Consider the following 72,089-nt stretch of genomic DNA (forward strand, 5'->3'; position numbering starts at 1 on the left):
GTAATCCCAAACTGAATAGGTTTTCTCTACCTCTTCTGATTAGCTTGGGTAACCATGATATGCTGCAAGGTGTCACTCATGGTTTGTGGAAGCCCTAAACGTGTATAAACACTAAAGGGAGAATTGAAAGTAAGTTTCAATTCACAATCGATTTGAAATGGTTTTAATCACCCACTGCCTCGCTAAAAGGAACCTAATGGATCGCACACCATAAGAGGTGGAGATTGGAGATTAAACGGAGATGAGTAAGAATGATTAAATGGTTTAATCATTTATTTATGGCAAGGATTAATTAATATGTTAATTAATCAAACGAATAAGTTCGTTAAAAGACCTCGGGATAGTTTTGGACGTTTAGGCCCAATGGGCTTCGAACGTCAAGCCCATTGACTTAGGTTGTATGACAACTTAATGAATAAATATTCACAAGGGCATAATAGCCCAATAATATCCCAATGGCCGGCCATGATGATTAGGGTAGTGAACTTGGACTTATTTACAAGTTTGCCACTCAAATGAATAAAGGTATAAATATGACTTTATAGCTAAAATTCATTAAGGGTTTCTTTTAGAGAAAATTGGTGAGAACTTGTCTCTCCATTTTCTCTCTAGGAGGCCGGCCCCTTGGGGGGTGCATCTTGCAATCCCACTACTCCAAGGTCACTCATTTCTTCTCTAATCTCTCCTTGGTGAAGAGACTTAGAGGTTCTCAATTTTGGGAACTTGGAGAAACCTATTAATCCATCCAAATCCATAGATTTAAGATGCAAGGAATGAAGGCCCTCTCTTTGGGTGATTAGCCTTTGCTTATGCAAAGAGGAATCTACAAAGGTATAAATTTCAACTCACTTTGTTTTGAGTTGAGTTTTTGGTTCACCAATCTACTAGGCTTTGAATTTCTTGGTTAAAGTTTTGTTTTTAAGTGCATGCAAGCATGATTCCGCCTTTAATTGTTAATTGCATGCTTATTGATGTTGCTTAAATGAACTTGTTTTCACAAAATTTTCCTTCAGGGGCGTGCCAACTCGTCGGCTGAGCTCGGCCAAGGAGTAAATTTGCTGATGTTACGTTGGGTGCGCGGCTGACTTCTGCATCTTACGATTACGACCGAGGAAGGAACAAGTCTCGGCCTCTTGGGTTCTCGAACCTGAAGACAAGGTTACTATTCTTACGAAGTTCACGAATCATCATCGTCGAATTTAGTCACAGTGATGTTATTTGTCAGAGTAAACTCACGCCGAATCGACACCAAAGTGTAAGGGCACAAACATTCAAAGCGAATATAAGTCTTAATAGTGAATGTGGTTTGGCTATCTGAATGCCGAACTCTAAATCCCACTTGAGAGTATCCAATCATAAAATAACTCAGCGTGCAATGCACCGAGCTTAGTAAACTGTAACACCTCACTTCGCCGAGAAGGCTAATGAGATGACCTCAATCAATAAGGATTCAGAAATCCTTCTCGACCAAGACCTGGATAGGTAACCAACCGTCCTCGCCGCAGTTCTGTTGATGCCAACGGAAGATGCTACGAGATCGGCTAATTCTACGGCGACAAAGCTATCTATGCCGACTTAAGATATCACCGGTTGCTTTCACAGTGATGTTGATGCCAACGGAAGATGTGTCAGCGAAAAGAGAAAAACAAATCTCAAAGTTGTTGAGAGAGTTTGCGCAGGGCAGTTGTATGTTGAATTGGAGGGCCTTGAAAGATGTACAGCCTCCTTTATTTATAGCACTGGATACCTTCAAGGTCGAGTTACAACCCTACCCGAATTAGGACTTCTTCTCCTGATCAAATACCAACTCGACCAGTCCTATTTTCACCATAATTGTGAACCTAGCCCTTCATTAAGCCAGATTCACTTCCGGGTTATTAATCTTGCCGAGACTCCTCATTGCACCAGGATTCGACTCATCTTGCAGCATGGCTTAACCGACCCAAGTTTGGAAGCCCACGACCTAACTGGTCCAGAACTAAACGCTGGGTTGAGAATAATTCTATACTCGGCCCAAACTAATATTTTGGGGCCAAACATTGCCCCCTCGCTTCTGAGGTCCTCGACCTAAATCCTCTGGTCGAGCTCCGGCCTTGAAGAAGTGAAATTAAAACTCAAAACCCAAATACTCTTATTTTCGAGGCGCATTTAGTGAGCACAATTGCACGATCTTGATCCTGCTAACCAATACATCACGTGGCATCCTTTTATACAGCTAATCCCCAATAATGACGTTTAAAGCATGCGGCTCCCTAAACCGTCATATCATCATGACCTCGTTGCTGAATACAACCATGCCACCTCGATCTGTGAACCATTCAGCATCGTGCAGACGCCAAAATGTCTTTCACCATAAATCTCGTCGCTGTACGCAATCGTGCGTCCCCCGAAACACGAAACCCTCGGTCTTCTCAACTGGATTTTCTAAATGTTCATAATGATTAGCGAATTTCTCGATCAATTTTACCCTTCATTTTGAATTTCGAACAATTGCCCTTCCTTCCACCGTTCTATAAATACCGAAATTCTCTCATTTGTACTTTACGCTTTCAAATTTTCTGAAATTCTTGCCATCGCTCTCTGGTGCACTCCTTCCCTCCGGATCTTCGTCTTCAAATCTCCCAACCCAGAAAAGCTCCTCTCGTCTCGCATTCTTTTAATCCCCTTACAATGGCTTCCTTCATCTTTAAGCTTTCCAAGGAATGCGACCAATGTCAGAACATTATTGATCGAAGTTCAATCAAAACCATACGGTTCAAAAGTGACATGAGCACCCCTCATCAAATCTTGGGTCCTCTCTTTAAAGTGGCAGTACCATCAACCATCACTGGGCTTCTCCAAAAGCACTGTCTGTCACCCTTGCTCTTTAAAGTGGCAGTACCATCAACCATCAATGGCCGAAGTGGGATGTGGCAAGGCCCCAAGGCTCTTAGCCCTCGACCACTACAACCTGGGCAGCATGGGTTATACGAATGGAAAAGCTGTTCGGCGAGCAATGGAAAGTCCTCAGCATTTACGACGTCATTCATCTCTCGTCCATGGAGGTCATCCTGGACAAGGAGCTCCTCCTAGCTGCTTTATGCTTCTGGTGTTCGGCCACCAACACCATGGTCCTCCCTCTCGGCCCCATTGGCCCCACCATCCTTAATCTCACTGCCACCTTGGGGACTTCCCCGACTGGAATCCTAATCGACGCTGCCCTCTCTAGGTACCCATCAAACCTCAACTTGAAGATGCTCTTTGACAAGCGGGCTCTTGAGACGCTAAGCGGTGAATGCCAAATACCTTCAAAAGAAGAGGTTCACAAGCTTTACAAGAACTTCTTCAACTATAACACCCTCTATCTCCATTTTGCCGGCCGAAGAGAAGAGGCTCTGCGAGAAGGAGAACACGAGGCTTTCCTCTTCTATTGGTACAACAAATTTATCTGTTGTACCAAATCTCATAAGTGTCTGGTCGAGAATATGCCAATGGTCGAAGCCCTAGCTAGCGGTCACACTCTAGCACTCAGCCCGGCCATTCTCGCCCATCTCCTACGCTATTTGGTCAAAACGACCCTAGATAAGGTCGGTCCGCAGCAGAATGGTCCCCTCTGGGTCTTCTAACTCTGGCTGCAGGTCTACTTTGCTCCTCTTCGAAGAAGAGTTCAGATACTTTTTCGCTCTTGACAACCTTTCTGATGATGAGTTCTTGATCTGTCGCCGTCGAGAATACCCTTCGTCGATCAGACTCCCTACATCAGCGTGGGGCGCAGACGAAGATGCCGACCTTCATCAATCTTGGGGGTTTTTCGTGCTTGCCCGTGACCTGCCTCTCGGCTATGAGGGTCACCGAGCGAGTTGGGAAGTGTATCACCCCAACTTCCTTGCTCGGCAGCTTGGCTACCTTCAAGGTTGTCCAGTCCCCATTCTCTCCTCACAGTCCGTCCTAAGCCGCGGACGCGAACCTGGCTCTTTAGAGAAAAAATGCAACGATGCCAAAAAAGAGTTCCAGGAGCGGTGCCAAAAATTCCATCTTCGACCGGTCACTCCAGAACCTCTTTGCACTGACACCTTCGGTGATTGGTGGGAAGAGTATACCCAACAGTTTTTTGGTGTTCCGATCGAAATCGTTCTGAACAATATCTTCGGTGATCGACCTAAGAAGGCTCATACCCCCCAACCCCAAGGTAACAATTTATTTCTGCCTTTTTCCTTCAATTTTGAAGCCCTGATCGGCTTTGCTGATTTGCTTTTACTTTTCCAGGTAGTCGGCCATTGAAAAAGGTGGAAGTGGTCGCTGCGGCTGCGTTCAAGAAAAAATCGGTCGTTTCCAAGAGGGCTAAGACCTCTGTGCAGGCCGTGCTGAGCAAACGACCTAATCAAGAGGTCAAGCCGGCCATCGAAGCTCATCGGCCCGCCAAACGGGTCAAAAAGCTGGCGAAGAAAGGAGAACGGGAGATTCACGTTATCTCCAGTCAAACTACGGGGGCGACGACTCCCAGTGTTTCCCCTTCTCCCCCCATCACCCAAGCTTTGGTTAAGAAGCAGTCAATTCCGGCCGAAGAAACAGTCCAAGTAAGGCCTGTTTCTAAAGTCGGTGAACCAGTTGTTATTCCGCCGGTCGAGGCTGCATCCATCCAGGAAGAGGCAGTCCCTGTGACCAAGGGATCTTATCCTGAAAATCCAAAACCCTCGGCCTTCGTTCTAGAAGAAAGCGACGGGAGCGACGAGGTTCCACTGGCGAGTCGCTTTCGACCCCGCCCGTCAACCTCCTCCCGTGTCCTAGGCGGCAGTCCCAGTCGTTCTGTAAGTACCTCCTACCGCCTTTCCTTATTTCTCTGCCATAGAACTTTAAACCAGGAAAATAATAAATGTCAGGTGCCTCCTCCTGTGTCCGAGGCGGCTGTCCAAGTTGGCCCCTCTACGGCTGACCGTGGCAAACGACCTGTAAGAGAGCCAAAAGCGATGGCGGAAATGCCCGTTCATCCGCAGGACCAGGACCTTAATATTCCTTCGCAGAAAGCCACTTCAGCTTCTGTAAGTACCCCCTACCGCCTTTCCTTGGTTATTTCTCTGCCATAGAACTCTAAACTAGGAAAATACTAAATGCCAGATGCCTATACACTCTTTTCATCGAAAAATTTATGCGCCGAAGGGTGTTATCTATATTTCTTGGCCGCCTCCGTGGCCCTCGAACGTAGATAACCTCCATCGGCCGCATGAACTGAGAAGCAATCTAAGATACTGGGCTCGGCCATTAAGTTCTTTAGGTTCGAGCAACGATCCTAAAGACATGGCCGAAGTCTCCTCCCGGCAAGTTTAAAAACAAAACCTTCTTGTTACTTTTTCATGATTTCCTTGAGCTTAAACTGATTTTTGTGTGCAGGCCTCATGGGAAGTTGAGTTCAAAGCCCTTCTATCAAGTACCGCTGTAGTGACTAGCCCTTCGGCCCCTACAACTGACCCCGCCGATTCATCTACCCTGGTTCGGGTTCAAGAAGTTTTGTCTCTCTCTACGTCGCAAGTCCTTCAAAGCACAGGCCTCGATTTGTTGGGTGCCTGCCTAAACGACCTCGGCGTAAATGGTCAAATGAGCGTCGAAGCCATCGTTCGGGCGTCGTCTACCTTAGAGCGAGTTCGGGAGACTTTTAGTGTCCTTGAGAATGCTCTTTGGGCTGAACAAGATCTGAAAGCTGCCATGGCCGTCCAAGATGCTCTTCGTCTGAAGATTGATGCTTTAAAGGCGAAAGGGGAAGCTTTAGCCGACCTCGACCGTCAAATAACTAAACTAGGACAACGAAGGTCAGCTATTGCTTCCGATATTGCACAAGACTTCGAGTCAGGCGGCAGAGATTGTCTGACTAAGTATGTGGCGAGTGTAAAACGAGTCGAGCAGTTGAAGATGGACAAGAAGAACCGGCAGGCCGAGATCATAATGGGCGAGGTGCGGTGGCAAGAGCTTAAGGCTCTTCTTGGCACTCTTCTTCTTTATTCGCCCTGAATTTATGTAAACTAATGGACCAACTCAATTTATGTATTCTTTTACCGATCTTAATGAAATGAATTTTTATTCCCGCATTTCCCATGTGACCGGATAGTACTTCTTTAAAAACTTCCTATCGATTGGCAATTTGTGAACTAAACCAGTCCGGTCTCTAAGATGATATGTCCCTTTCCCGAGAACCTTATGTATGACGAAAGGCCCTTCCCAAGTCGGCGACCATTTGCCGAACCTAGGGTCTTTAATTCCTACGAGCAACACCGTTTGCCAAACTAATTCTCCTTCACCAAATGTTTTCTGTCGGACCTTTTGATTGTATGCTCGCTCGGTAATCTGTTTTTGTGCCACCAGCAAGTTATAAGCGTCGAGTCGCGCTTCTTCTAAGTCTTCTAACTTCTATCTCATCGACTGATTATATTCGGCGCTGAACAGACTACTCTGTTCAATTGTTCGTAACGAATTTATGCTTAGCTCAACTGGTAACATTGCTGTTGGAAATGTGCCCTAAAGCCAATCATGTGATGATACTTTACGGACATTTCACATGTTAAACTAATCTAGTTTTACATATAAAGGGCATAAATTATTGTTTGAGCCGTCTCATATAAATGTTATATGCTTAAACGATAAAGTCCAAGGAATATGTGATTGGGAGAATGTAATCTAATGAAGTTAGATTCATGAGACCATTCTTTCGTAGACACATCCTAAATGTTCCTGATCATAGGATTGCCAATTGGGCGTTGACAGTCCGTTAAGATCAGTACGTACTATGTCTTCTCTCAGGGAGAGTGACTAGTCTCGAGTCATTGGTGTGTGTGACATCAAGACAAGTACGTAGGTGCTCAATAGAGAATGAGTTCACTGAACGTGATCAACGAAGAGTTCTTATATTCCATGTCACATGAGAACTCATGGTTGGGATAATGCAAAGTAGTCCTTTGACCTGAGGCATCACAGTTGTCTTGTGGTTAAGTCCTTGATCTTTGATTATGTCAAAGTCACCCCCTCGGGGTGTCCACGACATCGTTGGGGTTAAGCCACTTAGCTATGGAGACAAGTGAATGCGCAACAAGGGATCTCTAACCTTCAAACAGTTGAGGGAGAATACTCTATGATATGATTTGGAATCTCTGGCCAGAGTATGAATGAGATTAGGGAATGCGTTCCAAATCACATTCAAGGAAATCATATAAGCACACGAATCACATTGGATAGTAGACATGAATAAATAAACTATCATACCAAATAATGTGGTCAAGAGTATTAGATTAGAGAATGACCGTATTGCATTTGTAATCCCAAACTGAATAGGTTCTCTATCCTCTTCTGATTAGCTTGGGTAACCATGATATGCTGCTAGGTGTCACTCATGGTTTGTGGAAGCCCTAAACGTGTGTAATCACTAAAGGGAGAATTGAAAATAGTTTCAATTCACAATCGATGTAAAATGGTTTTAATCGCCCACTACCTCGCTAAAAGGAACCTAATGGATCGCACACCATAAAAGGTGGAGATTGAAGATTAAACTGAAATGAGTAAGAATGATTAAATGGTTTAATCATTTATTTATGGCAAGGATTAATTAATATGTTAATTAATCAAACGAATAAGTTTGTTAAAGACCTCGGGATAGTTTTTGACCTTAAGGCCCAATGGGCTTCGAACGTCAAGCCCATTGACTTAAGTTGTATGACAACTTAATGAATAAAGATTCACAAAGGCCCAAAAGCCCAAAAATCCCAAGGTAGGCCGGCCATGTATGATGAATTAGGGTTTTGGTTCTTTAGGTCACTTATTTGAAGGGACTATATAAAGGACTTTATAGCCAAATATTCATTAAGTGATTAAGGGTTTATTTTGGGGGAAAATTGGTGAGAATTGTCTCTCCATTTTCTCTCTAAAGAGGCCAACACCTTGGAGGGTACATCTAGCAATCCTACTACTCCAAGGTCACTCATTTCTTCTACAATCAAACCTTGGTGAAGAGACTTAGAGGTTCCCTATTTTGGGAACTTGGAGAAACCTAATTTTCCATCCAAATCCATGGATCTAAGAAGCAAGGAATGAAGGCCCTATCTCTTTGGGTGATTAGCCTTTGCTTATGCAAAGAGGAATCTACAAAGGTAATAATTTCAACTCACTTTGTTTTGAGTTGATTATTGGTTCACCAATCTACTAGGCTTTGAATTTCATGGTAATGTTTTGTTTTTGAGTGCATGCAAGCATGATTCCGCCTTTAATTGTTAATTGCATGCTATATGATGTTGCTCAAATGAACATGTTTTTCAAAATAAATCCTTCAAGTGGTATCAGAACCTAGGTCTAGTAGTTGGTGAATCCTTTTGGGTTTTGTAGTTCATAAGTTTATGATTTAAAAGTTGTAATTGTTACAAGCTTTATTCTTGCTTCTTTGAATGTAAATTTTGTTTGAAAATTTGCCATCTCAAATGTTGTAGATGTAGTTCATATGAGGATGAATATTGGAGCTAAAATTTGGTGCCATGATTTTGGGGATTTTCGGCCAAATCCAAAGGGTGATTTTTTGGGTTCATGTTTGTCTTGTTAAAAATGTTTTAAGGTGACTTTTGGAACCCCTAAGTACCCTAGGATGTTAGCACCATTTTGAATGATGAAAATTTGAGTTTTTTGGCTTGAAAACATTCATGGAGCTCTTATGGGTTTTCATGGATGTTCTTCATTGTTCTTGATGTTCTTGCCAAGAACAAAAAGGTTTTGTGTTTTGATTCAAAGTTTTGATTATTTCATAAAGTTTATGTTATTTGTTTTTCAAATGATTTATCATGTATTTAAAATGTTAGATATTTGATTAAATAGCAATAGAAAAATCTATCATCATTATGAAAGGTAAAAGAAAAGGTGATAAGAATTTCTTTTCTTATGCACTACTTGATTGTTTTTGACAAAACTAATAAATCAAAACACCCACCACTCCTTTTTATCCCTAAAAACCGGCCACCCTAATAAAATAGGGTATTTTTGGGGCTTTTATGCAATTACATAAAGTTTTGATACTTTTGTGTATTTGTACTTTGACCCGAAAGTTTACGTTTTGACGTTAAGGCCTAAAAACGCTAAAGGAAAAATTGTTTTGCTCCTTTAATGAAGTTTTGAATTTATTTAAATTTTGGGTTCTAGTTGTATTTACATGAAGTAGTGACTTTTGTGTTTTTACAAAGTGACCCCAAAAGTTTATGTTTTCGCAATATGGCCCAAAAAGTTGTGGTTATTGCATGATGGCCCAAATAGGATGAGAACAAAATTGTTTTGTCTCTTTAAATGAGAATTGGATTTTCATTTTGTTTAGCTCCACTTAAATCAATTTTATGGATACAAAAACCAAATGAAAATGTTGCATTCAATTAATTAGTTAAAGCGTTAATTAATTAAAGGATGATTATGAACCTAAGCCTAATATAATTGAGCTATGTGAAAGGCGTTTCAAATTTGTTTGAACCATGGGAATGTGTAGATTAGATTTTGGTTGTAATTTGATTTGATCAAATGTTGTAAAAGGGCATAAGTCCTTCTTTACTTTAAGGTAATTTGTTTTATGCAAATGTTGTAATGAGCATAAGCTCATCCTTTACTTTGAAGTATTTCTTTCTTGCTTTATATGATATGCATGAAAATGAAGTAATTGGGTCCAACGCCCCTAAGACAACACGCCTTAATATGATTAAACACGTAACTAAAATCAATCTCCATCCCTAGACCGAGATTCAACACAAGGCTCGTGTTGAATCTAAACAAAGGTTCATAATCATCCTAAGGCCCTAAGGCAACTATATATAGTCCATCAAATGAATGCAAAGTTTATGTTAGTAGTATCATATACTTTTGCTTTAAAAACCGTTTTAAAAGCATAGTGGGAGTATTATGTACAACTAAAACAATGAGATGGACCAATAGTTGTAATAGGACCAAAATTGTTTTAATAGAGATTAAAATGTATATTTATATGTGATGAGACCTAAAACCCTCAACCAAACCAATATTAAGTTGATAAACGGAGAGTGCTTTGAACACTCTTTCGTGGCCTTCCACCGTGGTAGGCTCCGATCGTTTGTGACTCGTACACCGGCTTCACCCTATAATGGGGGAGTACAAAGTGCGTGCTTACACTCAGGAGGAGTTCTATATACATACATGATGAAGTGAGGTAGGCAACGAGTTTAGCCAACATGATATAATTCTGAGGCTATGCTTGAACACCTACACGAACTAGGCATGGTGGGAATGACTTAACTAAGTACAATGACGCCAACATGATATAATTCTGAGGCATCATTTTCTAGAGGCCAAACTAGATGGGTACTTGCAAGAGGTTGTTGCAAATGAGTAAGCGTACTCTCTCATTATTATTAACGCTAGCCAACATGATATAATTCTGAGGTGGGCTTGGTAGTAGTGAGTCTCCCATAACCTACTAAGAGTTTCATCCAAAACTCTCGAATTCCAATGAGGGATATGGAATTTGCCAAAAATAGTGGGTGGTGCTATTTTGATTTAAAGACCCGAATCAAATGGCTTAAAATCAATCAATCTATATTCGTTATGTATTTGATTACCAATATATTTGCAAACGCTATCCAACACTTGACAAATAAAAACCGAATGTTTTAGTTTCCGGACTTGGTACCACAATCCCAAAGAATGTCTTAAATGGATTGCATATGTATCTAAGTAGTCTCATCCTCACAATCTTCCTATTGATAATGTATCATTAGAAGAATATGTTAGAAAAGGTCTATCATAAAGAGGACAACACTTTTAATGTCATAATTCTTCAATTACAAATTGTTGTATGAAGAAATAGGAGTTGCTTTGAACAACCCTTAGTCAATGCAAACACTTAGTGCTTGTTTCTTTGTTAAATGAACAAAGAACTTGAGAAGAAAGCACAAAGGCATGGACACTTAATGTGCCATAATTCTTCACTTACAATTTGTTGTATGAAGAAATGAAAGTTGCCTTGTACAACTCTTGAAAGTTTGTAATTATGTTTAGAACATAATGGTTGGTTGACAAAAATAGTCCATTAACATGGACTTATGATGATTTTGAATCATTGAGTGTTGAAGTGTTAAACCACTTAACGAGACGGAAACTAGGCAAGGACTTCACCTTTGTTTCCCTATCCTAATGGTTCACTAAGTTTATGGTAAACTATGTAGTGAACAATAACCACATACTCTCCAAATTGTTTGATGTGTATAACACAATTGAAAAAGGTTTCAAGAGAGATAGTGGGAGTTTAGGGACCATGACTAATGTAGTCAAAGGTGAAAGTCAAATAAAGAAGATAAATAACTCCAAGGGAACAAACTTTCTTTATGAAAGGATAGACATTGGAAGGGGTATTTGCAAGAAATGTCTTGCAAGTGTCAAGAACACACCTTTCGAAGGTGTTGTAAATTGTTCTTGAATAGTTCAAAACAGTTGGTTCTTCTACTTGAATGTATGATTCCGTATTAGTAACTATGTTTTACAAATCGTTGTAAAAGTGTGACTAATAAGAAGTAGAAGATATATGAGAGAAGAAAAGGTGCTTCACATACGGAACGTGAATAAGATATAGATCTCTGCGAAAGCAGATAGTACTTACTTCCTCATATGAACTACCAAAGAAATTGGATAATAGTAATCTAATTGATTGTCTCTATAGTAGAGATGATATGGTAGTGTTAACTGTTTAGAATATAATGATGCTTAAAACCCAAAAGGTTGCAAGGTAGTGACTAATCCCAACTAAATTGTGATACCTCTAAAACATAAGTTACGAGTTGGTGAAACAAGGATATTTTGGATCGTTAGATCCGGATCCAATACCTTCTTGTTAAAATTGTATAGAGGCGAAATGTTCGAATCTTTATTCTTTTGGAAAGAAGAAAGAATCACAAAGTTGTTGAGGTTAATTCACTTAGATGTTAGTGGCACTTGTCCACAACATAATACTACTCATGTTATATGACATTCACCGAAGATCACTCTCGGTTGGACTATAGTTTATTTTGAATAAACACAAGTCCGAATACTTTGCAAAAGGTTTCAAAGAATTCAAGAAATGTAAATAGATGAGTAAGATATCTAAAGTATTTACCTCCTTAGATTTGATCCAAGGAAAGGTAACACTTTAGATGAGTTTCCTTGAAAGATATCAAGGAAAATAGTATCATAAGATAATGTATTTCTCCATTAGGAGAAGAATGAACTCGAATAAGATTTAGTTCGTTAGATGTTATCTATTACCCATATATAGGATATATACTTCTAAAACAATATGATTGTCAATTAGAAGATCTTCCAAAATTTTCATAACTCCATAAGATGTAGTTGGAAAGAAAGACAAATCTTAAGCATGTTAAGATTTGGAGTTGTGTGCTAATAAGCAATATTTGTTTGATAACAATCTTGTGGGATATCCTTAAATTAACTTTTGGATATCGCTTCTATAATCCAACTAACAAATGTTGTTTTGTTGGGAAGTTCATTGTAATCCTACAATGTGATTTGCCTAAGAGCAAATGAACGAGAGATAGAACTCAAAGAATGGGTTCTTTGAGAGACAAGAAAGTAATCAACAAATATAACAACCTAGTTCCTATACCAAAAGCTCCAAGGTAGTCGAGAAGGATTTATAAACCGTCTCAGTTGAATGGTTTGAACTTTATGACTATGTCATAGAGTTGCACCTCTTAATTCGAAAGAAATAAGAATGAAAATCCTTATGACTACATTGAGTGTATATATATATGATACATACTCAAGGAAATGGTAAAGTACCATTTGACCCGAAATAATGAAACCTTCATAAACTAATTGGTAGCTTAAGGTGACTACAATCAAAGAGAATGGTTGACTTTGAAGAAACCATCTTTGAGATAGTCTTGGTTTCAATTAATTCGAAGATTGCTAGCTACAACTAAATGGTGATTCAATGTTTGGACATAATATGGGTTTCCGAAACCATTATTAAGATAGTCTTGATAATATATGTCTAAAACTAAAAATCACAAGACATGTAAGTTGTAGAGATCCATCCATCATGAATCTTAGCAAGCTAGTGGGAGCTATTTGCATTTTATGAGAAAAAGGATCAAATCGTTTGATTTCTCATAAAGATGTAAATGAATCTTTTGTTTACTAGTTTTACAAAAGATTAGTGGGAGTTAATCATGTTCCTAAAAATTTAAATATATATGATATATTTATTTTGGAAATGAAAATAATACTTCTTCGTTAAAGTTATGACTTTAATACATTATATGAAGATAGAATGTATATGGGAGATATAGTCTATGTACATGGGATGGAAATCTATAATGATATATTTCATGATATAATTGGATTATATCAATCCCTAATAATAGACAATGGATGCTAGGAAGTTTCTCATATGATGATAAACTTCAATAAGAAGGACGATTCTAGTGAGACTAGCAAGTTGCCCTTCTCAAAGGGAACGTACCCTTTGACTCCCAAAGAAATAATGCGTAAATTGAATCCTTTATGCATACGCAGAAAGGTGATTTATGTATTTCATATTGTATGAAAAACATTGATATGAGTTGTACCTAGAACGGTACAAGATGATATCAGTGCAAGCCCAGGATCAGAACCATGGCAACTGTCAAGTGAGTCCTTAAGTATTTGAGAAATACTAAAGGATAAATTCCTCAAAGATCGAGGAAGAATCAAAGTGACGTAATGGAAGCGTAAATGTATTAGATTATGAATCTAATCCATCATTGGATGTTTCTTCATTATGAATGAAGAGATAAACAGATATCTCTTTATTATGACTAAAGAGATATTTGGATGGAAACATTAAAGTATGACTTTAGTGTGTTCCATTATGAATGCAAGATATATTGCCATATAGAAGTTTACAACAATGTTGTTTGGATGGGAAAGTTCATTTATGAACTCTCTATTCGGTTCCAACCAGAAAGTGTATGACACTAATGGGGCGATAGCTCAAGCCTGGGAATCAAGGTCTCATCAAGATCCGAACTCAAATGAGAGACTGAACCACATGATTGAGAATCATGTATAATGGTGACGTCGTTATTCTCAAGGTTGCTTCTATGGATAACACATATAGATGTCCACTGTCTAGGCCTACTATTCAGCCATTTATGAAATGACTACAGAAGAGGTATCATCAAGATGACCAAGCTGATTGGCTCTAGTGCAAGTGGGAGATTGTTGGAAATGTGCCCTAAAGCCAATCATGTGATGATACTTTACGGACATTTCACATGTTAAACTAATCTAGTTTTACATATAAAGGGCATAAATTATTGTTTGAGCCGTCTCATATAAATGTTATATGCTTAAACGATAAAGTCCAAGGAATATGTGATTGGGAGAATGTAATCTAATGAAGTTAGATTCATGAGACCATTCTTTCGTAGACACATCCTAAATGTTCCTGATCATAGGATTGCCAATTGGGCGTTGACAGTCCGTTAAGATCAGTACGTACTATGTCTTCTCTCAGGGAGAGTGACTAGTCTCGAGTCATTGGTGTGTGTGACATCAAGACAAGTACGTAGGTGCTCAATAGAGAATGAGTTCACTGAACGTGATCAACGAAGAGTTCTTATATTCCATGTCACATGAGAACTCATGGTTGGGATAATGCAAAGTAGTCCTTTGACCTGAGGCATCACAGTTGTCTTGTGGTTAAGTCCTTGATCTTTGATTATGTCAAAGTCACCCCCTCGGGGTGTCCACGACATCGTTGGGGTTAAGCCACTTAGCTATGGAGACAAGTGAATGCGCAACAAGGGATCTCTAACCTTCAAACAGTTGAGGGAGAATACTCTATGATATGATTTGGAATCTCTGGCCAGAGTATGAATGAGATTAGGGAATGCGTTCCAAATCACATTCAAGGAAATCATATAAGCACACGAATCACATTGGATAGTAGACATGAATAAATAAACTATCATACCAAACAATGTGGTCAAGAGTATTAGATTAGAGAAGGACCGTATTGCATTTGTAATCCCAAACTGAATAGGTTCTCTATCCTCTTCTGATTAGCTTGGGTAACCATGATATGCTGCTAGGTGTCACTCATGGTTTGTGGAAGCCCTAAACGTGTGTAATCACTAAAGGGAGAATTGAAAATAGTTTCAATTCACAATCGATGTAAAATGGTTTTAATCGCCCACTACCTCGCTAAAAGGAACCTAATGGATCGCACACCATAAAAGGTGGAGATTGAAGATTAAACTGAAATGAGTAAGAATGATTAAATGGTTTAATCATTTATTTATGGCAAGGATTAATTAATATGTTAATTAATCAAACGAATAAGTTCGTTAAAGACCTCGGGATAGTTTTTGACCTTAAGGCCCAATGGGCTTCGAACGTCAAGCCCATTGACTTAAGTTGTATGACAACTTAATGAATAAAGATTCACAAAGGCCCAAAAGCCCAAAAATCCCAAGGTAGGCCGGCCATGTATGATGAATTAGGGTTTTGGTTCTTTAGGTCACTTATTTGAAGGGACTATATAAAGGACTTTATAGCCAAATATTCATTAAGTGATTAAGGGTTTATTTTGGGGGAAAATTGGTGAGAATTGTCTCTCCATTTTCTCTCTAAAGAGGCCAACACCTTGGAGGGTACATCTAGCAATCCTACTACTCCAAGGTCACTCATTTCTTCTACAATCAAACCTTGGTGAAGAGACTTAGAGGTTCCCTATTTTGGGAACTTGGAGAAACCTAATTTTCCATCCAAATCCATGGATCTAAGAAGCAAGGAATGAAGGCCCTATCTCTTTGGGTGATTAGCCTTTGCTTATGCAAAGAGGAATCTACAAAGGTAATAATTTCAACTCACTTTGTTTTGAGTTGATTATTGGTTCACCAATCTACTAGGCTTTGAATTTCATGGTAATGTTTTGTTTTTGAGTGCATGCAAGCATGATTCCGCCTTTAATTGTTAATTGCATGCTATATGATGTTGCTCAAATGAACATGTTTTTCAAAATAAATCCTTCAATTGCGTCGTGTCCGTAGGTTAGTGCATACGAGATTGTCCCAGTCGCCGATCGGAGCGATGTTCGATATGCCCATAAAGCCTCATTTAACTTTAAATGCCACATGCCATGCCTCTCTTTTATTATTTTCTCGAGAATGATGATCAACACTTTGTTACTTGCCTCGGCCTACCCATTTGCTTGTGGATAATATGGTGTAGACTGTTCAAGCTGAATTTTCAAACTTGTCGTATATTCTTTAAACCTCTCAGCTGTAAAGATTGTGCCATTATCAGTTATAATCGTTTCTGGTACGCCGAATCTGGTCACAATGTGTTCTTCCACAAAGTCGCAAGCTTCTTTAGACGTTAGCTCGACATACGATTTTGCTTCGACCCACTTAGTGAAGTAATCGGTTGCTACCAGTATCCATGCGTGCTTGGCAACCCCGGAATATGGTGTGATTTTGCCGATTACGTCCATGGCCCATCCTTTAAACGGCCATGGTTTAGTGACTGAATGTAATGACTCGGCCGGGACCCGTTGTATAGGACCATGAATCTGACAATGTATGCACCCTCATGCGAACTCGATACAATCCTTTAATATTCTTGGCTAAAAATAACTGTGTCGTCGAAACAACCACTGCATTTTACGTCCGGACTGATGAGCTCCGCAAACCCCTTCGTGGACTTCTGTGATTGCTTGAGCACTCTCTTGGGGGCCGAGGCATAGCAGTAATAAACCATCCTCACCCTTTCGGTATAACTCGTTTTGGTACGTGACATAGTTTGTGGCGTGAACTCTTGTCTTGCGACTGTGTTTGCCATTGGGATTGTCAAGATACTGTATAATGGGTTTTCTCCAACCATCCGGTATTGCCTCGACAGCGTAAACTTCTATAAGGTCTTGTCGGTCTAACAACAACGGTAAGGACATGACTCTGGTGCGTATCACATTGTCGCGTCGGAGGACTTGCTGGTTAACCAAGGCCAGGTATAGCTGTCGTAACACGGGTATTTCTCGGCCAAGCTTGCCCCTCAGGAGTTGTGCCCCGGAGGTGATTTGAGCCAACTCGTCCGCAGCGGTATTATGAATCCGGGAAATATGTTCAAATGTAATACCGTCGAAGGATTCGGCCAAGTAGCTGGAAACTATGTGGTAAGGTGCCAGGGTACAACTCATGCATCGAAAAGAACCATTAAGAAGTTGCAAGGAGATTGGAACCAGCCCAAAAAAAGTCCAAACAAAGCCAAAAAGAGGATGAAAAGTTGCTGCAAGTAGAAGAAGAGTTGGACAGAGTCACGGCAAGGGAAGAACACCCATGGTTCGAATTCTATTCCTTCTAACTCTATTCCACCAAATGTGCCTTTCCCTGGCAGGTTTATGCAATCTAGGAAATAAGAGAATGAAAAAGACATTCTAGAGACTTTCAGGAAAGTGCAAGTCAATATCTCGCTTCTTGATGCTATAAAGCAAGTTCCAAAGTACGCTAAGTTTTTAAAGAAGCTTTGTACAACAAAGAAGCGGATTCTGGAGAGAGAGGTGGTACATGTAAGTGAAAATATCTCTGCAGTTTTGCAACGAAAGCTGCCACCTAAATGCAAAGATCTAGATAGTTTCACTATCCCTTGTGTTATTGGTAATACAAGGTTTGAACAAGCTATGCTAGATTTAGGTGCTTCCATTAATGTTATGCCATATTCTATTTATGCATCTATGAATCTAGGAGAGCTTAAAAATGATGGTGTCATTATTCAATTGGCTGATCGATCTAATGCATATCCGAAAGGAGTTTTGGAAGATGATTTGGTGCAGGTAGGCCATTTGATTTTTTCGGCAGATTTTTATGTGCTTGAGATGGAGGATTCAGCCCACTCTCCACCATTGCCAATCTTACTTGGACGACCGTTCATGAATATAGCCCAAACCAAGACTGATGTGGCCAAGGGAGCGTTAACTATGGAGTTTGATGGCGATGTGACTAAATTTAATGTTTCTGAATCTATTAAGAATCTAATGATATTCGTTCTTGTTATGCCATTGATGTGAATAAAAATATAGGGTAGGAATGTTCAACACCTATCAAGATGGATGTATTTAGAGCCACCATTGAAAAAGGAATTGGAGTGGATCACACGGGACAAGCCATTGCCCTCAAAGAACCCAAGGCTGAGAGAACCACCTCTGAAATTATTGACAGTGCTGCTACTTTAAAGTCCTCATCGCAATACATTGGTGAGCCACCTATTCCAATTCCAATTCCCATTTCAACTAATAGGTTGTTACCTTCTTTGGTTCAGGTGCCCAATCAGATTCAAGCTGGTGGGAGAGTTTACATTGACTTTAGGAAGCTCAACATCACAATCAAGAAGGATCACTATGCTCTTCCGTTCATAGATCCAATGCATGGAAGTTTTGAGGAGCATGTCGTGGAGGATGTACCCCTCCATGCCGTGGGCCCTAGTGAAGCTTAAATGGAGGTATTGTCCGGCTGGAAGACGTTAAAGCAAGCGCTTCTTGGGAGGCAACCCATGTGATTCAAATAGAAAGACTTTGGAATCTCCAGGCTCTACAACCAGATTTGCTCTCTTTTACCCTTCTCTTTCTTATTTTTACTTTGCCATGATTGTCTCGTTTTCTAGTTGTCTTTTATTGCTTTCTTGTTTCGTTTTATTTTTGAAACATTGAGGACAATGTTTGGTTTAACTGTTAGGGGGGTACACAGATTGCTTTTCATGACTTATCTTCGAATTTCATCAACTATCACTTCTAATGTTGTTACTCACTGTTTTCAAGTGTTTTAGTGTGTCATAATAACAAAAATTTGAAAAAATTTCGAAAATTTTGAAAAAAAAAATCAGAAAAAAAATGTTTGAAAAAACCAAAAAGAGTCGTTTTGCTTGTTTGTGTCTTAGGGTACCTTCCAACACAATGATGAGGATTTGGTTTTTAATTGCATGACTGTTAAAGAAAGTTACAAACATGGGTGGAAGTTTGATATGCTCTTTGGTTAATACTTAGTTGTAGTTGTCATTAATGAATTCACATGTAATCACAAAGGAAAAAAAAAATCAATTTTTGTAACATGCTTGAAGGAAGGAACTCAAAATCTGTGATATTCTTGCTTTCTAAAGTCGTTGCATGATCTCATTATTTCTTTGCTTGGTTGCTACTTGGAATGCTTTTTCATCATTTTAGTTCCAAATACTAAAACTCATGCCAGTTTCATTCAAAGCTTAAAATTGATTGCATAACAAATAACAAGATGATGTTGTTTAGTTACCACCAGAGCCAAAAAGCCTTATCCCTTGCATATGTATTGTAGGTTTAACCCCTTTGAGCCTTATTTAGCCTATTTTCTTTGTTAGCCTGCATTATCCCTACCTAGCCTAGCATTGGAATATCCATACCCTTGTTCTTAAAGAATAGTGAAGCATGACTTGTTGGGAATTCCTTTTTATCTACGATCTGCAGAGAAATAAGTGTGGGGGAAGGATTTGTTCTTTTGAATCTGGTGAAGTAATGTGTATGTTTTATATTTCAAAGAAAAGTGAAAGTGAAAGTGAAAAAAAAGAGGTTGAAAATAAGTGAGAATGAGTTCACAAGTATTGGTTGTTGAAGAAGGGTCCAAAAATGTGAATCTAACCCTAAAGTTGTATGAATCTCCCCTTTGTGTTTAAAGTTAGATGCTGCAATCAAAAGTTGAATTCTAAGTGTTGATTTCATTACTTTGTTTACTATCACTTTAAGAACCTTTGTTTATCCTTAACCATTCTTTTGTTAGCCAATACATTAGCCCCATTACAACCCTTCGACTTTTATCTTGATTGTTATGTGTTCAATATGTGGAGTTTGGAATTGGTACGAGCATATGGAATCCCTAGTTCTTACTTCTAAGTAGTGGCATTTCGTTCATGAGATCATATACATGTTATATTAATAATTCCAGAAAGTGCCTTCTTTGTTATAACGTATGTGAGTGCTAGTCTACATTTTTACATCAATCTTTTCACATATACTTAGTATAAGAAGTGTAGTCAGAAAATCTGTTGAAAATAGAGAGTATATCCGGTGAGGAATTGAGGTCCAATTGGCAAAGATGACAATAAATGGCTAAATGGAGCAATTTGGAGCAGTTTTGGACTTGGATTGGATAGCATGCGTATGGAGCATAATGGATGGATGTTTTTGGTGACAAATGATGCTAAAAATGTGCTACAAATCTGGAAAAATTAAATTAAGGCTTGCAAGACAAGGAATCAGCTGAAAACAAGGAAACCTTATCCAAACTTACCTTATCTTATCCAGTCCTGTTTTACCTCAACCTTATCTTATCTTATCTTATCATATCATAATCCTACCTTATCTCTAACTACAAGGGGGGTTCCTTATCACATTCAACCACTTAATTTGATTTAAGGAGTCCTAAAACACTGCAAACAACTCAATCCTTTTCCACCACAAAGTAGGTCGTGCCCTAGCCCTATAAATACAAGTTATTGCCGCAGCTTTCAGGAGGAGTTTTTAGAGAGAAAATTGGTGAGAGTGTCACAGCTTTCTGGATGAGAAAAGGAGATTTAGAGTCATGCTTGCAAGGAGAATAAGAGCCAATTCTGCCATCTAGAGGAGGAGCTGAATCTGCCATTGCTGGAGTGTCTCAGAGTTCTTTCTATCCTTATTTGATTTCAATGTTTAATTTAGATTGTTTTTATTTAGTTATGACGAACATGCGTAACTAAATTTCTTTTTAGCTAGAGGTGAATTCAAGGCCATGATCACATGTTTTGTATGAATTGATTACATCCAGTTATTGTTTCATAAACAGTGAATGCAATTTACTTATCTGTTTTATTAAGAACTTGTTCTTGTGTGTTGATTAAGGGTGCACACTTAGTTTGCATGCAGGGATTTGATGCTAGAATATAAGGGAACTTCACCTAATCGTTATGAACTTATATTTACAAGTAGTAAAAGTCACTAGTCATGATTGTGTTAAGTAAATTCCTAGCAGGAGTATCATGCAGTTCATAGTTATGAATGTCTTATCAATGCTTATGATTTTCACAAAACTTAATTATCTTTGATATGTATCTCTATCATGCAGTTCATATAGGGAACTTGATAAGAATAATTTGGTTGCGTTGCTAAGTCCAATTCAATGAATTTAGGAAAATCTGAAAGTTTATTTGTGCTTTTCATGATTAATTTGGGGCATTGTCATTCATGGTTTATAGGAATAATAACTGGAAATCGATTTGTATGCATATGTTTCATGTGTGGAGAAGAATCCTCTAGCTAGCCCTTCACCCAATTTTCGTACCAAACTTAATTTGTTTCTTCAATTTACTTGTTTGAAGTTAGAATTCGTCCAAAAACCTCCCCCCCCTTATGTTTAGTGTCAGTTTAGCTTAGTTTTCAGTTTTTAAGTCTAATTAGTGTTGATTAACATCCCTTCTAATCCCTGCCTAGAACGATCCCTACTTGCTCATACTACAACTATCTTAATAGGGTTTAATTTGTGTGTTAGTTTCTGCCACATCACAGATAAGTGGCGAAGGAGGTTCTAAGATAAAGTTCTTCTAATAATGACAAAATGCCCATAGAAACCAGTGCGCCTCCAGTCTTCCAGCTCTTTGGGTGGGCTGACCATCACCTCACAGAGTGCCTCATCCTATTCATCTACCCTAAGAATTTCAAAGACTGAAGCAGGTATGCCCTTCCGATTTGATTTCCCCCTCGATTGCTGCGATCAAAAGACTTAGTTTTAGGGCCACGATGGTTGAAATTTGTAAGGTGGAGTGGGCGGCTATTCTTAGGACTATAGACGAGTTTTTGCTTCTTTGTAGAAGGGTGTTCTTTAGTAGTCGAGGGAGAAGTCACACACACAGAGGTCGGCTCAACACTTAATTTGTTAGGCTAGGAATGGGACGGGCTTAGGTCACCAGTCATAGATAAGTCATTGCCAGAAGGAAAACAATCCTTAAGAGAAAAGTTTGTTGGAACGGCCAGTAAGCTGTCCGAGGCCAGTAAAAGCCCATCCACATTATCAAAGGCCAAAAACTTTGGATAAAGAAAGCCCATTCACTGCAATAGATAGTGTGTCATTAGGTATCATTTGGTATGCAAACGGGACGGGAAGAAACGGAATGGGACGGGATGAAACGGAGAGGGAGCAAAGATGCCCTCGGATGAAAACAAGGAGGAAGAAGAAGGAGACGGAGATGTTATAATTTTGTGTTTCACGGATGTGGAACGAGTTGTTCTAGGAGGGTGAGGCGGAATGAAAATTCACCCAAAATTTGTCCCATGGAAGAGCGTTCCACCCGTTTTAGGCGCACCAAACGTGAGACGGAACACCTCGTCCCACTTCGTTCCGTCTCATCCCATGTACCAAATGGTACCTTAGAGAATTGGTCCCAAAACTATCAAGATGCCACATGTGTCCATAGTCAAGCAAGGTGAGGCCATGTGTTGTTTTGGTCCCCTTAACACCATACCCCTTGCTCACAGGTGTCTGCAATATCACAAGTGGCAGTTGTAGGCGGCATGAAATTTGCAGGAAATGTTATGTCCCTATGGACAACAAGTGTCAGGTCCGTATGTGTGTTGCTAGTAGGGATGGGCAAATACCCATCGGTTATGGGTAACCACGGTTATCCACCCATTTAAATTTCGCGGTTACGGTTATGTGTAACCGTTTAGATAATTAAATGGTTATGGGTATAACCGTTTACCCGTAAAATTTAAATGGGCGGTTATGGGTATTAACAACGGTTGTAACGATTACCCGTTTATTTTAATAGATATATAAAATTTAAAAAAAAAAACAAAAAACCTAATCCGTAAGATTTTAAATTTCTGTTTCTCTTAACGTTGCATTGAGGAATCTGACTGGTATAGATTTGACATTTTGGGCTATAATGGTGATGTGCATCAAAGTAGCTACGTGATGAATCTGACTGGTTGTTTAATTCACTTTTAAATTGCTGCCATGGGAACTAGTTGTGGACCTGTGGTACGAATATGATGTATAATCTGAGGTCACATTCACTAGTTATACCTTACTTAATGCGTTCTCTTCTAGCTATCATTTTTTATCCTTCATACGTATTTCCTCCTATATGCCAACACCTCTAGTTAAAAACATTTCTTTTGGGATACTAATTCAATTTATACATTTCTTTTGTAGGCCTCTTTTGGTGACAACGAGTCGATGAGACTTTGTGATTGAATGTGCTTAAAGCATTAGTGTTCGAAAGTGTTTAGTTTTGAAATATTTTGGAGCTTTGAATCATCTAGTATTCAAGATAATGACTACCTTGAGTTTTTTAGAAGCTTTACTTTGTAATCATATGGATGTTATAATTGAATACTTGCTTGGGTATGGAAGAAAAATATGTCAAAAATACATGAATTTTCTTTCCAATATGTTTGCTTAAGTAATGAGAGGTATTTTGTTAGTAAAAAATCAATTATTAGCAAATATATTATATTACCTTGATTGATTAAAACTATCGTTCGTCTTTATTATTTCAATTATTAGAGTTGTATACAGTTACGGTTAAAAAAATATGTAAATAGGCTCAAAAAAGGGTAAATGGGTTAAAAAAAAAGATAAACGGGTAAACGGGTATGGATAAACTGGTATACGGTTACGGTTAAATGGGTACGTGGTTATAGGTATGGTTAACCGTTTATAAATGGTTATGGGTATGGGTATAACCGTTTAGGCAATTACCCAATGGGTAAATGATTATGCGGGTGCGAGTATAAATGGTTATGGGTAAATAACAGCGGTTACTCGTCCGTCATAACCATTGCCCATCCCTAGTTGCTAGCACTGACCATGGAACACGTGGCAGAGGATCCCATGTCCCGTCTCCTTCCCAGAAACTCGTTGGCCGGGTGTTCCCAGCCTTCATCTGGTAGGCCGTAAAACCCTCAGTGAAGGCTTTTATTTGATGAAATAAGTTACCATAACAAGTTCTCTAATATATATATATATATATAGAATGGAGGGAAAATTCCAATGTATAGAGAGAAAACTAGCGTTTTCTTCTCAACATGTAGCAATGGAAGTCTTCACCCTACCTGCACGTTTGCAGGTTTACATTTTTGTTTTTCTTTTCTATACCTCAGGTTTTATTCTATTTTAATTTTAAATTTTAATTTATTTTTTTCAAGTTACAATACACATTATCCTCCATGTCACTTAATTATTAAAACAATTGACATCACTCTTAATTAGGACCCTTGAATGTTACCAGATCTAAAAGCTAGGAAAGAGCGTAAAAATATTTGTGAAAAAGTTTGTCCATTGTTCCTAACCCTTCAAACCAAGGGTAAAATGCCATAAATAGACTATATTTCACACTTCTAAGAGTATCCAAATATATACTCCACTTGAATTTGCAAAGTACTAAATGCATATAACTTACCATAAAATAATACGCGGATCACTGTATCATCATACAGACATAAAAAGAAGTGAGACTTGAATGGACACGTTATAAATTAGCAGATTGTTTGAGTCTTAATAACAAGAGAGTCACATTGATGAAATCTTAAAATATAAGAACTAATTCACTATTACGGATCTGTAAGTGGGGAGAAAGACTTATGTGACACTATACACCGCCACGATGGGATCCTATACTAATGAAATAAAGACATGTGTAAGTTTTTACCCATATGCTCTTTTTTATTGACATTGATTAACATGTGACGATATACTAGTGTCATGTGAATTGCTTCGTAGACGAGCGGTGATAAGTTTGACTCTTGTAAAACTAAAAACTAGCGTTTTATTTATCTTTCAAACGGGGCCTTAATTAACCCAAAACGGAAATGAAAACGGAAATGAAAGCAAGACCAGTTAGCAGAAGCGCCCAACACGAAGTGCTTTACTAGGCCTACTTGAACACAAAACGTGATGCCCCGTAAATAATTGAATGGGTACGCTTTATGGCGGCAATAGATATATATATATATAGGTCGGGGCCCACTCAATCTCAAACAGAGCTTTCTGAATTCCAGATTTATTCCCGCCAAACTCACTCTCTCTCTCGATTAAGGTACGCTTCTCTCTCTTCTAAATTATAGTTAAGTGATAGATCCAAGAGCTATATATGGTTACAGATTCATTTGTGTATTTTATTCTCTATATTTGGGTTTCGATTACTAGAAATTAGGGCACAATATTGCATTCAGAATCGTTGAATTTACTTTCATGTGTTTAAATGGGTATTGCTCGAAACCCTAGATCCTGGAATTACCGGGATTCACATTCTTGATATGTAATTCTGGCAAAGGGTTGGTTGAGCTTCAAATATTAAATCTCAAATTCTCAAGGAGCAAGGTCAAATTCGTTTAATTTAACCCGGAGAATTCTCAAATTTTCGAAATTGGATTGTCAATTTGGAAGAGTTGAACTGACGAGAGTGTGGTGCAGAATTTTAACTGGCTGGTCATTTGTGTTTCGGGTTTTGTTTTGCTCAGGTTATTATGAAATCTATGTTTTGGGTAGAAAATTGCTGGAAACAATTTGGATAATATGTGTGAGAAAGGGCAGTGTAGCTTTCGTGTTATTCAAACGATATAGTCTCTTGTTTCATATGGAAGAAAACGAGAAACGGAAAATTACAAAAAGTTGGAATACTCCTGGTGTGATAAAAATATGTATATTTTTTTGCTTACACCAGTTAATTAGTTCTTTCTTGGTATCCTATTTTGTTGAAGCCCGAAAAGATGCATTATTGTCTTACTTACGAGAGGGACCGTGTGACAGTAGGCTAAAGATCGGTGAAGCCAAACCAGCATGAAAGCTTCTAGAGAAACAAACAGGAAGGTGATCAAGATTCCTGTAGAGGGAAGAGCACGTATAGGAAGTACCATGAGAGAACAGAGATTTACAGGGAGAACTACCCGAGTCTGCCACAAAGCAACAGGTTGGAAATCTCATCTGAGTATTATGCTTGAATGCTTTTAACTTCAACCATTAATTCTTGTATTTTCTTGCACGTACTAGTTTTGCCACATTATATTAGCTTACCAAGTAATTCTAGACAGATCTCTTCCGATTTGATTAGCCTGTTCATTTCCTGAGCTGTTATGGACATTGAATTTTTAGTTGCCCCGATCTTGGGCATTCCTTTAAGTTAGTCGCATCTTATATTTCTTAGGGCAAGGTGGCAATTTCTTGGTTGAAATGGACGAGAATCCCGAAGGCATGTGTCTGGAGCTTCCTGACATAGGTGTGCCCTTTTTAGGAACAATAAAGAGACTGCCTGTTCTTGAGTGTTATCAAGGGCAAAAACTTCTTCCGCAGTCAAAGATCAAGTTGCAGCTTTTCCCTGTAAATGAAGCCACCCGCATAGGATTGGAAAAGGTAGATCATAAATCATGAAGATTTGAAAAATTAGAACAGCACTATGTATTTGCAAGCTAGAAAGTTTGTCGCTTTAATTTCTAACTTTCTTTTCTTTTATGTCATTTTCTTTCTTAGGATGGACATCATCCATATTTAGAACTCATTCTTAGACCACGGAAGAAGATTACTTCTGTACTAAAGCACCTTAATGATAAGTGGGGCAGATCAAGCATTGCTTTTGAGTTCTATTCCCATATAAGATGCCCGACAGTATGTCTAGTAACAGAAGATGGACACTGAATGATGGCAATATTAGTGCCGGAGCGGTCTATGCAGCTTTTGGAAGCCCTGCAGTTTTTCGCTTAAGGTATAATTCTTCCTCTATTTTCTTTACTCAACGTGTTATTAATTTTTCTGACTTCATATGCTACTTAAGGTATGGCTGGTTCTCTACTGAACCTAAAACTGCTTATCAACCTTCTACATCAGCTAATGACTTACGATCTGAAGGCGAGCAGAGATGTAGAAGCCCCGCAACAGAGAATGTTATTGATGAATTATGGAAACATACTGCTTTAGCAACAAAAGATTTCAAATCAAATGATGCAAGTGAAACAATAAATGCAGATACTGAGAAGATTTCTACTGGAGCTGTTGATCCCAGGGTAAAATTTTCTGCTGCTTCTTTCTCTGTTTATTTGATTGTTCTTTATTCACATGTGTGTGTGCGCGCTCACACACCTTTAGTGGGTTAAGCTTAAATTTACTTGTATGAGTTTGAATTTTCGTTGTTTCTGGTGACTGTGACTTTAATGAATTGCGTTAAGCTGGGAATGCAATATATAGACGTGATGAAATGTCGGATTGAGAATACAAGCGTTGATAAATATTCTTTCCTTTGTTTTTCAAAATTTAAAAGCAGAGATGGAAAATTTGTTGGGTAGACATTTTGAAGATTTACGCAACATGTTTCTTTCATGGGTTTTAATGATTGTATGAAGTTTCTCTCTTATTGTAATTAGGACAATATTCAGAGGAGGATGGGTAACCATGCTCAGGAACCACTTTTGATTGACAGTGTAACTAATATAAGCGTTGGAGGCCTACTTTCTGAAGCATCCTTACAGGCCAAGTTCAATAGCAGTAAAGAAAAACAAATTGGGAAAAATGAAGGCTTTTATCCTACTGAAATAAAAAATGATTCAAAGTCATTTGTGTCGTGGGATTGTCCATCTATGAGCATTGGTGGCCTCCTGTCTGAAGCATCCTTGCAGGGCAAGCTCAATGGATCTGATGCACAACCAGTTGAGAGCAATGCAGGCTTGCCACCAACTCAAGGTCAAAGGCCATCCACTCATGACTCATGCTTATCTATTTTTGACGCCAAAGAAACGTGCCGTGCATTTCCTTCTCAAAAGTTCTCTTCGTCGGGAAAAGATGTTCTGGGGTTTGGTGGAAGTCGTGGATGTTTCAACCAGAATCCTGTTTCTAAACTATTCAAGTTCCCTGATGAAGCCAAGGTTTGCTGAGTTCTAATAGTTCATTTCATTCTGTTATTGCAACTGTGCTGTTTAACCAGTTGTGGCTTCCGTCTCGTTTAAATAACTATGATTTGAATACCAGATTTTGGATTGGTATGACAATAGATCGTCCTATTCTATAAATATTACAATTTGGATGTTAAATAAATATGAAATTGTTTTAATTGGTAGTCAGAACTTGTCTTGAATGAACTGTGCTGAATCTCTAGTATATTGAAGTGTTGAAAGTTTCGGAATGTCTCGACATTGAAGGGTGTTATAACCTTTGATGTGTTGGTTAACTGAGTTATCAAATTTCTCCGTCGTTTACTTTTTTATATTGTTAAGACTTAAAGAACCTTAATCAGCTGTTTGGTTTGGTAGACCTTTCTAAATTTTACTGATCAGAACAAGACTAACATCAACAGATTGCTTGGGTTTTTTTTAGGGATGTGCTGTCCACACACCCCTTTTTACTTCATACGCACCCACTTAATTTGCGGCCATCGGGTCAACTAAATTAAAGAAGATCAAAAGACATAAACTAACAAGGGGTGTGTGAGAAGTAAAAAATGGTGTGTGGATAGCAGACCCCTTTTTTTAATCTGTGTAAGACTATATGGTGAGGCAATTTTAGGCTACATAATTCTCACTAGTATCTTACCAAAGTAATTAGTATAAAGGCTTTGTCAAGATTTTAAACAGCATGTAGCTGTGTTCCTTGCCGGGGGATATGGACTCGCTTGGCCCTTTCAAGCCGTTGAAGTAAAACAAGAAGAATCTCAGTCGGATGTTTATTGCAGGCTAACAGTGTTACTGAGCTTCCGCAAGACCAGCGTGGTTGTCAGGAATCAGATACAGCTCTCATGATTTGTTCGCAAGTGAACAACGAAGTGATTGTTGCTTGTTTTGAAGTTTGTGAAATTGAAAATAGCTGATGGTTGTAATTTTACTCCTTGGGACACAGAGCGATTCCTTGGGGCCGTTTGATCTTGGCCTCCCTGTCTCTCGGAAGCTGATCACCGGAGAGAGTGCAAGCAGCATCAGTGGATTTGTGAAGTAGCAGAATACTCAGATCAATACTTTGGTACAGTTCTGGAAGTTTGCTAAATTTATTTGCTTTCACACTTCTTATTTTCATTTTTTTCCTATATTAGCGCGAACGACTTTATTCGAGCTCGACTTGGGAAAATGAATTTTCGATGACTTCATTTGCCGCCGAAAGCACTTTTAGATAACCAAATGAGCTTCTGATAATGTGAAAGATTCTTTTTTTTTTTTTTTTTTTCCTATGGAGAAACGGTTAAATGTTTTGTTCTAGCAAGCACTTGGATTTTTGTTAAAAATTTTGGGACCATTTGGAAATACTTCTCTATAAAGCACTTTTGCTCGTCAAAGCTTTGACTTAAAAAGTGCATGTCAAAATTTTTAATAGGGTAAATCGTCAAAATAGTCTCTGAGATTTGCATAACTCATCACTTTCGTCCCTGAGATTCCAAATCGATAAAAGTGGTTCCTGAAATTGTCCACCATCCATCATTTTGGTCATTCAGTTAAAAACTCCATTAAGTGTCCCGGAAGTTTGGGTAATTTTCAAAACTTCGTAACTTAATCGTTTATTAACCAAATTCGACTTATAATATATCAAAATGAAGATAGGAAAGTGTAGAATAAGATTATACCTATTTCAAAGCCCAATGGTTGCCGGAGATGGCCGGAAAATAGCCTCAAAGTTGATTGGTCCGAGTGACTTGAAAACTCGCCGGAAACTGGGTAAACTTTAAACATTCATAACTTCTTTAATACTCAACGAAATCAAGTAATTCAAAAACGAAAATCATACTTCTCCACGAGACAAAGAGAATGATACCTTTTTTTATGGTTAACTCGCTGTGGTTTGGCTGGAAAACGGCTTGAAAGTGGCTAACTTGAGACCAAGACAACCACTTTCGAGCTATTTTCCGGCTAAACCACGGCGAGTTAACTGTCAAAAAAGGTACCATTCTCTTTGTCTCGTTGAGAAGTATGATTTTCGTTTTTGAATTACTTGATTTCGTTGAGTGTTGAAGAAGTTATGAACGTTTAAAGTTTACTCAGTTTCCGGCGAGTTTTCAAGTTTTCACTCGGACCAGTCAACTTTGAGGCTATTTTCCGGCAATCTCCTCCAACCATTGGGTTTCGAAATAGGAATAATCTTATTCTACACTTTCCTATCTTCAGTTTGATATATTATGGGTCGAATTTGGTTAAAAAATGATTGAGTTACGAAGCTTTGAAAATTGCCCAAACTTCCGACCAAGAGCTCCGGGACACTTACGGAGTTTTTAAAGAAATGACCAAAATGATGGATGGTGGACAATCTCAGGGACCACTTTTATCGATTTGGAATCTCAGGGACCAAAGTGATGAGTTATGCAAATCTCAGGGACTATTTTGGCGATTTACCCTTTTTAATAAAAGCTCATGCTAAATCTTATTAACGGCCAGAGGAGGCAAATAATAATCAATATGTATAGGAATTAGGGTCCCGCTTAAATCACAGATGTCTTCCATTGCTCACCGCTATGTCAAATCGAAGTAGGGCAAATAATAATTAACTCGTCACCATCATCAACTCTATTATTCGCTCCTCATCCAAAACCATCAGGAGACGAATATAACATTAATAAAAGGCTCATTAACAATCCGTCCCTTCACATGTATAATAAATTTGACCTCTTAACCCTATGCATGTATGATTTATCTTTCTGCTCACTATAACAATATTGACCTAAAGTTACAATTAAAATGTGGCATAGAGGGGTGGGGATGTTCTCTAAGCAAACAATCGAAATGGGTTGGCAAGTAGTACTCAACAAAACACCTCACTTAAAAAATTTGGCGTTGCATGTGCTGTTTTTTGGATTCCATGAGGACATGCATCCACCATTGCTTAATTAGTTGTGCCCTAGAGAAATAACTTTCTAGCTTTGCCCCAGTGAACACACGTGTTTATTATAAAACCACTTCAAAACAAGCTTTTGACATGCTTCGGATAAAATGATTTATGAACATAAGTATTTCTTAGAAAAGCATTTTCAAATAAGTCTTAAAGAGATTTTTCCCCTTTTGTAAAATTTGTTTTCCTTTTTTTGGGTAAATCGAAAAGGGTAGAAGGAATGAATGGGTGGGTAACTATCCTTGCCGCCTGTAATAATGAAGAAAATGCCCAGATTTTGAAATGTGGAGTGCTGGCAGCTGACAACTATCAACTGTTGTGCGCTGGCCCTTCTGATTTTCTTGAGAACACAGTCCAAGTTCTTTTTTTTTTTTGCCAGCACAACAATATATTTTCCACTAACAAGCGGATGAGTTCGTCTAAACCACACATAGGCAATCTAATTTGGTATTGAATTCGTCATCCACGAGATTTGAACCTAAAATATCTCGCTTACAAGTGAAGAAGAATACCGTCAGATCGTAGTACTGAGTGACCATCCAAGTCCTTTTAGAAAGCAAAAGATAAATCAAAATCAAAATAATTAAATATATTGAATGTTGGTTTCCCAATGCACACCCCAACTATGAAGGCGGAGAAAGCGGAGGGAGTTACAAAGACAATGTAATGGTTGGTATAATCCCAAGGCAATGCCGGCCAAGAAACGGCAGTATCACTCACTCACTCTTGTTTCGGCTTCCTCATTTCATTTTCTTAAAAAATTTATTTACCATTACCAATTACCAACCATCTTCATTCATTGATTCACCGGATTTACTATGCAGTCATTCCTCACCACCACCACCACCATTGTCGCCGCCTAGGTGCTACCGTCCCCTCCAAAGTCAGTCGCTGACTTAATGGGTTGTGTTCAGGCGAAAACCAACTCCCCAAGTCATGACCTTCAAGTCCTTGACAAGTTGAAACGGGACAATGGCTATGTCAAGGGGAGCATTGAAGGAAAACCCGTTACCCTAAAACACTCAAGGAAGGACGTTAAGGCGGCGGCATTCAATGGTGAGGATAAGATTGCTGATGGTGGAGGAGGAGGTTTGGTTGTTAGAGAGACAGAGAGAGCTAAGAATGGAGGGAACGTTTCGCGAAGGATGATGTTGAAGAAGATTGGAGGAGATGATGATGATATTGTGGATGGCTGGCCGAAGTGGCTGGTTGAGAACGTGCCTCCAGATATCTTGGTTGGTTTTGTTCCAAAGACTGCCGACTCCTACGATAAACTTGCTAAGGTAACTAATTACTCCTTCAGACAGACTCCACTTACTAATTTTTTTGAATTAGGATGTTGGGATTTCTTGGTGGACAAGAAACCTGAATTTGGGTTTCCATATTTGGCTTTGGTATTGTAGGTAGGGCAGGGAACCTACAGCAATGTGTACAAAGCTCGTGACAGGGACACCAAAAAGATTGTTGCTTTGAAAAAAGTCCGCTTTGACACATCAGAGCCAGAGAGTGTCAAGTTCATGGCAAGGGAGATAACGATGCTACAGAAGCTAGATCATCCCAATATCATCAAGCTTGAAGGGATAGCAACATCAAGAATGCAGTATAGTCTATATCTCGTATTTGATTTCATGCAGTCCGACTTGACCAGAGTAATCTCACGTCCTGGACAGAGGCTCACTGAACCCCAGGTTGGCATTTGTTGTCGTCATCTATCCCTACACCTAAAAATTTATTTATGTATATATGTTATGTAGATTTTGGGCTTATACGTGTGCAGTAAGTACAAATGAACCGAGTCTGTAACAGAAATGGTGTGGAATTCATAGTACTCAATGGTCAGACAGACAGATTTAGGTGTTTTTGTTTCAATTTTCTCTTTCATACAGGTCAAGTGCTATATGCAGCAGCTTCTTGCTGGTCTCCAGCACTGCCATGAAAACGGGATTTTACATCGAGACATTAAAGCTTCCAACTTGCTAATAGACAGAAATGGGATGCTGAAAATTGCAGATTTTGGGCTTGCAAATTTTTTCCCTCCAAAGAAACGTCCTCTTACAAGCCGAGTAGTGACACTCTGGTACAGAGCGCCAGAGCTCTTGTTAGGTTCTACGGATTATGGAGTTGGTATTGATCTTTGGAGTGCAGGATGCCTATTGGCAGAAATGTTTGTTGGGAGGCCAGTTATGCCTGGGAGAACCGAGGTAAAATGATTTTGTCTTAACTTCATTTTCAACACCAGTAACCGCAATTATATTCACACAAGGAATCTTCGATTGATCCCACCATCATTTTTGAGAAATTACAGAGGCAGATTCATTAAGTTGTGTGTTCAGGTTGAGCAACTTCATAGGATCTTCAAGCTTTGTGGTTCACCCGGAGAGGATTACTGGAAGAAAATGAAGTTACCAACAAGCTTCCGACCACCACAACATTACAAACCTAGTTTTGAAGAGTTCTTCAGGGACTTCTCAACATCATCATTTGATCTCTTAACAACACTTCTTGCTCTGGATCCGGCATCTCGTGGCAGTGCTGCTTCTGCACTCCAAAGTCAAGTGAGTACAATCATGAAACTCTTTCTTCGTGTAATCAATATTTTCCGTTATTGCTTTTTAGTCCCGAGCTTCCCTTTTATTTAGCTCACCAACTGCAATCTGCATGAAATTTGATCGCTCTAAGAGAAAAGTGAGTGTAGAAACAACAATGCTTGAGAAAGTAAAAGATGTCTTAGTGATCTATATATTTTAGTATGCTCAACATGTATTTGCAAATTGTAAATTTTTTCTGGTTTCAGTTTTTTAGTTCAAGTCCGTCGGCATGTGACCTTTCAGCTCTACCAGTAATGTATAAAGAGGAGGACGCACGAACTCACACCAAGGACCGGAAGAAGTATGCTATTTCAAATTTCAACTAAATACATTGCAATTTACTTTCATTGATTATTTTGATTAATTTAGGCATAATAATAGACTGAAAGAAGGAAAGATAGCCCAAATTATAATTTAAAACTTGTTCTTATAAAGTTTTCAACATTTGATCGGATCTTAATTTTGCATAACGCAAATATAACATTAGTAAATTTTAAATACATCCTTCTCACGTACAACTTTACAAATTCATTAGTGTATCAATTGCATTTTTTCCATCATTCGTTAGATGTGTTTCTGTTTTTCGGGTGGTTAAGAAGGCATATTCCGATGTCTCATTCATATTAGATATGGTGCACTATGTTCATAGTAAAATGGTTTTCTGTAATGGAGAAATTGCAGAAATGGAACCCTCACAACAATGACTGTCCTGAATCTTATAAAATCTTCAAGAAATTATGAAATGTAGCAAGGGCTTTTATTTAATTGCTACCAAAACCACAATGGCTAATAGGGTGCTTTTCCATCTTAATTATATGTAAGGAGGACTTCCAAACCAAAGCAATTGCCTCAAACAAATCGCGGACTGGTTCAAAGAAAGGTTCAAGAGGTTAGAGGAGAAGTCGAATCTTCTAACGAGGTAAGTTTTGCACCTTCATAGATCTCTGATCTTCAATCATAAATTTCATTTGAATTATCCATTATTAATCCTTTTCTTAGTTCCACTTATTCGGGTAGTTCAGTTAAGCTGTTATGTGTTTCACAAGTTTTTTTTGCGGTGTCTCCCTAATTAAGTAGTTTTTAGAAGTGAAATGATTTCTTACACACACCCTATTTAGTTCTGTCCTTTGATTTTCCTTTACTTTTGTCGATCCAAATGTTAGAATTAAACAGGGTATGCATGAGGAGAAAAACGGTATGTGAATACCATTGTCTTTCATAATAAATGAAACTAGTATCATCCTTAGATATCGTTGAATTTCTATCACCCTGTAAAGTGGAGTTGTAAAATTGTACTGCATATGCATGTGATTGATATATATAGCTCAAGACGATTGATGTACATATATGGATTTTGTACTTGTTTAGTTTTCGCAGGTGGAAAAGAAGGCAGAACCAAACATGTACTGGCAAGTAATGGGAAGTTGGCACAGCCAGGATATGGGAAGCATCCATAGCGAAATGGGAAGCTTGCATAGCCAAGGCCAAGACCAAGAGACAGGCAACAGTGCATGCAGCAGCGCTTCCTCCACTACTTTCAAACCAAGCAGAAGAAGCAACAGCATATATGACAACTTGCATGCATCTCTTTCGCCAATAATCCGTTCTCATCAAAAACGATTCCCAACCACCGAAGGTCATCCTAATGCTTTGAAGAACATCAATCCTGACATTCTTAAGAACATCAACAACTTCGCGCTCTTGCAGGCCTCTATAACAGATATCATCAACCATACAGAAGACAGTGCACTGTCTCAGTTCCGCAGATCTCATTCAACATTGGACTTCCGAAATATTGATCCGGACAAGATGTAATAACTAGTACTGTTCGGATCGGACTGGACTAAGATTGACTAGACAAACGGAATTGAGCTGTCATATTCTTCCATGCGTGCTACCTACAAGCTTATAATTCTTTTTGCTCCTTTTTTCGGTCTGAGTTTTTCCCTTAATTACATACGTGAGTTTGTTCTATAAATAAATCTTTGTATGTACCCTTTCTTTACTTGATAATTTATGCCAAATTCTCTTGGGAATAATAACGAAGGGAAATTAATAATTTTTTTTTTTGCGCTACTAATTTTTTTTTTTCTGTTCTAATCCATATTAAAACTACAATTAGCCAACTGATCCACCACAATATTCTTCTATCTGTAAATGTGTTCCAACTGACACCTCCTCAGTTGTCTCATCATTAATCTGCAGCTATGCATAATTGTGTCAAGAGGATGGAAATTATCGACTTGGGTTTGCTTCAACAACATAACAATAGCCTTGGAATCCATCTCAATATGAAAATCAGTAGCACCCTTATCAACAACAAGCTGTAAACCAAAGTATAAACTCCATAATTCAGCATCACAAACCTGCCCTTGCGCCAAATTGACAACAAAACCTCCTAACCAGTTGCCATTATGATCTCTAAGTATGCCACCAGCTCCAATTCGACTAGAATTTGTCCTTCTAGATCCCTCCGCGTTTAGCTTACACCAATCTCCATCAAGATGATCCCAAGAAAGAGAAATTTGTCTCTTGACAGGTTTACAGGAATAATTTACAAGAGCCTTCATCCATTTAGTCACATCTCTCATAATGATCGCTTTTGGATCCATAGGCATTACAAAATTGACATAAAAAATCTACTTGTCTCTTAACGGAAATTAATATTGAACTCAAGTATACAATGACAGAAAAGTAGTAATATTTATTATTCTCTTGTATCACAAGCAATTGTTTTCCTAAATTAGGGTTGACCTGTGGACAAAGGTTTGCAGGAATGATCTCAGAATCTATATATTCTCGGCAGAACATATTTCTCAATGACCACCTTGCGGCTTGGCTCTACAACAATCGTGACACTAGAAGGATTAGAAATATTTAATTTATAATTAAGTATTTAATTACGGTGATCCACCCAAAATTGAATGATTAATCCCACAATAATTTTTTGATTTATCCTCATTGATAAATCAATAATAATATCCTTTTTAGAGAGGATATTCTAGGAGATTGGTAAGAATATGGAACAAGTTTCATCTCCAAGTTATTCTGTAGTTTCCAAAATGCCCTTGGATGATCACTATACAAGGAGATCATGGGTGAGGGATTTAACAACACATTAGACAACAGAGTGAGCAGTGCCGAAATCTCCTCTTAGAGAGCAACATCATAACCCTAGCCAAGTTTCCTAAACATTTCTATTTGATTATCCTTCGAAGTTTCATTATGTTGTAACCGTCAAAGCTATTTGTGTATGGGTAACTCTAGTAGCCAATCGTCTCACCTGAGTTCACTAGTACAAAAAAAAAAAAAACAATTTGCATGACGCAGGTACCTTTGTCGCGCAAAGTCAAAAAACGTTGACTGAAAATTAGCCCAACGAACCTTCATCGAGCGTTAACCGTCGCGCCAAGGCAATGAAAGCAGGGTTTGCGCAACACATGTCCCTACATCATGCAAAACTCCTTTGCACGACTCATGTTCCTCTGTCGCACAGAACTACTTTGCACGACGTAGGTTATCCATCATGCAAAGACACTTTGCGCGACGGAGGGACATGGGTCGCGCAAAGGAGTTTTGTGAGATGTAGATACATGTGTCGCTCAAAGGAGTTTTGCACGACGCAGGTTACTTCTTCATCCCTCAAACCCTTATTTTATTTTATATTTTTTTGGCAAAAATATTTTTTATTTAATTTTTAATAAATATTGTAATTAAATTCTAAACAATAATTAATAAACCCAAAAAAAGTATTTAATTATAAAATATATGAAAATGTACATACAAGATGTCCGAACAAAAAGGAAAAAACTACAACAAGTAGTCTTCTAGGTTTGATACATCAAGCTATTGGGTATCAGCTGGGCGAAGTGGCTGGGAAGTTGAAGATGGAGCAAGATCAGGTGTTGGCATCGAGATTTGGAGGCCAGACATATTTAAGGCCCGTATAATCATACTCATCTGCTCGCTCTGGGCACCAAGCAGACCTTTTAGGGTTGTCACTTCCTCTTTTAGGGCATTGACCTCTCATGTGGTCGATCTAGAAGATGAGGCATGACACACCCCAACCGAGATCAAGGCATGTTGGCCGTCACATGAGAGTGACGTAGCCATATGCACAATGCGGTAGCAATAATGATAGGAAATATACGTGTTTGTACCATACTTGACCAATCCTGAAACTACTGAGCACCAGTCAACGTTATACCGTCAAAGACCCAGAAGAGTTTCCCTCCAAGCAGGAGGCCAATCACAGCGCGACACGTGTCGACATCAAAAGCCAATCATAGCGCGACACGTGTCAACATCAGAAGCCAATCACAACACGACACGTGTCAATGTCAGAATGAAACTAGAAACTCTCTTCTATAAATAGAGATCATTCTCTCACAATATTGCCTAATGTCATTTGTACTAAATCATTCACTTGTACTCACTAAAGGAGAGCTTGAACCTATGTACTTGTGTAAACCCTTCACAATTAATGAGAACTCCTTTACTCCGTGGACGTAGCCAATCTGGGTGAACCACGTACATCTTGTGTTTGCTTCCCTGTCCCCATCCATTTATATACTTATCCACACTAGTGACTGAAGCAATCTAGCGAAGGTCACAAACTTGACACTTTCTGTTGTACCAAAGTCCTCACTGATTTTGTACATCAACATTTGGTGCCGTTTGTGGGAAATGACACTTATTCCCACTCTCTTAAGCTTTGTTAAGCTGGTTTCCACCATTCGTACACTCTCTTTTGACCAGGCATCCCTCTCCAACATGGGAAGTGAAGGAAGCCATAGCACGCAGAATGACACCCCTCTTGCACTTGGTGCGAGGCAATGAAAGAAAGAAGGAAAGAAGGTTGCTCTTCAAGCTAAAGTCGATGAGCTAGAAACTCAGAACAATAAGATAGCAATGAAGAATGAGGTCCTCCAAGAGCAGTATGAAAAGCTCTTTGAGACGCTCCATGAAACTAGGCGTACTTAAACACGCGAGCTCATTACCCCTGTGGACATCAACCATCATCTAGGTGCCCCCCAACACGGAGGGTCGCCTTCATTCGACATGGGTATCCCTGATGAGGAGCGAGTTAATCATCAAAACATTGATCAACATGAGACTTCTCTCAACCCAGCTGCTTCGACCCGAAGTAGGAGAAGTGGAGGAAAACACCTCCTTACAGAAGGAGTGGAAGGATCGAAAGCCGTCTTTCGCGACTGTCGAGATTTCCTAAAGTAACGTCGAGACAATCCCATCCATGTAAGCTCGAAAATCAATGACCTAAGGGTCTTTAAAAGACTCGGTCCCCTCCCATGTCCCAGGCCGGCTATCAATTTGGGGAAAGGGCAACAAGTCCTAGAGAAACACGAAGGTGTAGGGGACTCAGAGATGTTCCGACAAACATACCTTGGAAGTCAGTACGGCGAGTCCAGGGAAAAACCACATACTCTTGATCAAACCTTCCTACTTCCAAGAAGAGATGAAGATTTACGAAAGAAAGCTCTAGTGGTACATAACTCCACTCAGGACCCTCTTGTCCTACAACTCCTTAAGGAAGTAAACAAGTTGAAGGCCGAACGACAAGCTGAGATACCTGATTGGAACCAACCTAGGCCTGGCCCTATTACAAGGAGGATCCTCGACACCCTCATCCAAGCAAAAACAAAGCAGAAGCTTGGCTTGCAACTCTATACTAGAAAGGAGGATCCGATTGAACACCTTAACCTCTTTGAGTCCACCATGGCATACCAGATGCACACCGACGAAGAGCGATGTCTTCTCTTCCCTTCCACCCTCTCTGGTGAAGCTCTAAACTGGTATTGCCGTCTTCCACCTGAGACGGTAGACTCATTTCAAGAATTGAGGAAACTGTTTGTTTCTCAACACATTTTCCAGACCGATCGCTTGCACTCTGCGGATGACTTGTACATTATTCGCCAGAAGCCATATAAGTCATTACGTATGTATACTAGCCGCTTCAGCTATGAGTATTCCTGTTGTGCTGAGGCAGACGACAAGACTACCCTCAAAGCCTTCACGGCAGGCCTACGTGATTGTTTCTTCAAGTACATGATCAATGCCAACACTTGGAAGACTTACTCTGAGGTGATGGCACAGGCTTACAACCATGCCTCTGCTGAGGCAATGACATATCAAGGGAAACCCCCCACAACCACCCCTTATCAGCAAGTAGGGAGTGGAAGCCAGATCCAACCAAATGAGAATACCTCAACCTTCCAAATGGTAGCGGTGCCTCCTCCTGCCTTACTTAATACTTTGCCAAGTCAATAGACATATCAATCTTAGGGCAAAAGGAAAGACTTCCATCCTCACCAGTCTCATTTTAGTAAAAAAAGTAAGGGACACTACCGCGATAACCAAGGGTATCGCCACGATAATGCCCGTCCCCAAGCAGTCAACGCAGTGGGCCAAGCACTTGTCAGGACAGGCCTTACCCTGAGATATGAGACATACACACCTTTGAACGCCACATGTGTGGCCATTTACCCCAGCATAGCACACCTGATACCGAAGCCAATGCCGAGGCAGTCGGGTTACAAGCCCACGAAGAACATGGGCGCGTTTTGCTGATACCATGAGCATAACGGCCATGACGGCGAGAAGTGTATCACCCTTCGTGATCATATTGAAGCTTTGGCTCGTGAAGGAAAAATTGATCAATTCCTCATTCACCCTTCAAGGGATAACCGTAACCAACGCCAAGTGAATGTGATATATTCCATAAGCGGCGGCACACCCATATCTGAATCGTCCAATAGAGCCATGAAAAACAGCGAACGAGTTTTAAGGCCTGGTCACCAAGTGTTTCACGTGGAAGACATTAGGGGAGGCAAGTGTCAAAAGCCTAACTGGGATCCAATATGTTTCTACCCTGAGGAAGAAAGAGGTATCATCTACCCTCACAATGACCCACTGATCGTGGAAGCTCACATAGCCAACTTTGAAGTACGGCGAATCCTGGTAGACACGGGGGCTTCGGTCAATATCATGTTTGCTAAAGCTTTCAGGGCACTTAATGTAGCTGAACACTTGCTCGATCGCTCGATTTCCCCTCTAATAAGCTTCTCCGGTGATATCGTGCAACCTTTGGGGAGCATACACTTACCTTTCACCATTGGTACATGCCCTTACACAGCTACCATTACCACTAACTTCTTGGTGGTTGATTGCCCAACGGCATACAATGTCATCTTTGGACGCACAGGCATCAATGATCTCAAGGCCATGGTATCCACACATATGTTGTTGATGAAATTTCCAACCCCCTTATGGCAATGGTTACATCAGAGGAGATCAACTTAGTGCACGATCATGTTACAACACTTTGGTCAAGCAACAACACCTGCCTGTGCCCAAGGAAACCCTTTCTATACATGACCAAGTCATAAAGACCAGCCCAGACGAAGCCAACTTGGATTTTCACGGTGGCAACAATCAACCCGACGATCCTCGAGATGACTCTTTCACCCAGCAAGCACAACCCGCTGAAGAGTTGGAGAAGGTCTCTATCTCAAAAGATTATCCAGATCGCATGGTGAAGATTGGCACCACCTTGTCACCACCTATTCGGTTGGCATTGATCTTTTTTTTGCAAGAGAACACTAAGGTCTTCGCTTGGTCATACGAGGACATGCCAGGCATCTCTCCCAATATCATCTGTCATCGCTTAAGTATTGACCCCAAGACCAAGCCAGTGAGACAGAAGCGAAGATCTTATGACGCTGAGGCAGAAGTTGAAAAACTCAAAGGCATAGGCTTCATCCGCGAAGTCAATTATCCAACGCGGGTAGTAAATGTTGTCCTTGTTAAGAAGAATCTGACCAAGGAAAGTCTCCTACTCCAAAAGGTCTTGTGGAGAATGTGTGTCGATTACACCGACCTAAACAAAGGATGCCCGAAGGATAGTTTTCCTCTTCCTCTCATAGACAGACTTATAGACTCTACGGCAGGGTGTGAACTTCTGAGCTTCATGGATGCTTACTCAGGATACAACCAAATCCTCATGAACCCTCCGGACCAAGAACACACAGCCTTCACTACTGACAGAGGACTATATTGCAATAAAGTCATGCCTTTCAGCCTAAAGAATGCAGGAGCGACTTATCAGAGACTAGTCAATTCAATGTTTGCTGAACAAATTGGGAAGAGCATGGAAGTTTATGTTGATGATATGCTAGTCAAGAGCAAACATGCTGACCAACACATCACCAACCTATCTGAAACTTTCACCATTCTGAAGAGGTATCGAATGAGGTTGAACCCCAACAAATGTGCCTTCGGCGTAGGCTCTGGCAAATTCTTAGGCTTTCTGATAGGCCAACGAGGCATTGAGGCTAATCCTGAAAAGATCAAAGCAATCCTTGACATGAAGGAATCGGTAACTTTAAAAGACATCCAGAGCTTTACTGGCAAGGTGGCAGCCTTAACTAGGTTCATCTCTAAGGCCACCGACAGATGTGCTCTTTTCTTCAAAGCACTTAAGGGAAGTAAGAAGTACATTACATGGACTGATGAATGTGTTGAGGCATTTAAGAACCTCAAAGACTACATGAGTAAAGCCCCTTTGCTCTCCAAACCTGAGGTTGGTGACACTCTCATTATCTATCTGTCGGTATCAGCTTCAGCAGTAAGTTCCGTTCTCATTCGAAAGGATGGTAATGTCAAACGGCCTATCTATTATGCTAGCAAGGCCTTACAAGATGCGGAGACACGATACTCCAACATTGAGAAATTGGCTCTAGCATTGGTCATGTCTGCTCGAAAACTTCGCCCTTACTTTCAAGCACACTCCATCATCGTGCTTACCAATCATCCTCTTCGACAGATACTCCAAAGTCTTGACACTTCCGGGCGAATGATCAAATGGGTGATAGCATTGGGTGAGTTTGACATCTCCTACCAACCAAAGCCAGCTAAGAAGGGCCAAGCAGTGGCAGACTTCATCGCCGACTTCACATATCCTGTTGACATTGTTTCTATGCCTAAAGAAGTGGTTTCATTACCCTCGGAAGCTAAGAAAATAGAACCAACAGCCCCAGCATGGAGTCTATATGTTGATGGCTCGTCCAACCAACAGGGTTGTGGAGCAGGACTAGTCCTTACGACCCCTAACAAAGTGGCGATGGAGTATGCTATTCGTTTCAAATTCAAGGTGTCGAATAATGAGGCCGAATATGAAGCCTTCTTAACAGGCTTACGTTTGGCTAAACACCATAGGGTTAAACGAATTGATATCTTCAGTGACTCCCAATTGGTGGTTAACCAGGTCACCAACAACTTTGATGCTAAGGATAACTCTATGGTAGCATATCTGGCACAAACACAATTGTTGCTCCAACACTTCCACTACCAGATCACCTAAATTCCTCGAGCGGCAAACAGTTATGCAGATGCTTTGGCTCGCGTCGCCTCAGCGGTGGAAGACAAGATTGGGAGAAAAATTCAAGTCGAATTGTTGGCAGCACCAACACCATGGCTGCGGAAGTGTGCAACTTACAACAGGGGGATAGTTGGATTACCTCGATTTATAGATTCCTTGCTTATGGTACCCTTCCAAATGACAAAGTTCAAGCTAAGCAGATTCGATACAAGGCTACCCGTTACTTGATCATTAATGACCAATTTTACAAATGGGGTTTTAACCTACCATACCTAAGATGCCTTACGCTCGTAAAGGCAGAAACTGTCATTCGGGAAATACCTGAAGGAGTCTGCGGAGATCATGCTGGATCTCGATCCCTAGCACACAAAGCTTTTCGCCAAGGATATTACTGGCCAACACTCCACCAAGATGCCATCAGAATATCCCGTTCATGTGATAAGTGTCAACACTACGCAACTATTCTTCACTCCCCTCCCGAGCCGCTCACTCCCATGATCAGCCCTTAGCCCTTCGCCCAATGGGGACTTGATTTGATCGGCCCAATGCCTGCAGGGAAGGGCAAGGTCCGTTATGCAATCGTTGCAATTGACTACTTCACAAAGTGGGCCGAAGTAGAACCCTTGGCAACCATTACTGAGGCAAAAATAGAAGACTTCGTATGGAAGAACATCCTTTGTAGATTCGACATTCCTAATGCGATAGTCACTGACAACGGGCGACAATTCGACAACAATAAGTTCAGGATGTGTAGCTCTAAGTTCAACATCAACTTATGTTTTGCCTCCCCAGCTCATCCCCAGTCTAATGGACAAGTTGAAGCTATCAACAAAATAATCAAGCGAACTTTGAAAACCAGCTTGGACAAGGCTAAAGGTTGTTGGCCAGAATTTGTACCCCAAGTTCTTTGGTCATATCGCACTTCGTATCGGACATAAACAGGAGAAACCTCATTCTCACTTGCCTTTGGTAAAGAGGCAGTTGTCCCAGTTGAGCTTGAGCAAGCAACGTTCCGAGTCCAGAACTACGTGCAAAGTGAAAATGACAAACACCCTCAACTTAGATCTAGTAGAGGAACACAGAAACCAGGCTCACTTGAGGAATGTCGCCTACAAGCAGTGCATTTCCAACTACTATGACTCTAGGGTCAAACCTCGTTCTTTCAAAGTGGGGGACTGGGTATTGAAGAAAAGATTACTCTGCGACAGAGTCCCGAGTGAAGGAACACTTAGTCCAAACTGGGATGGACCGTTTGAAGTTGTTGGCATCAGTCGCCCTGGCTCCTACAAGCTTAGAAGCTCCGATGGCAAGATCTTTGGCCATCCATGGAACGCTGATCACTTGAAGTACTATTACAAGTAAACTCACATTGTACAAATGTTAAGCTTCAGCCGTTCGGCATCCTATGTAACGAAGACTATTTGGCATGAATTCAATAAAGAGGTGATTTAGACAACTTGATCCTAATCCTCTTACATTCCTAGCAATGAAACCCTTGGGTTCAAAGTTCAACATGAATGCTTCCAACATGAAACAAAGTCTAAGTATATGTCAACAAGACTATACAAATAAACGAACAACTTCACAGTATATTCGTCCAATCCTACATTCCAACACATTCATAAATAAGCCAACTGTGCTTTGAAAGGGTTCAACATATTTTGTTTCATTCGACACTTGCTACAATGTGCCTAGACACCTTGCCACTCATGCCACCAACCAGGTGAAGAAGGAACTCATCTTCATGCCACCAACCAGGTGATGAAATGTACAACCCGTACTCTCCTTCATGCCACCAACCAGGTGATGAAATGTACAACTCGTACTCTAATATCATTTGGCACCTTCCCACTCATGCCACCAACCAGGTGAAGAAAGAACTCATCTTCATGCCACCAACCAGGTGAAGAAGGAACTCATCTTCATGCTACCAACTAGGTGATGAAATGTACAACCCGTACTCTAATATCATTTGGCAACTTGCCATTCATGCCACCAACCAGGGGAAAAAAGAACTCACCTTCGTACCACCAACCAAGTGATGAAAGCAACTCACCATTCATTCCACCTACCAGAAGACGAGTGGTACAACTTGTACATGTGAACTCATAGCATTCACAAATAATAAAAAATCCTCAAGCTTGACAACTCAACTAGGGGAGCACTTATGCCCAACAAGAGTTATAGTCACCAACAAAGCCTTATTGCAAGCCAACAACAACTTCAGTGCATAGCATACGAAGATTAAGCTATTCAGCCCTCTTGCATTTGCTTCAAACATTTCCCCACTGTAACAATGCAAACACTACAACTCGTAGAAAGCTTCACACACTCTTGATCAAGAGAGTGTGAAGCAAAATCAATTTATGGTGCCAACAAGAGCTTCATCAATGGAGGACAACCACAATTCTCAAAAGCTTTACACACTTTTGATCAAGACAGTGTGAAGCAAAACCAATTTATGGTGCCAACAAGAGCTTCATCAAAGGAGGGTAACCACAATTCTCAAAAGCTTCACACACTCTTAATCAAGACAGTGTGAAGCAAAATCAATTTATGGTGCCAACAAAAGCTTCATCAATGGAGGGCAACCACAATTCTCAAAAGCTTCACGCACTCTTGATCAAGACAGTGTGAAGCAAAATCAATTCATGGTGCCAACAAGAGCTTCATCAATGGAGGGCAACCACAATTCGTAAAAGCTTCACACACTATTGATCAAGACAGTGTGAAGCAAAACCAATTTATGGTGCCAACAAGAGCTTCATCAAAGGAGGGCAACCACAATTCTCAAAAGCTTCACACACTCTTGATCAAAACAGTGTGAAGCAAAACCAATTTATGGTGCCAACAAGAGCTTCATCAATGGAGGGTAACCACAATTCTCAAAAGCTTCACACACTCTTGATCAAGACAGTGTGAAGCAAAACCAATTTATGGTGCCAACAAGAGCTTCATCAATGGAGGGTAACCACAATTCTCAAAAGCTTCACACACTCTTGATCAAGACAGTGTGAAGCAAAACCAATTTATGGTATCAACAAAAGCTTCATCAAAGGAGTTCAACCACAATTCTCAAAAGCTTCACACACTTTTGATCAAGACAGTGTGAAGCAAAACCAATTTATGGTGCCAACAAAAGCTTCATCAATGGAGGGCAACTACAATTCTCAAACCTTCGAAGCAAATTCAAGATTGTCCGAAGCAAATTCAATTTATATGGTTCATCCAAACCTTTGACTACTACAAGGTGTGGCTTGCATCACAATCTCTTGCTCAACAGTGTGGAAGCAAAATTTGTATATGTTGTCTCTCCCACATTTTCAAATTTCTAGTTTCCCAAAAAATAAAAAAAATAAAAAAAAGGGAAATTCAACACAAAAGCTTCACCTACAAAAGCTTCACACTATCTTGATCAAGATAGTGTGAAGCAAAATCAATTCATGGTGCCCAACAAAGCTTCAACCTCAAAGCTTCACCTACAAAGCTTCAACTCCAAAGCTTCACCTACAAAGCTTCAACTCCAAAGCTTCACCTACAAAAGCTTCAACACAAAAGCTTCAACACAAAAGCTTCACCCACAAAAGCTTCAACACAAAAGCTTCACCCCACAAAAGTTTCACCTACAAAAGCTTGACCCACAAAAGCTTGACCCACAAAAGCTTCACCTACAAAAGCTTGACCCACAAAAGCTTGACCCACAAAAGCTTGACCCACAAAAGCTTGACCCACAAAAACTTGACCCACAAAAGCTTGACCCACAAAAGCTTCACCTACAAAAGCTTGACCCATAAAAGCTTGACCCACAAAAGCTTCACCACAAAAGCTTCACCTACAAAGCTTCAACACAAAAGCTTCACCTACAAAAGCTTCACACTATCTTGATCAAGATAGTGTGAAGCAAAATCAATTCATGGTGCCCAACAAAGCTTCAACCTCAAAGCTTCACCTACAAAGCTTTAAAATATATATATATTTTCTCGGAAATTCGAAAATTCAAAAATTCGGAAATTCGAAAATTCAAAAATTTGAAAATTCAAAAATTCGAAAATTCGAAAATTAGAAAGAAAAAAAATTGCCTAAGCCTCATCTTCTTTGGGCCTAACAACTTTCATAACAAATATATATGAAGAAGGAGTTTTGGGCTATCACTTAGAAAGGAAGTGCCTCATTCGTCAACTCCCTCGACCAAAGATTTGGGGGGACTCCTACCATATGTTACTGCACCATGATACTCGGAAGTCTAAACGAGAAGTTTTCCTCACTTGGGAAATTAAGGGAGCACTACCTCAACCTACATGTTTAACTCACAAAACCTCAACATACATGCTTCACTCTCAAAGCTTCAACATACAAACTTCAACAAAAGAAAAAATTCAAAGAACTTAGTGAAGAAGGCCTTGGTGTATTTAACACAATATGTTGAAATGAAGCGAAGCTTGTTTATTAATATCTCCGATAAGTTACAAATATGTACATATACATGAATCAAAATAAACAAACAAGAGGGAACCTTCACAAAGGTTGCTCATGAAAAGTCTCAGCAGTCGGCAGAGCCCCAGAAAGAGTAGGCATCGAAGGGTGATCATTCGGAGCCTTAGTACTGGGCAGAACCCCAGAAGGAGCACCGAAGGTTGATCATTCGGAGCTTCATTACGCGGTACAGCCCCAGAAGACGAAGGCAATAAATGCCTTTGGAACAAACCCACAAACCTCTGATGATCAAGCAAAATCTGACCATCAGATTCCTGCAACTGGTCAAGCTTCCTCTTCATGTTTGTAGCATAGTCATGTGCGAGCCTATGCGACTGTTTCTTCTCATGCTTGAGCCCTCTGATCTCTTGTTTGAGACTTATCACTTCAGCCGCCAATGATTCAACTTGGCAGGTTCGAGCAAATAGGCGTTGGGCCATATTAGACACAGAACCTGCACACTGAACATTGAAAGCCAGAGAATCCTTAACAGCCAACTCATCAGACCGTTTGGAAAGTAATCTGTTATCTTTGGGAGTGAGAAGGTTCCTGGACACCACCGCAGCGGTCATATCATTCTTCATCACAGAGTCCCTAACGGTAAAAGGACCAGTAGGGGATAAGAAGGATGGGCGTCATATGTTGTCTTGAGAAGGCATGGCTGCCTTTTCACCAAAGTTCAAGTCAAAACGACGATCGGATGGGCCAGACATTCTCAGAAATGATGAAGGAGAAATGAGGTGCAATAAATCTCTTAAGTAAGGGGAAAATTCCTACAAGCAATAACTCTCTGAATGTACTCCTTGCACACAATTGGTGCCCTTATAAAAGAAAGGGCAACAGGGCCGTTGGTTCAAAAATCGAAGAGGCACCACTCTCCGGATTTCGAAGAGGCACCACTTTCCACACGCAACATCAGCTCCTCGGGTACCACAAATAACTTTGCCAAAGATCTCTGACAAAGTTTAGACACATAAATTTTGAAGGTCCAGCTACCCTACTATTACCCACAAGGGTAAAGGAACAACACCACTGCTTGATAACTAGAAAGTCCCAATGTGTGTCAACCTCCATGCTCCGTGGCAAGGCAGACTGGCAAAAATGCCCAACCTTTACTCACATTCGAGAAAACACTCCCAACAAGATTGCTTTCTCAAAAATCGAAGAGACACTGCTCTCCGAATCTCAAGAGTCAGACTTCTAACAGGATTGCGTTCTAAAAAATCGGGGTTCAAAGCAAGAGTATCCCATATCATGTTTTTTCCCTGTCTTTTCCTTTGGCCTTGTTCTTACCTGCAAGACAAGGAGAAAGAGAGCAATCAGTCAGCACTTGGAATCAAGCTTCTAGTCAGGAACTGATTGCCTAGAACCCCTTCCCTGATTACTTACCTGGCATTGCTCTCGAGTACTGATCTTGAACATCTTATGCTTCCAGAGAAGATACCACATCTGCCTGAGGAACAAATAGGGCAAGTGAGAAGGATACAAGGAAGCATGTGGAGACAAGCGTAACAGAACACGTACCGATACATCCACTACTTTGTCAACAGCAAAAGTACCCCATATCATCAGGGTCGAACCTACTCTAGATTTGATGGACTTGTTTTGACCCTCAAATTCTTGAGTCGGCCTTATACTTTGGAAGGAACCAAAAAACCCTCCAGCCCAGTTCAAGAATAAGCCTGTGGAAAATTACTTCTTCAAAAGCAAAAGTATCCCATATCATCTCTTCTCCATTTACTTCTCCTTATCCTTAGTGCTATTTACGACACAAGAAGAAGGAGAACAATCAACCAGAAGCCGAAGTCAAACCTCCGATCCAGGTTGCTTGCTTGGAAGTCTGATTGCTTACCTTGTCTGTTACCTCATTCGGCAAATCTCCTAGCTCGGCGACTTGGGGGACTCCTACTATAGGGTTTGTATCGCACTTGACCAAGCCCGAAACTACAAGTAAGCTTCAAGTGAAATTGATACATTACCTTGTGCATCTTCATCGGTTAAAGATACCACCCCTGGATGGAGGAAAAGTACTTCCAGAGAAGATGCCACATCTACGTATTAGATAGATAGGGCAAGTGAAAATGATACCACACTTCGGTACTTAGAAGTTTCGTGATTACTCAATGGCTTGAATCTTGCAAGTCCCCAACCGAGGAGCTTCCCTCACTCGGGAACTTAGGGGAGCAGTGTTTGTACCATACTTGACCAATCCCAAAACTACTGAGCACCAATCAACGTTATACCGTCAAAGACCCAGAAGAGTTTCCCTCTAACCAGGAGGCCAATCACAGCGTGACACGTGTCAACATCAGAAGCCAATCACAACACGACACATGTCAATGTCAGAATGAAACTAGAAACTCTCTTCTATAAATAGAGATCATTCTCTCACAATATTGCCTAATGTCATTTGTACTAAATCATTCACTTGTACTCACTAAAGGAGAGTTTGAACCTATGTACTTGTGTAAACCCTTCACAAATAATGATAACTCCTCTACTCCGTGGACGTAGCCAATCTGGGTGAACTACGTACATCTTGTGTTTGCTTCCCTGTCCCCATCCATTTATATACTTATCCACACTAGTGACTGAAGCAATCTAGCGAAGGTCACAAACTTGACACTTTCTGTTGTACCAAAGTCCTCACGGATTTTGTGCATCAACAATACGAATAATTAAAAAACCAAATTACTAGAGTGCACTACTAAACAGGAAGTGATAGGAGTTAGTTACAAAAGTAAACACTCCTAATCAGAGCATAATAAGTCTAGGTGTAGTCCAGTAGGACAAGTACTAGTTATACAGTACTAGGAATGTTCTACTATTATTTAAATAGGTTTGAACTGCCGACGTCCTCAAGCCACCAACAGCAAGCTTACTTAAAACCTGGAGGGGCGCAAAACAGAAAACGTGAGTGGGCAAAAACAAATGTTTTACAAAACCATTTCATTTATCAACATATCTAACCCTTCGCTGTAAAACATGTATAATTTTTCCCAGAATCAAGATATAAGCATATACATAAATATATATGAAATCATATCAATTCAATTCATGCTTCACATAATCATATTCATATGTATGCCATGCCAAGATATAACAGAGTAAGCAATTCAGATAAGGTTAATTTCATAGAAATATAACATGTTAGCCGGAACCCTTGTGGTAGTCTGTACGGTTGAATTTATAGCTCAAAAATCACTCTATCCAGAGTCACTACTATGACCTATACGGCAACATACTGCACAAGAGTCGGAACCAAACAAAAAGGTCTATACGACAATAATGGGTGTAATATAATCATGCTCAATACTACTCTCACATAATAGTTGGACGATAAATCGCTAGTCACCTATGAGTCGGAACCATAAATAGGTATGTACGACAGGACTATGCACCTAAATTGGACCCAATATGAGCATATGGTGCGGGAGGTGACATAATAAACAGGCATGTGCCATATCTATGGCTAAATCATAATCACCCTACGTGCAGTGTTATGAGCTCAACATTATTCAACCACATATCGCATCATCGATGATTCACATAACCAAACACAACTTACCTGAGCTTACCTGAGCGTCCACAACACCATATTTATATATATAAATCATCACATACCAATTCATGTATGAATTATTAACTTATATGCATGGCATTATGGCATACTATCATTTAAACACATATTTCTGAGAAAATATCAAGTATATAATATATACTGAAAACCAAAAGCCCACTCACTGGTATGTCAATGGGTCGTAACCCCTGAGTCACTCGTGGATACGCTCGTCCTCGGGATAAGTCTCACCTATATGCGAATTAACTATAAAAACGTTATTTTAAAGCACATACACAAAACTAGCTAATAACTTCTCATACAAAGCTCAATTTTGCTATTTGAATATACCAACGTGACCTACACAACCTCACGAACATCGTGCTATTTTTAAAATAATTTTTCTATGGCTTACGCGCCCCACGTGCCAGGGAGGGCACGGCCTCACGCGCATCATCTTCAACCTCCAGACGCCGAAATAGTGTCGCCGCCACCGGATTCTGGGCAGACCTGCAACTTCCTTTTTCTCGCTCATTTTTTCACCATTTTCCACAAAAATTTCACCAAAATGCCATAATTTACGAGAGGAAGAAGCTTATACCTCTTTGGAGCTTCAAATCCCTCGAAAACTTGTCGAGAAAATCCTACCAAAACCGGCCACCTTCGAACCTCGTGATCCTGATGTCAAAACCGAGCCAACGAAGCACTCCGAGCTTCGTGAGAACCTCCTAGGGCTCGCTGTGAGTTTGGATTGTCCTAAAACATAACCATTCAAAAGTTCATGAATAGTGCTCAACTCGGAGCTTGAGTTTTCAATGTGATATTGGATGAGTTCTTACCTGAAATGGGTACATTTGAACTCGAAATGGAATAATGAACACAATGGTGTGCTCAAAACCTTCGATCTGTGAAGCTTGAGGCGTTCTTGCTCTTGTCCGTACATATAGCAAGGAGAGAAAGAGAGAGAGTGAAACCGAGAGAGAGTACGGGAGTGAGAGAGAAGGTGATGTGGATGTGTGTGTGTGGTCTCATCTGTCCACCCACCAATCAAACCAATTATTTTCCTTACTAGCAATTGGGTCCAACATACTAGGGACTTATCAAATTGGTCCTTAAACCAAAATTTAGTCACACAACGCCACTAACGCTCAAGGGTAATTCCGTCTTTTCACATCGCCCAAAATTATTCTCGAAACTGGCTGTGACAAGGCACCCGTCTCACGAACCCGCGCCTTCCCCATACACCGAACAACCTTGTCGTGACGATGACCGAACTTATAATCCAGGACCTCAGTCAGGATCTGAAGACCTGCATCATCGGGTATAGTGACGTCCACGATCGGGGTATCCGGGGGAAGTTGCGATGTTGCTTCTTAGAGAACAGCATTACACTTTTCCACCATAACAACTTGTAATAATAAAGGAAAAACATATAATGTTTAAGAACAAAATATAAATAATATTTGAACGATTCATAAATATAAGAATAATAACAATTACATATACTTACATGAAGCTGCTCAGTGGTCTCATCACCGAGTCGAACATAAACGTCCTTGAACAGGTCGATCTTTGGGAACTTAGAACCCTCCTGAAGAAAAAAAAAAAACATTAAGAAAATTTTATTAATCAATAATAAAAAATAAATTGTATAAAAATTCAAAATTAATATACTTTTACCTGACGTCATGCCTCAAGCCTATACCGGAATAGTGGAGAAATGTCTTTGACTCCCAAGCTTTCTTGTCAGCAACAGATTTCTTCAATTAAACACACAATATACATGTTAGTTCGACTATTTGAAAGAAATTATTAAAAAAAGCTTAAAAAATAACTAAAACAATAATAAATTATTATTGAAATATTATGTACATACCACAAATTTTGGGTCCGTAAAATGTTTGCTGAGCCACTCCCAATCCTTCGGCCGGTCCTCCAACTCAGTTGGGCAACCCTCTAGGCAAGCAATCTCCGGATCATCCCATAGCTTAAAAAGTGCATGAAGATCGCTCTTCCAATTTTTGTACCGGGTTGCTAAGGTCTCCTCTAAGTAAGCCATGGCCTTGGGGGATATGTCCTAAAGATCATAATTGACCTACAAATATGAAAAACAATCAAATAATAGTAAGAAATTTAATAATATTAAGATAATATACTTTGGTTTATAATATTTGTAAACAAAATTAAAAAATTATAAAGGCTAAAAATTAATATACTAACTGACAACTTGTCTTGCAACAGTTTCTTCGTCTCCTCAGGAATTTGTGCCCAAGACTCCCATTGCATAGGACAACAATACCGAATAACATAATCATAGCTAGTAGCAACGCTACTATGCTTGAGGTAGCCGCTCCACGATGTCGTGAGTCATATGCAATCTTGATCAAGGAAGCGGACTGACGTATGCTCTGTGCCAGCTTTAGCATTCGATTAGACCCCCTAGTGTTTTTTTTAGCTACCCATAAAAACTTAAATGTTGAAAACCCTAAGCTTAAATTTGTATAGAAAATTCGGCAAAACCTCCCCTAATAGTATATCATTTCCCAAAACCTTAAAACAGTAAAATAACAGTAATTCACAACTCGCAACACATTTTCACAATCTAGCAAATTTTCACAATCATAAAAATAATAGTTTTAAAATGAACAAAAAAATACAGCGAACTGAGAATTAGAAAAAACTACCTGGTTGGGAGGCCCCACCCTCGATTCTGGATGCCGAGGAAGTGTGATTAGAAGGCTCCGGCTCGCGACGGCACCAATGAGGCTGTCGTGCACTGAGCGACTGAACTGACACTGATGACGTCGATGATACGGGCACCTGGGAAGCCGTAGGAGTAGCCTCAGTAAAGGGTGTAGGCTCCCTATTCAATGGAGCACTCACGCCTGGAGCAATAAATGCGGATAATGCGGGAGGCGCATTGGTCACACTCCGACGACGAGTGATCAACTGCAACATCTATACACTTTTTGAACCATAAAAATATAACATTACAAACTCATCCTTTCTTGCATTTGAAACTATTGAATTCGCAGCCAAAGTAATATCATATCCTTTCTTGCATTTGTTCACATATATATAAAGCAGTATTGCAAAGGTAGGAACAATACTAATTCAAAAGTAGTATTGTTTCTACCTTCGATGCATAAAAAAGTAAGAAATGTTATTAGCATGAAAAGTAATTAGATTCGGATGCAGTTACCCCATCCTAAAATTCCTTCTTAAAAGCCATTTGCAATCCATGGCTTTAAATGTCAATACCTCTCAACCACATATATCTACACCTACATGTCAAACCCTCTTAAGCGCCCCCCTCGATAGTTGAAGAAATGTTCAGGAATCAGTCGTTGTTCACTAGTAATGTTCGAAGCAAAAAACATGAGAAAGCAAAGCACTAGCAATTTGGAGGGAAATAGAACTCAAAGAAGACCAAGTAATAATAACTTAGAGCAATTGAAAACATGAGAGGACTCCAAGACGTACCAAACTTTTGGATGGGATAGTTGCAAGACAAATATCCTTGTGGTAAAGCACACCCTCTTTGTTCTAAATATGAGTTGCCATGTGATAAAACGTAAGAAATGAGGCATTTCTCACTTAGACTCCAATAGGTTGCAGAGACGATATAGGAAACAAAGGCAATAAGACGATATAGGGAACAAAGGCAATACCAAAGTTCATTGCAAATAAGAGACAACACCCCTCCTCTAATAACTCTCAAGCAAGCTTAAAATATCATATCATTCATTCTACATGTCAATTACCTACTTCTTTATCGAAGATTTAAGACAAACCCTCAGTATGTACAATCACCGTGCACACAGATACAGCCTCAAATAAAGAGAAAGAAAGGTCCTCCCCTGTAGAAAATGATTTTTCTTAATTAACAAATGAGTAGTAGTACAATATTTATACAAGGGTTACAATAGTAACAGTCCTATACTATTGATAGAGTAAATTTACAAATGAATGGCATAACGAAAGTGGTTACAAACCATAATGAAATGGCATTGAGATGGTGATTAAGTTTGTAACTCCCTAACACTCCCCCGCAAACTTGACGGCGGTGAGTAGACAAATTTGGAAATAAGACGGTGAAACTGATTGTGAATGTGAAGTTAGTCCTCTCTCAGGATCTCATAGCTAGCATCAGTTTGAATTCAACCAGCTGTGAGATTGGACTATATCTCCATGTCATGCATGCAATCCACATTGATCAAGATCAAGTGAAACAGTTTGTTTAGTGTGTATATTTGCAGGAACCAAACCAAGAAATTTCCAGGATTTTTTTTTGGTTGACTTTGTTGCTGCATGCTATCGGATTTTGGGGTTGTTGTGGTCGAATTTTGATTCTTTGTTTTTCTTTGGTTTCTCTTGAGGTTTGAACTTCTGTTTGATTCTTTTTTTTTTTTTTGGTACGGATTGATACTGTATTAGTCATTATCAATCCTTACTTAAATAGAACATGGCAATTAGCTTGTTGCAATTTCACAGTTTGTGAAATCAGACCTTACCACAAATTTAGCAGCCAAAAAAAATATAAAGCTATGTTCTTTTTGGGTAATAAAAAGCTTCAACAACGTACGAATTTCCTAACGCAACAAGTCATTAACCCTGACTTGCTCACTTTGACTGATCTAGCTGACACCCCTCCTAGGAGAAAGGCAGGTTATTCCTTATAGCTTGCCTTGTAATTATTGCATAGACTTGCGCTATACAACAACAGGGAAAGCAAAAATATGCAACAAACAAAAGTCAAGCACGACTTGCTCGGTACTGCAAATTCATGATCCAAAACACAAACAAAAATGATCCATCTTACTAACTTCCTTGAAATAATCCTTCCCTACCAGGAAAACAGTAGATAACCACCATACTATGGTGGCTGGCATATTGTAACTATTAGTTAAAGACCAAAGAGCAGAAACACAATCTCCCATTGAGCAACATCAAGATTTTTATTCTGGGAACAAGGACAGTTGGAATGGTGATACATTCCTTAAAATTTCTAGAGAGGGAGAGTCACTGGGTGAAAATATTAGATGATATATGATACCAGATTTGATAGTTACAATAAAAAGTAATAGTCAATGGTAAACTTGAACAGCACTTTCACTTTCTAACTCAAGAAGATAGAACTACTTTTGTTCAGGCGAAGATTTCTCCGGAGAGGACTCCTCGGCTCTCAGCACAGCTCTCCAAAAGATTGGCACTTTGGAGGTGTAGTCGGTCTCTTGCTTGCTAGGGTGCTGCAAGAAGAGGACAGAGTAAGTTTTGAAAGTTGCCTTTGTCGGGCCTTAGATGTAGGCCTTGAGGCTCGCAATTAAAACTAATGAAATACTAGGTGTGCCACTACTATCTCAATATAGCAGATGTAGAACAAGATTGTGTTTAGTCGATTACTTGCCCCCCAAGTTATTCGGACTTCTTGTTATCAAAGGATTGTCGTGGATGGGTTAAGTCCACTTTAAGTTCTTTTTCTTGCCTTGCGAACAAGGACTTTCAGTTCATAGTCTTGTATATTCGAATGAGGGGAGTCCAAATCCCTTAAGTCATTTGTTTGGTTCTTGATTGGTTTTAAATGAAGACGTATCCATTAAAGTGACCATATCTAGATGCAAATGAGACTCTTAAAGTAGGAAAACAGATGGATATGACTTGAATACATGTTGGAGAATACATTAAGCAGTAGATCTATTAACTTGTAAAACAAACAAAAAGCTTTGAGCAAGATTTCACCTTGTCGGGCAAGGTTGAATTTCTTGCAATCACTTCTCTTCTGAGTTTACAGGGTTTATATGCTAAAAAGGGATCGATGACAAACAAGTTTACACAAGGGAATCTATACTAGGGGTGATAGCAGAGCTTCTAAACTAGACAAAATATGGCTTTTGTAGGGAATGATCCTGAAAAGGATTGAGATCTGGGCTAATTACAGCTTTAGATGCAAATCTAGCTTGAGAGCAGAGTTTGTATGTTTGTTTGTTTGATTGGTTAAGTGTCCTTGTCTCTGGGGCTTCTTCCTCCTTTTATAGGCAGATAGATTAGCCCAACTACAGTGACGTTGCTCTTGCCCGAAAGCACTTGGAGGGTAGTGAGTCATTAGCTTTTTACTTGTATTGCCACTGAAAAGTGTTTTTTGGCTGATTGTGAGTTAGTCCCTATCACTCGATATTTAAATCATAGGCACATGGCCTATGCATTAATGGGAAGGCACCAATTTGTCTCTGGGCTTGATGCCAGGCTTCGGGCAAGTCTTCTTTTAACTTGGCATCTTTGGGCTTCCACACACTTGTAGCCCAAAGTTCAAATATTAACCCAAACAACTTTGACATGGTAGGCTTTCCAAGCAACACATGTATACAACCAGTATATACGCAACCCTCAACTTCATGTTTAACAAGAATGCATATGATAATACACACACACAGAGTCTATTAAAAGGATTAATCTAAATTGGAATCAACACTTAAATTTGTCATTAATGTGCTGGCGTTTATCAACAAAAACATAAAATCTGCAAACAAAACCGTTCATATCAAAATAGAATACTGAATTCATCAAGAACAAGATGTATATCCAATGCAATTAGAGAAAGATTCCAACACAAAGGTTGCAAAAAATCACTAAAATTAAAAGAAAATCACAACATTACCCATGAAATTGAAAACAAAATCTGCAAAACCCACTAAAACTAAAAGAAAATCGCAAAACCCATGAAATTGAAAATAAAATATGCAGAACCCATGAAATTGAAAAGAAAATTTGTAGAACACAAAATTATTTACCATGAGACTAAACTTGCAAAGGAAGTTGTGGGTCGAGACTCGAAACGGCGAGAGGAAGTCGTGGGTCATTGGTCCTAGGTGCGCAGAGTAGCGGAGGCTGGGAAGGAGAGGAGAGTGTCTAGACACATACAGATAGAGGGATTAGGGATGAGGGATCGATGGTTAGGGTTTCAAATGGAGTCACTGAACGAGATGAGCGAGAGGGAAGAGAGAGACCGAGTGAGAGAGAGAGAGACAGAGGGAAGAGAGACCGGTTGTTTTTTCAATTGCACTCCTATTTTGTCCAAATTTGGGAAATTTTTCTTTTTTAAAAAAAAAAACCTCATTTTTACAAAACTACCACCAAATTTTTAACACATTGCGCGACGCATGTATACATTATGACGTCGCGCAAGTTATATTTAAAAAAAAATTATTATAAAACCCACAATAATATATTTTTCCAACAAAAACCCAATCCGAACTACAATAATAAATTTAAAGCTACTTAATAAATATACATATCATTCAATTTCTTAAGTGGTATACGTACAAAATAAGTAAATTTAAAGCTACTTAATAAATATATATGCCATCCAACTTGATGGGAGACGCATTCTACAAAACTAGTTTCAATGATCTAACCGTCAAACATGTTTTGTATATGCTTCGAGATCACATAGGCCAAAACTCGCAAAAAACAAACATTCAGAGATCAAGTAATGATACAAAACTTTTTGACGGTTATAAACGAAAAATCACGATTTAACGGTTATTTTAACTCTGATTTTGATAATTGTTTATAGCTACACTCTTTCATCCTATATGAATACAATGAACTAATTCGATTGTCAATTTAAAATATTTACACAAGTGGATACCACAAAATCTTATGTTATACTTAATGAAAGTATAAATAAACTCCAAGTGTTAGTGAATCTATTATTTTGATGGGATACACATTCTAGGAAACTAGTTTCACCGATTGAACCGTCAAACTTTTTTGTATATGCTTCGAGATCGCATACGCAAAAAATCGCAAAAAAAAATCATTTAGAGGTCAAGTAACAAGACAAAACTTTTCGACGGTTATAAAAAAAAATCACGATTTAACGGTTATTTTAACTTCGATTTTGATGACTTTTTACAGCTACACTCCTTGATCCTATATGAATACAATGAATTAATTCGATCGTCAATTTAAAATATTTACACAAGTGGATACCACAAAATCTTATGTTATACTTAATGAAAGTATAAATAAACTCCAAGTGTTGGTGAATCTATTGTTTTGATGGAATACACATTCTACGAAATTAGTTTCAACGATTGAACCGTAAAAAAATCGCAAAAAACAAACATTCAGAGATCAAGTAACAAGACAAAACTTTTTGACGGTTATAAATGAAAAATCACGATTTAACGGTTATTTTAACTCCAATTTTGATGATTTTGTATAGTTACACTCCTTGATCCTATATGAATACAATGAACTAATTCGATCGTCAATTTAAAATATTTACACTAGTGGATGACACACCCCGACCAGAAATGTCCACTAGAACTCTGAATCGAGCTATGCTGGCCAACACCTGGAAGGTGACAAAGCCATAGAATGTGATAATTTGTAAAATGTGAATAAATTTAAACCTAAAAGTGCCTATATACACAAGTGCGCGGTGAGCGGGTATGAACCCATTTCACACGTGATACAAAGCATAAGAAAAGTACAGTGAGGTAAGATGATAATTATACCATCATAAGGAGTCACCTGAACTGGGAGTGCCACAAGTCTTCGTCGATATGGAACTTTGCTACTAGAACCTAGAGGGGTGCAAAATAGAAAGTGTGAGTGGGCAAAACAAAGATTTTCAAAATAATTTCAATTATCAAAGGTAGTAACCCCTCGCCATAAAACTTGTATAGTTTCCAAAAAATCATACTACGTAGGAGTATGAAATCAAATGTATACTAACGATAAATCCAGAAATATACTACTACTCAGCATCTCATTAGCAATATAAATAATCATGTGCTTAATAACCCATACTAGCACGCAAGTCGGAATCACCTATGGTAACATGTACGACTGCACCCATATCTCATCAACCAATGCTAGTACATAAGTCGGAGTCACCTATAGTGACTTGTACGACTTATCAATCAATGCTAGCACATAAGTCGGAGTCACCTATAGTGACCTGTACGACTTATCCATATCTCATCACATATCCCTGTAATATGTCAACCGGATCCACCTCTTGTGGCCTGTACGGCTGAACCCATAGCTCATCACATATCCTTGCACACGAGTCGAAACCACCTATAGTGGTCTATATGACAAGACTGGGTGTAAATAAGTAGGCTCAAGTGCTACGAACACGTGAAGACTGTGCGAATAAGCGTGAGTCACCTACAAGTCGGAACCACCTCTAGTGGTCTGTACAACAGGACTGTACACCTACCTTAGATCCAAGGTGAGCATAAGGTTCGAGAGGTGAACATCACGTGAAGGACTGTGCCCTGGCCACGGGTGGGAGCACTAACACCAGGGTGTAGGTTTATGAGCTCTAACTGCATCTATCGTAACATATACGACTCATGGGCAACCTGTACGATAATGTCGGAGTTACCTATCATTGCAATCTGTAAGACAAGGTCGGAGTTGCCTAAAACATACATGTAGTCATGCCATAACTCCATCATTTCAACAAATACCATAAACTCACCTGAAATTACCTGGTGTCATGCGTTCACCTTTGCACTTCAAAGCGTTCACAATAATTATGTGCACGTAAAATACATATAGATAAACCATGATGCAATCTAATATTCAACCATGTTATAGCATTTTCAATTATATACATACATATATATATATATATATATATATATATATAATATGGCATAGAAATGCATAAGCTGTAACGCCCTACATCCGAACTATTTATTTTCGGGAATAATTATCGGTGATAAGCCCAACTAGACACTAGTTTAATTAACTATCATTACTTACGTTTCCTTACTTCAAATTTTTTATTCTTCACACATTGATTTATGACCAACATTTAACCACCAAATCATAAGGTTACTCTCAAATTTTCCACCAATGTCCCTCACATTACTCAATTCCCTAAACAAGGCTATTGCCTCAATTATTTAATCTCACTTCTTGTATGGCTGCATCTAACGTCTCGTTAGACTGCCTATGTACCCTAAATAAGGATCAAGCCATTCCTAGTTCACATTAGTACTTCAAAGCATTCACAGTAATTAATGCAATAATCAATTTATAAACATATGTGGAATTGTCAATCATATATATATATATATATATATATATATATATATATATATAATATACGATAGAAAGGAAAAGACCCACTCACCTTAGGTCCGCGCTACGACTCCCTAGCACAAATATTAAGACATCACGAACCATCGTCGTCTAGAACAATTATCAAATCACATCTCAGAGTTCTTACCGATAGAATACATAATTTACATAAAACACATCCCTACATAATTCAATTCGGAAGATCTGCATCATGGATTTCTGATTCGTTACTTCCAAGGATCCACATTATGTTTATAGAACAACGTCCTAAGGTTTCATTACGATCCAATGGTCGAATCTCCGCAAATTGCCAAAACCAAATGGTGGTCAACATTTTATTTTATGAACTTACAAATCCAATTTGGGAAAATCCGTACATCGGATTCCCTATCCGTAAGTTTCTATGGTCCTCAAATATTTACTATAATGAAATAAAGTTTGGTGACGATCCAACAGTCGGATTGTCAGTTGCTATAATATTCAAGTGGTGGACCTTAATGGAACTAGGTTCAAATGACTGAAATTTCGTTAACCGGACTTCACGTATGGAATTGGAGTATCAAATTTAACTTAGGAATGTGAAGGGGTACCTCAGCCAACACGCCGCCGCAAGTGGCGGTTGGCTGCCTCGACTTGCCAGAAAATTCAACTATTTCTAAAAATTACCAAAATTTATAGGAATGAAGATCTCAAAGAGAGGAACAACTTTTATACCTGTGGCCAAGGCCAATTTGGCCAAGAAACACCTTAAATTCCCCTAGATCCGTTTGAAACCCTATAATGGGTGAGCTTCGATTCTCCTTCCTCGGTGTTCCTACACCCCTACAATTGGTTGGGTCTTATTCCTGAGTCTAAGGGGAATTGACTAAGGGTGGTGGTGAGTAATGAAACTCACCGGAATGATGAAATCGACTCCAAACACCTTCGGTGCTCCGGCACTGTTCTTGGTGATTTTGGGCTTAAAAACCCATGAATTTGGGTGAAGGTGGAAGAAGGAAGGTTGTGGAAGAGGTTGCAGGTGTTATATGGTGATGGTTCAATGGAAGAAATGGCAAAAATCGCCGGAATTTAGATTGGGTGGGTGCACAGGTGTATGGATGGGAAGGCTGGGCTTTCCCCCCCTCTTTTTATTTTTTATTTTTTTTTTATTTCTGATTGGTCAACCCTTCTTTTTATTGATTGGTCCCTTCCCTTCCCTTAAAAACCGATTGGTTAGCACTCCCACAAGATGGAAGTTCAATTTAATTTATAATTAAACTTCAAATAACCAATTTCAAACATTCATAACTATACCGATAAAATCCGAACTCGCAAATGGCTTTCGCCTATGCATTTGTACCAATGAATACTACACCATTACACTGAAAGAATAAGTCATACATTCCTCTAGACGATGGTCAACAAAAATCAAAATCCCTGCTTCTAGGCATTTTCGTCAATTCCCTCGATTAAAATAAATAAAAACGAAATTTTAGGGACGGGTTGTCACAAATATCACAAAATCTTATGTTATATTTAATGAAAGTATAAATAAACTCCAAATGTTAGTGAATCTATTGTTTTGATGGGATACGCATTCTACGAAACTAGTTTCAAAGATCGAACAGTCAAACTTGTTTGTATATACTTCGAGATCGCATACCCCAAAAATCGCAAAAAACAAACATTCAAATATCAAGTATCGGGACAAACTTTTCGACGATTATAAACAAAAAAATCATGATTTAACGGTTATTTTAACTCTGATCTTGATGATTTTTTACAGCTACACTCCTTGATCCTAAATGTAATATCCCACATCGTCCAGGGGAGTGGATCCTGTAAGCTTTATATGTATATTCCCATCTCTACCTAGCACGAGGCCTTTTGGGAGCTCACTGGCTTCGGGTTCCATCGGAACTCCGAAGTTAAGTGAGTTCACGCGAGAGCAATCCCACAATGGGTGACCCAATAGGAAGTTCTCGTGTGAGTTCCTAGAAACAAACCGTGAGGGCGTGGTCGGGGCCCAAAGTGGACAATATCGTAGTACGGTAGAGTTGAGCCCGGGATGTGACACTAAATGAATACAATGAACTAATTCGATCTTCAATTTAAAATATTTACAATAGTGGATATCACAAAATCTTATGTTATACTTAATGAAAGTATAAATAAACTCCAAGTATTAGTGAATCTATTGTTTTAATGGGATACGCATTGTACGAAACTAGTTTCAACGATCCAACCGTCAAACTTGTTTGTATATACTTCGAGATCCTATAAAATCGCAAAAAACAAACATTCAGAGATTAAGTAACGAGACAAAACTTTTTGACGGTTATAAATGAAAAATCACAATTTAACTATAGTTTTAACTCCGATTTTGATGATTTTTTACAAATACACTCATTGATCCTATATGAATAAAATGAACTAATTCGATCGTCAATTTGAAATATTTACACTAGTGGACCACAAAAACACTTTGTGCGATGTAGTTTGTTCGTTGCGCAAACAACCTTTGCGTGATGCATTGGTTGTTGCGTCGCACAAACATTCTTTGCGTAACGCATTGGTTGCTGCGTTGAGCAAAGTGTTTTTGCTCAATGACCCAATTGTGATGTCGTGCAAGTTATTTTTTTTTAATTTATTATAAAATTTACTGAAAATGTGACTTTACTCCTTCCAAATTCATTTTTTTACATAAAACACAATAATATATTTTTCTAACAAAAACCCGATCCGAACTACAATAATAAATTTAGAGCTACTTAATAAATATATACACCATTCAATTTCTTAAGTGTTATAACAAAATAAATAAATTTAAAGCTACTTAATAAATATATATATCATTGAACTTGATGGGATACACATTCTATGAAAATAATTTCAACAATGCAACCGTCGAACTTGTTTGTAAATACTTCGAGATCGAATACGTAAAAAATCGCAAAAAACAAACATTCAGAGATCAAGTAACGGAACAAAACTTTTTTATGGTTATAAACGAAAAATCTTATTGAAAGATGTTTTGGTTGTCTTCAAGTTTACAAGGATTGAGACAAATGAATCTTGAATTACTAACTTGTATTAAAATTGGAAGACGATATTGATTTTCTAAAGGGATTTAATAGGAGATTCGTAGCCATTGTTTATCTACATAAATATGGCATCTGCTCACAAAAATCAACCCGCTTATAATTGAACTAAAACCTATTGTCAATAGCTTAGAATTGAGAATTTAATAGTGAGGATAAGATTAGCTTTGAAGATCATGTCTTATGTAGGTTTTCTATATAATTCTTAATTACTTGCGGTGCGTTGGATTTACCCTCAGTTCAACCGTATAGCACAAATCAAGGAAATTTCAATGGGAAACCAACATTTCTTACAATTTGTTCCGTGTAAATATATAAGTTAACCCCGATAAAGTATTCAAATGCTAATTCCAAATGAAGCCTAAACAAGTCTTCAGCAATATATCTACAATCTCCCTCCTTTTAATAGGTAAAATTAACAAAGATTAATTAAAAATTCAATCCCACAAAACTCCACCATTACCAAAAAAAGGGCATAGCAAGTAGGCAAAGGTACATATACAAAATCAAATCGCTTACCGGATGGGAATAGATTGAGGAAGGGAAAGGAAATGGAGGAGAAGAGAGATGAAATATTTGTATGATGAGTTTAAGAGCGAGGGAGGGTTGGAGAAGGTTTTGAAGAGAGATGGGGGAGGGAGGTAGATTCTGCAACTGGGTTTGCAGTTTTTGCCTCCCAAACTGATTAAGTGATGTGGAAACATTTGTTGACTTTGTGCGATGCAGACTGACGTCGTGCAAAACTGTTTTGTGCGACGAAAGCTGACGTCGCGCAAAATATCTTTGCGTGAAGTTTTGTTGTCACCATTGTGCAAACATACTTTGCACAACATAATTTGTTCCATCGAGCAAGTTGTCGTCCCACAAATATTGACACATCCCAACCCGAAATGTCCACAAAGACTCCGAAACGTGCTGTGCTGGGCGAAACCTAGAAGGTGACGAAGCCATAAAGTGTGATGACGTGGAAAAATATGAATAAATTTGAACCTAAAAGTGCCTAAATACCATAGTGCGCTGGTGAACGGGAATGAACCCACTTCACACATGATGTTAGAGCATAGGTAAAGTACAGTAGAGTAAGATAAGAAATATACCATCAAAGGTAGTCACTTATTTTGCAATATGCCAATCATCCTCGTCGATATGGAAGCTCAGCTACTAAAACCTGAAGGGGCGGAAAATAGAAAATGTGAGTGGCCTGAAAACAAAATTTTAATAAAGATCTTCTAAACGTTATAACCCCTCGCTGTAACACCTGTTTAGTTTCTAGAAAATCATACTACGTATAAGGATGAAATCAATTGTATACTATCAGTAAATCCAGAAGTATACCACGATACAACATCTTATCAGCAATATAAATAATTAGGTGCTCAATAATCCATACTAGCACGCAAGTCGGAGTCACCTAATGTGACATGTATGACTGCACCCATATCTCATCAATCAATGCTAGCACATAAGTCGGAGTCACCTATAGTGACCAGTATGACTCACCCATATCTCATCAATCAATGCTAGCACGTAACTCGGAGTCACCTATAGTGACCTATATGACTATCAATCAATATCTCATCAATCAATGCTAGCACGTAAGGAAGTCACCTATAGTGACTGGTACGACTCACCCATATCTCATCAATCAATGCTAGCACATAAGTCGAAGTCACCTATAGTGACCTGTACGACTCATCCATATCTTATCAATCAATGCTAGCACGTAAGTCGAAGTCACCTATAGTGACCTGTATGACTCATCCATATCTCTTCAATCAATTCCAGCACATGAGTTGGAGTCACCTATAGTGACCTATACGACTCATCTATATCTCATCAATCAATTCTAGCACATAAGTCAGAGTCACCTATAGTGACCTGTACGACTCAACCATATCTCATCAATCAATTCTTGCACACGAGTCGGAACCACCTAAAGTGGTATGTACGACAGGCTTGGTGTAAATAAATATGTTCAAGTGCTACAATCACGTGAAGGCTGTGCGAAGTATCGCAAGTCACCTACGAGTCGGAACCACCTAATGTGGTATGTATGACAGGCTAACACCTACCTTGTACCCAAGGTGAGCGTTTGGTGCAGGAGGTGAATGATCACGTGAAGGCTAGGCCCTGGCCACGGGCAGAGCACTAACACCGGGGTGCAGTATAATGAGCTCTAAATGCATCTATCATAACATGTACGACTCATGGACAACCTGTACGATAGTGTCGGAGTTGCCTAAAACATACATGTAGTCATGCCATAACTTCATCATTTCAACTAATACCAAAAACTCACCTGAACTTACCTAGGTCTCATGTGTTCACCTTTGCACTTCAAAGCGTTCACAATAATTATGAGCAAGTATTATACATATGGATATACCATGATGCAATCTCATACTCAACCATGTCATAGCATTTTCAATTATATATATATATATATATATATATATATATATATATAATATGGTGTAAAATGCATGATAGGAGCATATTTATGGGACTTAGTTAACATGTTTTCTTGCATTTACTTAGTTAGTTATTGCTTATAAGAGTGTTTTAAGCTATTTTTGTGTGTTTGTAGGTCCTAATAACAAAGTTGGAAAGAAAGTGCATTTTGGTGCAATTTGGAGCAATTTTGGGCCAAAATGGATTGCATGCATATGGAGCAAGTGGGATGGACGTTTTTGGTGTTTTAAAAAGGGTTTCAACACATGCAAAAATCTGAATAATGAAGTTGAAGTGTGGAAGTGTGCAGATACATACACTTAAGGAACAATTTGAAAGGAAAAGAAGTGAAAGATGCCATTTGTTGGATTGCTTTACAAGATGTATTCACATTTTCAGCAACTACAAACATAATTGCAAGCTGAAATGATGCATAGCATGTGTGTAGAGGTGTAAAGTGGCCAAAAGTTGATGTTTGCAAGATGAAATGATGCAAAACATGTGTGTGAAAGTTGTCTAACAGCTAATACATGTGGAAAAGGGATGGAATACAAGGCAAATGCATCAGAAATTGAAGAATGAAGGCACATGGACAGCTACAAAAGAGTTGAATTAGCAAAAGAGGAATGATTGCCTTTTCTTAAAGGCAAGACACAATGATAAAAGAGCATGTAAACTAACTGTTTTTGCATCATTTTGGTCTTTGTTTGTATTGTTTATTGAAGTCACTTGAGTGATTCTTTGCTTTGGCGCTTCTATAAATAGGGAGTGAAGGGAAGAACACTAGACACGACACTACATCAAAAACACAATCAGCCACACCACCCATTCTCCATCCATTCTTTTAGCCAAACCCATCTACACATTCATACACTACGTCATAAACACATTTTCAGCCATCTTTCTCTCTTTTGCCACACCCCTCATCCATCCTAAACACCACCATACCATCTCCCATCCATTCCTCCATACATATACCATCCAAACCTGTCCCCAAAACCTTGTGCCGCAGCAAAGAGGAAGGAGGAGAAGCCTTGGACATGCATGCCATTCAAGTTAGGATCGTTGGAGCGTTTAGGTGTTTTCTTTCTTTTGATTTCAATGTTTAAATTCTATACTCTTTGTTTTGTACGTATGAGGAACTAAACCCCCCCTTGGCTAGGGGGAATTCGAAACCATGTTTATGCTTGCTATATGATTTGATTGCTTTCAATTGCATTTCATAAGTTATGAATTCAATTTACTTATCTACATGAATTAAAACTGATTTGTGTGTGTTGGTTGAGAGTGCACGCTTAATTTTCATGCATAAGTTTGATGCTAGGATATAAGGGAATTTCACCTTATCGTTATGAACTTATATTCAAAAGTAGTAAAGGTTGTTGATCACAATCGTGTTAAGTAAATTCTTGGCAGAAGTTTCATGCAATTCATAGTAACGAGTGCCTCGCCAATGCTTAAGATTTTCATAAAACTTAATGATCTTTGCTTGTATCTTTGTTATGCAATTCATGCAGGGAACTTGTGAGGAATGCTTTGGGTTGTCGTATGCAATTCATCCAATTCGATAACTTTAGGAAAATCTGAGGGTTAATTAGTGCAATTCACGGTTAATTTGGGGCGTTGGGAATTCATGGTTTATTGAGAAGCAATTGGAAATCGTTTTGTATGCAAGTGTGACATGTGTGGAGAAGAACCCCTTAGCTAGCTTTCCATCCATTCACTTTTATCAAATTCGTTTTAGAATCTGTTCAATTTACAAAGTTTGTTCTTGTTTTCAATTTTCGTCAAAACTAAATCCCCATTTATTTTGAAGTGTTAGATTAGTTAGAAATCAATTTAGTTTGTGTTTTTAAGTGTCTTGAGTCAAGTCATAACCCAATTTCGTCCAATTTAGTGTTAGGTGTTCAAAACTGCCCAGAAAGTGTTTTTAAGGCAGTTTTGAGTGTTTATTTGCTGTTTTGAGTCTTTTGGTTTGTTTTGGTGTTTTATAGTTTAGTTTTGCATTCTTTGAGTCTAGTTTAGTGTTTTAAACTTTGTTTTTACGTTTTGAGTCAGTTTCAAGTGATTTGGCAATCCCTCCTAATCCCCGGCCTAGAACGATCCCTACTTACATACTTTGCTACAATTGATAAAAAAAGGGTTTAATTTGTGTGCTTATATATTTCACATCAAATTTTTGGCGCCGTTGCCGGGGATTAGCAACATTGCTAATCCCTTGGATTGTTTTATTTCAGTTGTTTTAATGAATTCCAGATTCTGACCTTGTTTTGTTTTCTTGTTTTTAGGTACTAGTTTATGACTCGGAGTTCTCATCCGATTCGTGGACACATCTTGGACGTTGACGACGATTTTGAGCGAGAAATGAGACGAAAAAGGAAGAATCCAAAACCTAGTGAATCAAATTCAAATTCAGAAGCCGAAGTTGAGTTTGAAGAAGAGGAACCCACGGCAAGAGTGGGTGAAGTAAAGGAAGCCATGGCACAAGACAATTGTACAATCAAGGAGCTTTCGGCTTCGGGATTAGACAATGCCGCACCTCTATGTATTCAATATCCCGTGGCTGCCCAAGGAAAGACCGAGGAATTTGAGTTGAAGTCAAGTTTGCTACACCACATTCCGAAGTACCATGGGTTGTCCATGGAGGATCCTAACAAGCACTTGAAAGAGTTCGAGGTGGTGTGTTCAAGCATGACTCCAATCAATGTTGACGGGAGCATATTGAAGATGAAGGCTTTTCCCTTTTCTCTCATGGAAAAGGCGAAAGATTGGTTGTATGAATTAGCCCCCGGAACGGTCACATCTTGGGAGAGTATGAAACGGGATTTCTTGGAGAAGTTTTTCCCAACTTCTCGAGTCATCCTCCTACGAAAAAGGATAAGTGGAATTCAACAAGATGAAGGTGAATCTTATCCTACTTACTATGAACGTTTTAAATCTCTTGTTGCTTCATGTCCACAGCATCAGATGAAGGAGGAACTTCTTCTACAATACTTCTACGAGGGGCTACTACCAATCGAACGTCAAATGCTAGATGCCTCGGCAGGAGGAGCCTTGGTGGACAAGACCCCCACGGCAGCCAAGGCATTAATCTCCAATCGAGCGTTGAATGCCCAACAATACGAAGGTGTTGGACAAAGGAGCAACCCACGGCAACACCAAGTGAATAAGGTAAGTGCCATAACCGAACTTCAAAATCAAATGGCTAACCTTACTACTTTGCAAGGACACCTTACGGACAAGTGCCCACAATTGATAGAGAATGGAGGTTGGGAGACCCTCAATGCCGTGGGATTTGGCAACCAATACCAACCGAGGAATGACCCCTTTTCTAATACTTACAATCCCGGTTGGCGTGATCATCCAAATTTCAAATGGCGAGAACCCCAACAAGGCCAACAACAAAGCACATTTAGGCAACAACCCCCGGGTTTCTATCAAAAGCCGTTTGCACCAACTCAACCCCAAGCATAACCCGCCCAAAAATCAGGTTCTTCTATTGATAATGATCAGATTTTTAATTTACTAACTTCTATGGCGCAGGGCATGCAAACTAGGGACAAGAAGGTGGACGAGTTGGAGAAGCAAGTGGGGCAAATTGCCGAGTTTATGGGGCAGTTTCGAGAGCAAGGCAAGTTGCCTAGCTCAACCGTGGTCAATCCAAAAGGTGGATTCGAATCTGCAAAAGCTATAACTTTGCGAAGTGGGAAGCATGTAGGATCTGAACCCCAACACTCCAAATCACGTTCTAACGAGGTGGAGGAGTTGATGATTGAAGAGGAAGAACAAAAACCACCCACGGCAAAGGTGGAAACACCTTTGCCGCAAGCCCTATGTGATCATAAGTCATCCAATCTGTCCAATAGAGGTAAGAACGTGTCAAATCCAGTTCATACTAATGTTTTTCCTACGAATGTTCCTTTTCCAAATAGGTTCAAGCAAACAAAGAAAGAAGAAGCTGAAAAGGACATTCTAGAGACATTTAGGAAAGTTCAAGTCAACATACCCCTTTTGGATGCAATCAAGCAAGTCCCGAGGTACGCCAAGTTCTTGAAGGAACTTTGCACCACGAGGAAGAGGATGTCGACCAAGGAAGTTGTGAAAGTAGGCGAGAACGTGTCAGCCATCTTGCAACGTAAACTGCCCCCTAAATGCAAAGATCCGGGTAGTTTTACGATTCCTTGTGTCATTGGTAATACTAGGTTTGAATCTGCCATGTTAGACTTAGGTGCATCTATACATGTCATGCCATATTCAATTTATGCATCTATGAACCTAGGAGAGTTAAAAAATGATGGTGTAATCATACAATTGGCCGATAGATCTAATGCCTATCCAAAGGGAGTTTTGGAGGATGTTTTAGTGCAGGTTAATCATTTGATCTTTCCGGCGGATTTCTACGTACTTGAGATGGATGAATCGGACCATGCCCCTTCATTACCCATCCTCATTGGAAGGCCATTCATGAAAACGGCCCGAACAAAGATTGACGTGTTTAATGGCACTTTAACGATGGAATTTGATGGGGAAGTGATTAATTTCAATCTTTCTGATTCTATGAAGTTTCCTAGTGAAAATCATTCATGTTTTGCTATTGATATAATTGACTCTTTGGCGCAGGACCATTTTGACAATTTGAAGGACGATGCACTTGAATTGGTCATTGCACAAGGAAAGAACATGAAAAACATTGAAACAGCCACCAAGGAAACCCACGGCATGCATGAGGATTCCATTGCCGTGCCCCCTAGTGAAGATATCATTGAGATGGTGGCTGCCCTTGAGTCATTGCCATCGCAAACTGGTAAGTTTTTTTACCCTATTTTAAGTTCGGTTTCGGCTAATAAAATGTTTCCCTCAGTTGTGCAGCCACCCACACTTGAACTTAAGCCATTACCTAGTCACTTGAGGTATGTTTTCTTAGGAGAGGATTAGACATTGCCCGTCATCATTTCATCCTCACTCACGGCACAAGAGGAGAGTAAATTAGTGAGGGTACTAAAAGAGTACAAAACTGCAATTGGATGGACATTGGCCGACATCAAGGGAATTAGCCCTACTACATGCATGCATCGCATACTTTTGGATGAGGGGTCTAAAACATCTCGAGAGGCTCAGTGCCGTCTCAACCCTCCTATGATGGAAGTTGTGAAGAAGGAGATCATAAAGCTTCTAGATTGTGGAGTTGTCTATCCAATCTCGGATAGTAGGTGGGTTTCGCCCGTTCAATGCGTACCAAAGAAATCCGGAGTGATAGTGGTAGCTAATGCCGAGAATGAACTTGTTCCTCAACGCATTCAAATCGGTTGGAGGGTGTGCATCGACTATAGGAAGCTAAACGCCACCACAAGGAAGGATCACTTCCCATTGCCGTTCATTGACCAAATGCTTGAGAGGTTAGCGGGTTATGCTTTCTATTGTTTTCTTGATGGTTATTCTGGTTATAATCAAATTGTCATAGCACCCGAGGACCAAGAAAAAACCACTTTTACATGCCCTTTTGGTACATTTGCATATCGTCGCATGCCTTTTGGTTTATGTAATGCACCTGCCACATTTCAAAGATGCATGATGAGCATATTTTCGGATTATGTAGAGAAA

General features: G+C 39.3%; 1 protein-coding gene and 2 pseudogenes across 3 annotated transcripts; 2 read left to right on the forward strand and 1 right to left on the reverse strand.

The window, feature by feature from the left end:
• The first annotated feature begins 25,094 nt into the window (after positions 1-25,094).
• Positions 25,095-29,176, forward strand: LOC126611619 (uncharacterized; annotated as a pseudogene).
• Positions 29,177-31,629: 2,453 nt separating this feature from the next.
• Positions 31,630-35,460, forward strand: LOC126608921 (probable serine/threonine-protein kinase At1g54610). 3 transcript variants are annotated; one of them, XM_050277176.1, is made up of 7 exons: positions 31,630-32,119; positions 32,240-32,524; positions 32,723-33,037; positions 33,170-33,391; positions 33,631-33,725; positions 34,247-34,343; positions 34,793-35,460. In XM_050277176.1, exons 1-7 carry the CDS (start codon positions 31,736-31,738, stop codon positions 35,237-35,239), a joined length of 1,845 nt encoding a protein of 614 aa, XP_050133133.1. In that variant the 5' UTR covers positions 31,630-31,735; the 3' UTR covers positions 35,240-35,460. The 3 variants fall into 3 exon arrangements, with proteins under 3 accessions (XP_050133133.1, XP_050134269.1, XP_050133626.1); XM_050278312.1 differs by having other exon boundaries at positions 34,802-35,460; XM_050277669.1 differs by having other exon boundaries at positions 34,250-34,343.
• Positions 35,461-37,159: 1,699 nt separating this feature from the next.
• Positions 37,160-53,811, reverse strand: LOC126610819 (uncharacterized; annotated as a pseudogene).
• Between the last annotated feature and the right edge of the window lie 18,278 nt (positions 53,812-72,089).

Source organism: Malus sylvestris, chromosome 1 (genome assembly GCF_916048215.2).
Source record: "Malus sylvestris chromosome 1, drMalSylv7.2, whole genome shotgun sequence".
Taxonomy (NCBI): domain Eukaryota; kingdom Viridiplantae; phylum Streptophyta; class Magnoliopsida; order Rosales; family Rosaceae; genus Malus; species Malus sylvestris.

Excerpts from the sequence above, each read along its gene's own strand:
- LOC126608921 (XM_050277176.1), top strand. The coding sequence starts at position 31,736 with ATGGGTTGTGTTCAGGCGAAAACCAACTCCCCAAGTCATGACCTTCAA. Across the intron at positions 33,038-33,169 it reads TTATGCCTGGGAGAACCGAG|GTTGAGCAACTTCATAGGAT; the intron begins GTAAAATGATTT and ends TTGTGTGTTCAG. Across the intron at positions 33,392-33,630 it reads CTTCTGCACTCCAAAGTCAA|TTTTTTAGTTCAAGTCCGTC; the intron begins GTGAGTACAATC and ends TTCTGGTTTCAG.